This window comes from Triticum urartu, chromosome 1, assembly GCF_003073215.2.
Source record: "Triticum urartu cultivar G1812 chromosome 1, Tu2.1, whole genome shotgun sequence".
Lineage (NCBI taxonomy): Eukaryota > Viridiplantae > Streptophyta > Magnoliopsida > Poales > Poaceae > Triticum > Triticum urartu.
The window spans coordinates 389,112,655-389,184,224 of record NC_053022.1 but is presented as its reverse complement, the minus strand read 5'-3'; the positions used below and the strand labels follow the sequence as shown (position 1 = coordinate 389,184,224).

The 71,570-nt window shown below is 49.3% G+C and overlaps 2 protein-coding genes across 2 annotated transcripts; one reads left to right on the top strand and one right to left on the bottom strand.

Moving 5' to 3' along the window:
• The first annotated feature begins 35,293 nt into the window (after positions 1–35,293).
• LOC125514085 (probable tocopherol cyclase, chloroplastic) lies at positions 35,294–43,934 on the top strand. Its single transcript, XM_048679341.1, has 10 exons — positions 35,294–35,622; positions 35,968–36,212; positions 37,140–37,219; positions 37,857–37,933; positions 38,866–39,035; positions 39,693–39,790; positions 41,943–42,047; positions 42,817–42,933; positions 43,220–43,369; positions 43,488–43,934. The coding sequence occupies exons 1-10, from the start codon at positions 35,432–35,434 to the stop codon at positions 43,659–43,661; spliced, it is 1,407 nt and encodes a 468-aa protein (XP_048535298.1). The 5' UTR covers positions 35,294–35,431; the 3' UTR covers positions 43,662–43,934.
• A 1,909-nt stretch (positions 43,935–45,843) lies between these two features.
• LOC125514093 (SAGA-associated factor 11) lies at positions 45,844–49,186 on the bottom strand. Its single transcript, XM_048679352.1, has 4 exons — positions 49,026–49,186; positions 48,615–48,947; positions 46,198–46,261; positions 45,844–46,114 (listed from the first exon to the last, which is right to left on the bottom strand). The coding sequence occupies exons 1-4, from the start codon at positions 49,065–49,067 to the stop codon at positions 46,077–46,079; spliced, it is 477 nt and encodes a 158-aa protein (XP_048535309.1). The 5' UTR covers positions 49,068–49,186; the 3' UTR covers positions 45,844–46,076.
• Between the last annotated feature and the right edge of the window lie 22,384 nt (positions 49,187–71,570).

Here is a 71,570-nt window from a genome sequence, read left to right as displayed (position 1 = left end):
TAGACAATGGCTCGGCTCGTCCCCGAGCCGTGTCGTGCCGTGTCGTGACGTGGCAAGGCGGGTAGCGAAGGAGGAGTGCATGTGTATGTCTCTTTTGTTCTCATGCTCATACATATGAAAAACAACCTCTCTTATAAGAAAATCCAACTCCTACTAGGTGAGCAATATGGGACTAAAGATTAGTCCCACCTCATGCTTTGCATGAACTGGCTGAGTGGGGCTCTAGGATTTACTAGGAATTCTGAAAATGCTATGGGCTGGCCAAAAATAGACTAAACTTCAGCAGAGTTCCGTGGTTTGGAAGGAGAGGGAGACATATATAATAACTAAAACAAACCTGCATAGGGAGAAATCTCCAGAACAGTATAGATACAGCAGCAAGCTTTTCAACCAACCTAGATACGTAGCCTCCAGGGCAGCAGCAGCGGGCAAGGAAGCATGGCCGTAACTTGCTTCCCACATGCCTCACGTGAAGGATTGGATTCCATCGAGTGCTTCCTTTTCTGCGTTAATCCCATGCATGCATGGAGATCGAGCATCCTTCTCTACTCTCTAGCCGGCCTTCCCAATATTACTCGCTTGCTCGATCGATTGTATAAGGTCATGTGATCGATCGGATCGATCGAATCGATGCTGCGATCAGCTGCCTCGATAGCTCGATCATGATCAAAGCAGCCTTTGTCCAGAATTATTGGTATATGTATATCCTGGTTGCTGGTGTCGTATGTTTGATGCTGCGCACCTACATATTCTGTTTGGGAATTTGCAGACAAATGCAGAGCACAAGCGGGTGATAAACAGTTGATGAAACTCTTAATGGGGTTACACTGATCGACTGCAATCCAATAGTGTTTGGCACATTACTTTTTTTTTAAAAGAAAACACCCCATATATTAATTGACTTAAAACGTGCTTACAATCGTTCACTACAGCATACGCCACGCAAGGGGAAACACTATAATAAAGAAAATCATCGAATCTATTATTAAAACTAAACCTGACAATCTCATGAGCCGCCGTGTTTGTATGGCGGTTGATCTTGAAGATTTTGAAATTATTTGTAAGCTTTATAATGCTTTTTCCCGCAAAAAAAGCTTTTTAATGCTCAGTGCTTCCCTCTTAAGATCAACAAAAGGAGACCTATCAAGAAAATCATTTGCACAAAAAGAGACCACAAAAGAGCTATCAGATTCTACAATAATGGGCTTACTGAGACTGATACCCACATAGAGACCGGCAAGGCACGCACGAATCTCCGCATCAAAAAATCAATGCACAATAAAATCCCAAGAAGAAAGGATGACTTGGCCCGTATGATCTCTGGTAATAACCCCCATGCTGGCAGCGCTCATGCTCTCCACAAAGCTGGCGTCAACGTTAATCTTAATGACCTCGAACGAAGGAGGCTGCCAAGTCCCTAGATTCCTCGTTGAAATATCGATGGCCACCTGAACATCCACTGTCCCCTTACCTTTCTTGCTCATATCCAACTATTTACTAGAATGACATGGCGTGTAAGATGCCCAATAGCTTTTCATAAACAAAGCAGCAGAAGAGACAGATTCATTTCCTTTATGAAAAAATAGAACATTTCTTAAGTGTCAAGCTCTTCGGAAAATTAGTAAAACTTGCTCACGGACATGAGAATTCAGCTGATCCAGAAGAACAAGGAGCCAGTCTAGACCTGAAAAATTAAAGATCTTTTCTAGCAAAACGAAGAGCACAAGCCTCCGGTCACATCACAAGTGCATGATAAATATTTTTTATCTTCAACGCCACAGATAGAGCAAATAGCACAGTCAGTTTGGTGGTGAAAAACTCTATTAACCTAACCGTCAAACTATTTGAAGCCGCTTGCTAGGCAAAAATCTTCTTCTTTTGTGGGACATTCGTCTTGCAAATAATATTCCAAAGCCTTCACCATTCACAACACCACTGGTTTGACCCAAATCTTCCTTGTGATCCTTGAGATTCAGCGCCAATTTATACACGCTCGTAACAGAAAACAACCCATTCATTTCAAAGTGGTACATTACATTTGACCTCGCAATACTCTTGGAAGGAGATGTAAACCCACCTCAATGTAGGTAAATCTCACACGGTTGAAAATACATCTGTTACGCTCCTTTGACATATTCCACATTTCTCCCTCCTGTTGAGTTTATAAGTTTTCAATGAAGGGTGAATTTTATTGGCTTAAAATGTAGCATCAAAAGAGATACATACACAATGAACACACTTATGACATCTGCATAGATAGAATACGCATAGCCAACATCAACCTACACACACAAAAATGCCCTCGAATAACAAAGTCATATAAGATCAAAACTATGCCAAAGCAAAGGAAATATATAACCGAACTGATCTAATCCACTATCAGCAAACTACAACAATGACCATATCCGCATCAATCATCTTATGATGGCACAAGCAAAACGAGGTTGTTCAACAATAATGCCTTTAGAAAGGAAGTGGCGCTACAGCATCATCGTCACCGGAGCCAACCACAAAACGAGTTGGGTTATAAGTAAAGCAATATTTTACATCCTCAATTTAACTAATGTACGCACAGAAAATAAACGTTCAGAACTTTATTTGACGACAAATCTAAAGATGTTTTGAAATACATCACATGTTTCGCTAATTAAATTGAAGGCCTAAAAATGTGTGCCTAACTTGTAGACCCAACCGAAGGGACTACATATAGTAAGGGTTCGACGACTTAGCCGCGCGTTAGCGACGCATCATTCTCATAGCGAGGTGTTTCGAGTTAGTGAAGCGATGTAGTAGCGTCGGAGACTATGTGCTATCATGCTGAACTAAAGATGTTCCGCCTTATCTATAGAAGTTGTCGACACTTATATCCATCAGTGTAGACTTGGGTTTAAGACTTCCCCGGCCCCTTTTCATCAATGAACTCCTGACGTTACGAAGGAGTGTGGTTCATTCAACAAATTCCTTCAACTCGGCTTTGCTTGTGTGCATGTACGTTTACATAATCATATCACTGCACCACCAGTCCAAATACTAGTAGGGCCAGCAAGAGCCCAAACTGTGGATCACCCGACTAGAGCTCCAAGAGGACCTAAACTGTGGAGCTCAAGGGATGGTTCATGAAAAGTGAGCAATGGTTTTGGATCCGCCAAGGCCCATATTGGGAGGGTCACAAGGAAGCCTAGAATCTGCCCACACCTCTGGGGATCTATCTCAAAATTAAGGTTGAACATCCTCCTATTTGGCAAATCCTATTTGACGCATTTTGCTTAATATTGTTGGTGAATGGCAGGAGTAAACCGTGCGACTCACTTGGAAGGTTACATATCTGGTTTTCTTGTTTTAGGAAGGTTCTACAAGGTTCTCGCCCTTTCTTAAAAACACATTGTTTCCCTATTAGTATTTATCAGGTTTTTTGTTTTTATTTTATTTTTCCCATTCCTTTTTCCTGCTCACAATTTTTATTTAATTGCCCAGAATTTTAATAATGTTAATGTTTCATAAACAAAATGTTCATGAATTTACAAAATATTCACCAAGGTTTTCAAAATGTTTGTATTTTCAAAACAATGTTCAACTTGTTTTTCGAAAGAAATGACCAGGATTTCTCAAATTTAAGAATGTTCGCATATATAATAAAATGTTCCCTTTTGAAATAAATTAATATTTCATGTATTTTTGTAAAAAATGATTGAAAACCAAAAAAAAACGCTAGAAAACCATGGCAGCAAGTAAATACTCCATATTGTAAAAAATGATATATTGTAAAAAACGATTGAAAACCATGGTTATACATCCCAGCTGCGAGAATTACTCCACGGATCGAGAGTCAAAGTAGACCCCTCTACAGTATCCATACATAAAGAAGTTTTGGTCTGGCAGCACTTAGTCGTCCAGGACAAAGATCGCCGATTAAACTAAAGGAAGGGTCAGTTTAGTGGTGTTACATTTAATTCCGAACTAAAGGAGGGAGAGGGATGGTGCGCAACGGCTATGGAGGGCTCCCCCAAAACTTGTGTGTCCTTGGGGGAGCCCTCCCCACATATTTATAGGAGGGCCAAGGGGTGGCGACTTGGAGGAGGGAGCAGGCCCAAGGGTTCGACCGACCCTAGGAGAGGAGTCCCCCTTCTCCTCTGCTCCCACGCACCACCTTGGCTTGGCCCACGATACAAGGGGTGGCGCCCCCTATGGGACCATTAGGCGTTGCCCCTTGAGCCCACTAGGGGGACAACCCATTGGTCCCTCTAGAATATTCCTGAAGTTTTGAAACCTTCTAGAACCTTTTGGAGCTTTCTATAAAATTTTGTGACGCTCTCAATCACTTCCCAAACGCTCCCCTGCACTCTCTGGACGCTCCCGGGTCCACTCGGAACTGTTCCAATGCACTTCTCTCATTCTCCTATGATCTTCTAGTTCTCTAACAAATCAATAGTGGTTAAACGTGTGACTCTACGGGTTCAATAATATGTGGATATGACCCGGAACACTTTTGAGGCAATAATTAACACCGGTTGTGGACACCCGTGTTAACTCTCGGATGATCACTATCAATGTGCCTAGCTAGTCGATTATGGATACCGTAATACCGAGTGGGCCCTTAGAGTATCTCTCCATCGTCGGAGGAGCAAATTCCAGTCTTCATCGAGAACCTTGACATACTTCTTCAGTGTACCCGTAAGTTACTTTTACGATCGACATATTACTGAAAACATTGGGCAATCCCAAAGGAAACATTACGTATAATGGTGTTATGATAATCTCATAGTATAAGGATATGACTAATGCTAACACATTATATGATAATACCGACAACTAAGTGACGACGTAAGTATTGGGTCTATCCAACATCATTGTTCAACCAACAATGTGTTCTCGTTACTGTCGATATCCTTGTTACTATAACAGTGCCCATGATAAAAAAACAAGATCATCTGCAATACCTGAGCTAATCTTAGCGCCGAGCGGCGAGACTAGGGATATATTTAAGTGTTTATGTTTATAAACATTCAACTGGATTTTCCTTTGAATCTCTCATTCAAGAATCATTGTAATTATAACACAAAATATAAACATTAATTACAAACATGAAAATAAACAATACTTTAGTGTTGCCTCTAGGCATATTTCCAACAGTAAATCGCTAACTCATGTACCTTAGTATGAGGCATTCCCGAGCACCAATGGGTTGGCCTGACCTGAGCGCTATGTGCATTACTCCGCCAATTCGACGCAGTAAGCATGACAATAGAAGCTCTCCTCCTTTTTAGTGGACCCTATTATGTGTGTAACTGATCAAACCTGCACTGCTCCCTCTAGGTGTTTTGAATCGTCCCATTTAGGTATTTCTTGGATTCCTCAGAACATAGTTCCACTATCTCAAGGACCTTTTCTCGAACGTTTTTCCTTCTTTTTTTATGATTCTTTTTTGTTGGTTTTATTTTGATCTTATGGGTTTTCACATTATTCTTATTCTTCTTTATTTTCTTCCTTTTCATTCTTCCTGTTATTTTTCTTTTTTCTTTTTCTTTTTTCCTTTCTAAAAAAACCATGAAGAATTTTAAATTTGCAAACCCATTTTATCAAATTCATATTTTTTTTGGAATTCACAAACATTTTGCATACCCACAATCATTTTTTGATTTTGTGATCACTTTTCTAATTTGGAACTTTCTTGAATTCATGGAAATAAATAAAACAATTTTTAAATTCATGAATATTTTTCAAATTCGTGAACATTTTTTTAACTTCCTGAACATTTTTTGAATTCTTAGACCTTTCCGGAACTGCTGAACATTTTTTATGCTCACAAACATTTTTTTTCAAACTCATGAACCTTTAATTCGCAAACATTTTCAAAAAAATTGAACTAATTCTTGAATATTTTTTTAATTTTCTATTATTTTGCACGTGGGTTTACTTTTTAATCTGCAAACATATTTTGGATTCGCGTATTTTATTTCATGAACTATTTTGAATTTTGCAAATATTTTTTTTCTTAAATATTTTTTGAATTCGTGATTTTTTTGGAATTCGTGCACTTTTTCCAAACTCGTGAACAATTTTTTGCGGATATTTTTTCAAACTGACAAACATTTTTTAAATAAAATTCTGCAGTACCTCGTTTTTAGGGGTACCAGGTCAACATCCATTCAAAACCAACAATTGAACATCTGCAGACTTTTTTAGCGAGTCCTCGGGCACTTTTTTCCCTCTAATTAGGGTTTCATCCTGTCGAGGCGATTGCGATCGCCATCGTTGAGATCGTAATCTTCCCTACCTCCGGCGTGTCTTTGTGCCTCCTCTCGTCGAGCGGGGGTGAGGGGACGCCCCTGGCCCAGGCGGGGCTGGGGAGGAGGGCTCTAGGGCTATCAACAAGGGCTCGGTGGTTTTCTCATCAGGCTAGGGTTATCAAGTTTTTTGCCATGGCGTCTGACGGAGCTTCGGGGTCGCGGTCTGCGGCGCCGCCCGAGACGGACGACGTGACGGCACTGATGAGGGAATTAGGTCTTCGAGAGGAGGACCTTGACGATGTGGTGTACGATGAGAAGGAGGCGCCGCCGGAGGCATCGCGATGGATGGCGCTGGTCAGGGTGCACTCGCGCAAATCATACAGCCAATATTGGTTTTTTAGGAACATGAGATCGGCATGGGATCTCGCACAGGAGGTGCAGTTCAAACCGCTCGAGGATAATATGTATACAGCCCAATTTTCATGTCTGGGAGACTGGGAGAGAGTAACACGTGATGGTCCATGGCACTTCCGGGGAGATGTCGTTATTGTGAAACCATATGATGGATTGGCCAAACCGTTGACAGTTCAACTTGGCACAATTGAGATATGGGTGCAGATTCATGATGTGCCGCCACTCTATGCTCATCTGGTTCCATCTTTAGCTCAAAAGGTGGGAGAAGTTCTATATGCAGAACCCCAATCGCTTGACTTTGTGGGGAATTTCCATCGGGTTTGGGTTCGGATCGATGTCAATAAACCCTTGAAGAATGTTGTCTCTATGATAAGGGACAGAAAGCGCCAGATATATCGTGTGAGATACGAGAAGCTTCCCGATTGGTGTGCGGTCTGTGGAAAGCTGGGTCACCTCTTCAAAGAACATGGTAGTGGGATTCATCCTCCAGAAGCCTTAGTTTTCAAAGATCTTAAAGCTTCCTGGGCCATGCGTACAGGACAGGGTCCGGGAGGGGGCCGTGGTCGGAGAGGAGGCCGAAGAGGAGGCCGGGGAGCTAAGGGAAGCGGTCCTTTATCTAACCAAGGTGGGGGTAGCAAGGAGCAGGAAGATTATACATCCAAAGCTGATGTGGACATGACAGAGGATGATTATGCAAGGAAGAGGTTACAAGTGCAACAAGGGACACAACCGAGCCTGAGTGTAGGAGGCCAGGGGGCGACCCTAGCGCTGCCACCTCCCACTGATCCCATTAGTCCTAGCAGCAAGCAGGTCTTGAAGAGGGCCAAAACACATGAAGCAGCAGAAGAGAAAAAGGAGGGCGATCTTGGCAAGGTTTTCTCAGCGTTGGCGGGCTCCTTCGAGGAGCGCCGCCGGGCCCAATGAACATTTTCTGTTGGAACTGTCGTGGTGCGGGTAAAGATGCAACAGTCCGTGAACTTCGCGATTTCGCGAGGCAATTTACCCCTACCCTATTGTGCATTGTTGAAACTCAAATTGAAAGTGCTAGGGTAGAAGTGCTAGCTGGAACTTTGGGCTTTGACAACTCTTATGCTGTTAGTAGTCAAGGTAGGAGTGGTGGAATAGGTTTGTTTTGGAATAACTCAATAAAGGTGGAAGTTCTTTGTTACTCTGTGTGTCATTTAGATGTGTCTGTTGAGGAACAGGACGCAGAAAAGTGGAGAATGACATGCGTTTATGGAGAAGCACAAACACATATGAGGCATCACACACGGACAACTTTGAAAAACATCAGTAGTTTGAGCGATCTTCCCTGGCTCTGTTTGGGGGATTTCAATGAAGTTTTACGTCCTGATGAACATCAAGGAGTTGGCCAGCGTAGCAATGCCCAGATCCAAGTCTTCAGAGAAGTCCTTGATGTTTGCATGTTGCTTGACCTTGGCTATATAGGCAATTTTTGGACCTTCGAGAAGAAAGTAACAGGAGGGAGCTATACAAGATGCAGACTTGACAGAGCTCTTGTAAACGCGTCATGGCTGGCCAGGTTTCCGCTGGCTGCGGTCACGCACTTGACCGGGGTTACATCAGATCATGCACCTCTACTCTTAGAGCGGGAAGTACAAAACAACGAGCGGATTCAGAAACCGTTCAGGTACGAGCTCATGTGGGAGGCGCACGAGACTTTCCTTGACACAGTAGCTTCAGGATGGGGGGTTGGCCCTCCGTGCACGTCTGTGGCAGCGCTACGCCACAAGTTGCGGGACCTGGCGACTAACTTGCAGCGGTGGAGCTGGGATACGTTCGGGAGTGTCAGGAAAGAAATTAAAAAACTCAAACAGATGTTGGAGGAGCTAAAAAACGACCCAGCAAGAATGGGTCCTTCCCATGTCGAGCTAAAAATCAATGAGAAGCTGATTGAGATGTTTCACAGGGAGGAGATTATGTGGCGTCAGAGAGCCAGGGTAGAGTGGCTTTCGGCAGGAGACAAAAACACAAAATTCTTTCATCTCCGAGCCAGTCTTCGGCACAAGAAAAATATGATAAAGGCTCTACAGAATTCCCTGGGAGTGGAGATATCTGATCTAGCAGAGCTAAAGGTATTAGCTAATGATTTTTACCAGTCTTTATATCTCTCCGAAGGTGTCCAAAACATGGATGCGGTGCTAGACCATGTGCCCAGGAAGGTGACAGCTGAGATGAACTCAAATTTGTGTGCCCTGTATACCAAGGAAGAGATCAAGACTGCTTTTATTTCAGATGTTTCCGACAAAGGCCCCAGGCCCAGATGGTTTTCCTGCTCACTTTTACCAAAGGCATTGGGGGGTTTGTGGTGATGAAGTAACAGATATAGTGCTCAGAATAGTAAGGGGCGAGGAGAGCCCAGAATCTGTTAATGATACAGTATTGGTATTGATTCCTAAGGTAACAACCCCTACGATACTTGCTCAATTCCGACCTATAAGTCTATGCAGTGTTCTGTATAAGATAGCCTCGAAAGTGATAGCCAACAGGTTGAAGAGGATTTTGCCTGACATAATCTCTGAGGAACAGTCTGCCTTTGTCCCTGGAAGGCTTATTACTGATAACATCATATCTGCTTATGAGTGCTTACATTTTATGAAAAGGTCAAGAGCAAAGTCAAACAGTTATTGTGCTCTGAAGCTGGACATGATGAAGGCATATGACAGACTAGAGTGGGCATATCTCAGAGGTATCATGACTAAACTGGGTTTTGATCTACATTGGATAGATGTGGTCATGGGCATGGTCTCTTCAGTCTCTTTTTCGGTTTGTTTTAATGGCGAGAAGCTTGACTCTTTTATACCCACTCGTGGTATCCGGCAGGGAGATCCAATCTCCCCCTACTTGTTCTTGATTGTAGCAGAGGGCCTTTCGTGCCTCCTTAAATCAAGTTCTCAGTCGTCTCTTACAGGTATCCAGGTGGCTCCCTCAGCTCCCACCGTCAACCACCTCTTGTTTGCAGATGATAGCCTGTTGTTATTTAAGGCAAGTGGGGAGAGCTCAACTATGGTATCAAACCTGCTTGATACTTATTGTTCTGCTTCTGGACAACGGATCAACAATGAAAAATCCTCTATTTTCTTCAGCAAGGGTTGCCCGGTACAAACAAGAGAAGTTGTCAAGAACAATTTGCAAGTACAGAATGAGTCCTTGAGTGAACGTTACCTAGGAATGCCTACAGATGTTGGCCACTCTAAAAACGGTACGTTCAAATATCTTCGGGATCGAGTGTGGGAGAAGATTAAGGGGTGGATGGAGAAGATACTTTCTGCTGCTGGTAAGGAAGTTTTGATCAAATCTGTTGCACAAGCTATACCTGTTTACTCCATGGCGTGCTTCAGATTACCACGAGGCCTTTGTGACAACATCATGTCTATTATTCGACAATTCTGGTGGGGCTCCAAGCATGGAAAGAGAAAGCCCAGCTGGGTGGCGTGGGACATAATGACTATGCCGAAGCACTTGGGGGGCCTAGGTTTCTGTGACATGGAGATTTTCAACCTCGCCTTACTGGCAAGGCAGGCATGGCGTACCCTAACAGACAACAACTCACTAAGCGCCAGAATCCTCAAGGCAGTTTACTTTCCACACTGCTCTCTCCTTCAAGCAGAACTAGGATCGCACCCATCCCAGATATGGCGGGCGATTTTGGATGGTCGGAATATCTTGGCGCAAGGGGTCATCAGGAGAATTGGTGATGGGGAGACGACTGATATTTGGCGGCACAACTGGATCCCACGTGATGGGCTTAAGCGTCCCATATGTTCTCTAGTTCAGAACCCTCCGGCGAGAGTGGCGCAGCTTATAGATCCAACATCGGCAACGTGGAATGAAAACCTGGTACGCTCGGTGTTCACCCACTTTGATGCGGAAGAGATTCTACGGATCCCACTTTGCACTCGCCAGGTGGGCAATTTCTAGGCCTGGCATGAAGAGCCTCGAGGTAATTTTAGCGTTCGTTCTGCTTACCGAATGATTCTAAAAACGAAACACAGCAGGGAAGCTTGGTTAGCTGAGGAGGACGGTACATCTTATGAGCATCAAGACACCAAGAAGTGGTCTATGATCTGGCACATGCAAGTCCCCTCCAAACTGAAGGTGTTCGTGTGGCGGCTAGCCCGTCATTCCATGCCCACGGGATCGGTCCTCAAACGTCGACATATGGCAACAGAGGACACTTGTTCGCTATGTGGGGTGACTGATACATGGAAACACGCCCTCATTGCATGTCCGATGGCAGCAAGCGTTTGGGCTTTGGCACCGGATGAGTTGGTCCAGCATATGATTGAGCGCGAGGGGGATGGTCCGAAGGAGTGGCTGTTTGCACTACATGAAATATTGACGAATGACCTCTTCGATCGCCTGGTGGTGACGCTCTGGGCACTTTGGTATGCGAGGCGTAAAGCAATTCACGAGAATATATTCCAGGCACCATACTCTGTCAACAGCTTCATATCAAAATATTTGGATGAACTACGAGTGACCCGGCAAAGGCATCCTTCCTCGACCCCTTCTAAAAGCGCCCGACCAGCGCGGTGGCTTGCACCACCATCAGGTTACGCGAAGTTTAACGCCGATGCAGCGGTAACCAGAAACAGTGGGACAGTGGGGGTGATCTCTAGAGACGGCAGGGGTATGTTTATGGGAGCCTCAACTCTCTCTTTCAGATACATTGTGGATCCCCCGACTTTGGAAGCACTTGCTATTAGAGAGGCACTAGCACTGGCAGATGATCTCTATCTGAGGCACATCCAAGTGGCGTCGGACTGCAAAATGGTGGTGCAGGACATACACAAGGAGAATTTGGCAAGCTACGGAGCAGTCATTCATGAGATAGTTGAACATTCTTTAGCTTTTGATTTCTGTAATTTCAGTCATGAGTTTAGGAGTTCGAATTTTGAAGCTCACAACTTAGCGAAGCATGCTTTATCTCTCGATGGTGGCCGCCATATTTGGTTAGGTCATCCCGGGAATTTACCATCCGTCCCTGTAAACATTGTGACGACTTAATAAAAGCTTCGTGATGTTGCCTAAAAAAACTACTTTTTAGCGTCGCTGATCTTTTTTAGGCAATTGAACATCGCTATGCGCGCTGTTTTTTAGTGGGGGTGGTTTTTTTAGGGGTAGTGATTTGTTTTGGATAATTTGAGGGGTAGTGGGCGGGGGTGCCCTATGTTTCGCCTCACGCGAGGCGACCATCCAACTCGCTCAAGGTAGCGAGCCAGATAGGCCAGCCCTTGCGAGCGCGAGGCTGCAACCTGTTTTCTCTGAGTTTTTTTTTGTTTTCTATTTGGCTTTTTGCTTATGTTTATACTTTTGTTGAAAATTTAAAATATTCTATCTATACATATATATTATACAAAAAAAGTCGATAAAACATTTGGAAATGTTGAACAAGTATTTCGAAAAATATTAATCAAGCGTTCGGAAAATGTTGAATAAGTATTTAAAAAATATTGACCAAGTATTTGAGAAAAATATGTTGATCATGTCTTTGCAAAAATGTTGAACAAGAATTTGAAGAATGTTGAACAAATGTTTGAAAAATGTTAATCACGCATTCGTAAAATGTTGAATAAGTATTTAAAAAATGTTAAACATGTATTTGCAGAAATGTGGAACAAGTATTTGGCAAATGTTGAATAAGTATTAAAAAATGTTGAACGAGTATTTAAGAAATTATGAACAAGTATTTCAAAATATTGAATAAAAATTAAAAATTTCGAATAAGTATATTAAATGTTGAATAACTATTAATAAATGTTGAACTACTATTTGAAAAATGTTGAACCATTATTTGAAAATGTTTAATAAGTATTAAAAATGTTGAATAAGTATTTGAAAATGTTAAACAAGTATTAGAAAATGTTGAATGACTATTTAAAAAATGTTGAACATGTATTTAGAAAATGTTAAGTAAGTATTAAAATGTTGGACAAATAATATAAAAATGTTAAATATGTGTTCAGACAAAGTTGAACGTGTATACAAAAAATATTGACCATGTATTAAAAAAATATTTTTGACATATACAAGAATGTAGAGTGAAACGGAAAACAAACATAAAAAAAATAGAAACACAAAAAATGAAGAAGGAATGTTTGACGCGTATGTGAGAAATATTGTTGACATATACAAAAAAAATGTAGAATAATGACTAAAAAAGCAAACAAAACGTAGAAAAGAAACAAAATAAAGAAAAGAAAAATGCAAAAAAGGAATAAAAACGGAGAAGGAAAGAAAAAAGAAATAAAAAAGAAAAAAGAAAGACAAAGAAAGAAAGCCGGCTCAAACCTTATGTAGGGCACGCCGCTATTACCAACTGCGCACGAAGGCTGGCGGAGTGGTTAGGCTGGTCATAGTGAGAAATAACTTATATTAGTGTCATGTATATGACACTAGTCTAAGTTAATACTTTTATAGTGCAAAGTAACATAGTACTAATGTCATAGATGATTTAATTTATTAGCTTGTAGACTCATCCTTTCTCGGAAAGCGCTATGTTACATATTATGTTACTCTAAACACTTCTCTCCTTATTAACTACATGTCACATAAGAAAAAAAATTAAAATGCGCGGTGTTACTATCTAAGTTACTCCTACTATGACTAGGCTTAGACTAGCCACAATGAGTAGTAACATAGACTAGTAACATGCATATGTTAGACTAGTCACAATGGGAAGTAACCTAGACTAGTAACATCACATTTTACTAGGTTATGTTACTACCTCCACAGTGGGTAATAACATATGTGTGTTGTCATGTTATGGTTTATTTATTAGCCTATAGACTCATATTGTCTTGGTATGTGTGATATTACAGTAACTAGCTAAGTTACCACCATCACCTCTCTCATCATTAAATATGTGCCTGTCGTGGTTCTAACTCTGACAGTGATGTAGGGGGGGTGTATGGAGAGACTAGATCTCAGCTATTGGGAAGTTGTAAACACACGAGGATTACGAGTTCAGGCCCTTCTCGGAGAAAGTAACAGCCCTACGTCTCGGTGCCCGGAGGCGGTCGACTGGATTACGTGTGTATGAATAACAGGGGGTGCGAACCCTTCATACTGAGGAGGGGGGTGGCTTATATAGAGTTCGCCGGCCCTCTCCTGCCCTCAGCGATGCAAGGTTTAAGGTACATTTAAGGTTGGGCGTTACTGGTAACGTCCCTAATAAAGTGCTATAATGACCATAAAGACTACTTAATAGCCGACTGTTTGCCTGCGGAGTGACTTTAGGTCTCCTGGCAGTCGAGTGGTTGGCTTCATGGTCGAGTGATAGCTTCTTGGTCGAGTGTCTTGAACCCGTCGAGTGGGATACATTCAAGTCGATTGAAAGGTGACTTCTTCTAGGGATGTCCTTGGGTAGGGCTCTTTGGACAGGTCCGTGCCCCTACCCTAGGTACATAGCTTCATCATTAGCCCCCGAATGGATCGAGGTTTGAGTGGGGAAAGAGTTGGAGATCCTTCCGACTGGTTTTTGGGCTACATGAGTGCCTCGTTTTGGGTCAATCGTCACGGATGACGCCATCAACCTCTTTCAGTCGCCTTGATCCATTCCAGGCCTTTCGTCGAGTGAATTTCTTTACTTGTGACATACCGAGTGTCGGCGCGAGCGGGGTCTTCTGTTTTGACAAGTTGTTTTGCAGCCCGCGGATGTCGAGGGATTCGGACTTCGGGAAGCGCGCGGGACGGGAGCGGTCGCAGTAACCGGAAGCGATAAAGCGGAAGCTTCTCGATTTCTGCGCCACCTTTTTCACCACGTACTGCGCGCGCGTCTGCTGCGGGATTTGACTGGATTGCCTGGGCCTACCAGTCAGCCACTCGGGAGCGGCCTCTTATAAGTAGCCGGCTCAGGGTTTCCAAACAGTGTGCTCTCTTCTTCCTTTCTCCCTTCGCAAGCTCCTCCGCCACCTCCGCTCTCACCCTAGTGCCGCAGATCCATGCGAGATTTGCCGGCGACGATGGCGAAGGACAAGACATCCGCTCTGGAACGCGCGAAGAAGGCGCGGCGCAGGGGAAAGGGAAGAGATCTGCTCGGGGCGGATCTTCCTCAAGGTCTGCTCTGCCCCGCGGCTGGATCCAGGGCGACTGGATGCCGTCGGTGATCCGGCAAGAAGACCTCGACGACATGGTCGAGGGGGGAGTCATTCCCCACGAAGCTGCGCGTCTCCCGGGGAGAGAGATCGAACCTCAGCCTCGCGACGGTGAGTGTGTGCTCCTAGCCACCCATGTCGACCGAGGGTTTTCTCTGCCGCCCCATCCTTTTTTCCGGAGAGCGCAGCTCCACCACTTCACTCCCAACTCCATCGTATATCTTGCTGCTTTCATTTCCATGTGTGAGGGTTTCTTGGGTTGCCGCCCCCATTGGGGACTCTTCAAGCACATCTTTACCTGCCGTTCTCAATCGGTCAAGAAGGCCAAGTCGAGTGACGAAAGGACGCAGGTGATTCAGCTGTGCGGGGGCCCGGCGATCCAGACGAGGGGAAAGAGTTGTTTTCCGTCTATCATTTTCCCGGAGTCAGTCCGCGGTTGGCAGGCGACCTGGTTTTACTGTCAAGACCAGGCGACCCCAGGGCAGTCGACCGGGCTTCCCCCTTTCTCACTCGACCGAGCTGAAAAACCTGCTTCTCTGAAAGTGACGCCGGAGGAAAAGGCCCAAGTCAAAGTACTGGCTGGTCGAGTGGTTGAGCTTGTCCGTGAGGGCGTGACTGGTATGGACTTGCTGGAGGTCTTCCTCCGGAGGCGCATCCAACCGCTCCAGGCTCGTGACCACCCGATGTGGCTGTACTCGGGTCTCGACGACACCACTCGGGTCCACCCGGAGGAGGTTACTGACGAGATGCTGGAGGGGTGGCTGTCGAGCATCACGGGGAACAAAGACAACCCCCGAGGAGCCAGGAGGGTAATTCCACTCGACAACTCGTATGACGTGGACCAGGTATGTCTTTATGCTCCTGACTGAGATCTTGTTTTCTTCATTGGTCTTCTTTGAGTAGGTCGATTGACTTTCGTCTTGTCTGTTGTTTTCCAGGCGACTACCGAGATGTACTCGACGCCCAACGGGGCACAGGGGCCAACTGAGGAAGGGGAGGCGAGCGGAGGTGAGAGCGGAGACGATCAAGGCGAGTGGGAGTCCGACGGTGAAGGAGAGGGAGGCGACGACGTCGACTCCAGCGAAGAGGAGGAGGAGGTTGAACCCCCCCCCCCCCCCCCCCCCCCCCGCCCGGAGGGGCGATCCAAGCTCACACACGACCTAGCGCAGGAGCGTGGTAGGGCGACTGCTCCTGTTGGGCAGTCGTCGAAACGCCCTCGGACCTCTTCTCCTGCGCCGACTGGAAAGGCTCCCAAGCACCCACGCGCAACGCCGTCCAAGCCGCCCAAGGCTCTGCCCAAGATGAAGATGGCCGTCCCCACCATTTCTGGGTAATAATAAAACTTGTTTTCCTTTGTCGACCGTGGACAGATCCTTGGTCGATTCATTGAGACAATTGACTGACTTTCGAGACTTGCAGTGCTGCTACTTCTGAGATCTCCGCCAAGGACGACGACCAAGAGATGGAGGACGCTGTTACCTCCAACCCTGGTACGATTACTGACGTTCCGCTTTGAGTCGACTGAACATTTATTGCAACTCCGGTCGATTGAATGTTTCTCTTGTAGCCCCTCCTCATGTTATCGACCTCCCGGATGACGACGACAATGAACCGTTGAGAGTGAGGAGGAACAAGAGGGCGTCGGCTGACAAGACCCCCCAATCCGCTCCGGCGTCTGAGGCCGTAGCTCGGGATGGTGGTGACACCACTCGGGCTTCTGTGACCTTCGCCATTCCTCTGACGAGTGTGCGGCCCTCGACGTCGACTGCGGATCCGTCTTCGCTTTTTGCCGCATACCCCGTCCCTGAGGACCAAGCGGCTGCTGCAAAAGAGGCTATACGCCAGGCGGGGATCATGATGGAGCAAGTGAAGGTGGCTCGGGAGGCCAGCCAAGCAGCTTACGACGCAAGTTCGGCTCTTCAGAGTAACGTCTAGGTCAGTCGACTCAACACTTGGTCTGTTCATGATATGCTGTTTGAAGAACCTCTTTTCCGAAGATCTTTGTATCTGTACACCCACTGGGTGTGTTTTACAGTGGGGGCACGCTGAGTGCACCCACTGGGTGTAGTCCCCGAGACTACGGTGGACTGCTGGCAGTCGACTGTAGTCTTTATATTGTGTTGCTGTAGCTGTATTTCTTCACTCGGTCTGGTCAGGCCATGTCGAGTGGGACTGTATCCGGTCGACTGCGGGTAGTCGACTTTTTTTTTACAGTGGGGGCACGCTGAGTGCACCCGCTGGGTGTAGTCCCCGAGACTACTGTCGAATGTTCTTGATTCGGCTGTAGTCTTAGAAACGTCATCATTGTCTCTTAGTCGCTCGGAAGCAACTTGTCTTGGACGTCTGTCGACTGATTTTTCTTTTTACAGAAATCTTGCGAACTTGTAGCTCGCTATACTGAGCTGGAGAATCAGCAGATCCAGCTCAACCTTAACTTGAAGCTTGCTCAGGAGAATTTGAAGAAGGCGTAGGAAGAAGCAAAAGGTATGGCTGGTGAGGTTCTCCATTCTTGACGAGTGGCTTTTCTTTCTTGTCCATTCTTGATGTTGATTTCACTCGACGCACCGCAGATAAACTGGAGGAAGCTCTGAAGAAGAAGGATCAAGATCTTGCAGAGGCACAGAAGGAGGTCTTGAACAAAACGAGGCTTGCTGAAGAGAAAATGGCCTCGGTCGGAGCTCTTGAGCAGGAGAACTCCAGACTGAAAGCTGCTCTCGAGGTAGCCAATCAAGAGGTCAGCCGACTGAAGAACGACAACGTGGCTCTGCATGACAAGGCAGGTGAGCTGGCGGGGAAGAGGAACGATCTGGAGGCTTATCTTGGTGGACTCGCCAAGAAGCTGTTCGTCGTGCTCGAAGGTAATTACTCTGACCCGACTGTCTTGCAGTTACCAAGTCTGTGTAGGGTCACTGTCTTATTCTTGAATCGTGTTTGCAGAATTCTGCCAGAACTTTGAAGAGGAGACCAGTCGAGTGGAGCCAGGCTTGGACCCTGCTAACTCCCTTGTGAAGGACGAGGCTGCAATGAACGTGCTCCGTCTGGAGTCTCGTATTGCCAGCGTGGTTGACTATCTTGCTCGACTGAAGGTTGCGATGTCGCGGATCGACACATCACTCTGGCCTGGGACGACGCTTCAGAACGACCTCGAGTCCCTGATGGCTCGACTTAATGAAGTCCCAGGTCGAGTGGAGGAATGGAAGAAATCTTCTGCTAGATGTGGTGCTGATGTCGCTCTGTCCCTGGTCCGCGTCCATTGCAAGGAGGCGCGAGAAGAAAAGTTGGCCACCATCCAAGTTTCCAATACCAGGAAGCACAACTTTCAAGACTTCATGGAGACTTTCATTGCTGCTGCCACTCATATTGCAGACGGGATCGACTTGGACGAGTTCGTCGCCCCTTCCAGTCCTCCTCCTGAGGAATGAAAAACTTTTATGCTTCGCTTTAAATTTGCCTCGGAATGCCGAGTGGATTTGTAACCATTAAACTCCGCCGAGCCGAGGGCTCGAGTACTTTGATCTGAGGTCTGGGACCTTTTAGGCTTTATCTGATCTTGATTTCTCGTTGAATATCTTCATGATTTGATTCGTCGAGTGGAACTTGATCTTCACTCGGAATAACTTTGTATTTGCGACGCAACTCCGAAGGAGAAGGTAGCAGTCGACTTGCGCCTCGTCGTCCTTGCGGATTGGGTTGTGTCCTGTACTTAGGCGAGCACTGGGCTGCAGCTAAGCCCCCGAGTGGGAGGTTTGCTCTCCACTCGGTAGGATTTTTAAACACTTAGGCGAGCACTGGGCTGCAGCTAAGCCCCCGAGTGGGAGGTTTGCTCTCGCTCGGTAGGATTTTTAAACACTTAGGCGAGCACTGGGCTGCAGCTAAGCCCCCGAGTGGGAGGTTTGCTCACACTCGGTAGGATTTTTAAACACTTAGGCGAGCACTGGGCTGCAGCTAAGCCCCCGAGTGGGAGGTTTGCTCACACTCGGTAGGATTTTTAAACACTTAGGCGAGCACTGGGCTGCAGCTAAGCCCCCGAGTGGGAGGTTTGCTCACACTCGGTAGGATTTTTAAACACTTAGGCGAGTGCTGGACTGCAGCTAAGCCCCCGAGTGGGAGAACTTAGGCGAGTACTGGACTGCAGCTAAGCCCCCAAGTGGGAGGTTTGCTCTCCACTCGGTAGGATTTTTCAAAGTTAGGCGAGTGCCTGACTGCAGCTAAGTCTCTAAGTGGGAGAACTTAGGCGAGTACTGGACTGCAGCTAAGCCCCCAAGTGGGAGGATTGCTCTCCACTCGGTAGGATTTTTAAACACTTAGGCGAGTGCTGGACTGCAGCTAAGCCCCCGAGTGGGAGAACTTAGGCGAGTACTGGACTGCAGCTAAGCCCCCAAGTGGGAGGTTTGCTCTCCACTCGGTAGGATTTTTCAAACTTAGGCGAGTGCCTGACTGCAGCTAAGTCTCTAAGTGGGAGAACTTAGGCGAGTACTGGACTGCAGCTAAGCCCCCGAGTGGGAGGATTGCTCTCCACTCGGTAGGATTTTTAAACACTTAGGCGAGTGCTGGACTGCAGCTAAGCCCCCGAGTGGGAGAACTTAGGCGAGTACTGGACTGCAGCTAAGCCCCCGAGTGGGAGTCTGACTCTCCACTTGGTAGGATTTTTCAAACTTAGGCGAAACGGATTCGCAGCTAAGTCACCGAGTGGGAGTCTGGCTCTCCACTCGGTAGGATTTTTCAAACTTAGGCAAAACGGATTCGCAGCTAAGTCACCGAGTGGGAGTCTGGCTCTCCACTCGGTAGGATTTTTCAAACTTAGGCGAAACGGATTCACAGCTAAGTCACCCACTGGGGGATTTCGTATGCAAACAAAAGTGACAACAATTATTGGAACACTCTTGTCTTTGATAAAAATGTACTACAGAAATTCTTTTCTTATTACGTCTCGTCCGAGTGGGAATTCAAGTGTAAAAGGGGCGGAGCAGTTCCGCATTCCAAGCTCGTGGCTCGTCGATCTGGCGATCAACATTGTAGAGGTGATACGCTCCATTGTGGAGGACTCTGGTGACGATGAAGGGGCCTTCCAAAGTAGGAGCAAGCTTGTGTGGTTTCTGTTGATCCACTTGGAGGACCAAATCTCCTTCTTGGAAGGCTCGACTCTTCACATTCCTGGCGTGGAATCGACGCAAGTCTTGCTGGTAAATGGTCGATCTGACCATGGCCATCTCCCTCTCTTCTTCTAGGAGGTCGACTGCGTCTTGCCGGGCTTGTTCTGCTTCATCTTCGGTATAAAGTTCGACTCGGGGTGCATTGTGAAGAAGATCGCTCGGCAGAACTGCTTTGGCTCCATAAACCAGAAAGAATGGAGTTCTTCCAGTCGACCGGTTCGGGGTGGTCCTTAATCCCCACAGAACTGACGGAAGCTCGTCGACCCAAGCGCCTGCCGCGTGCTTGAGATCACGCATCAGTCGAGGCTTTAGTCCTTTGAGAATCAGACCATTTGCTCTCTCGGCTTGCCCATTCGACTGGGGATGGGCGACCGATGCGTAGTCGACTCGCGTGCCTTGAGAGGCGCAAAAAGCTCTGAACTTGTCCGAATCAAAGTTGACCCATTGTCAGTGATGATGCTATGCGGGGCTCCATATCTGAACGTTAGCCCTCTGACGAAGCTGATAGCAGTGCAAGCATCAAGATTCTTGATGGGCTTAGCTTCAATCCATTTGGTAAACTTGTCGACTGCTACAAGCACATGAGTGAAACCGCTCCTGCCTGTTCTCAGTGGACCAACCATGTCCAGTCCCCAAACAGCAAAGGGCCAGACGAGTGGAATGGTCTTCAGGGCTGATGCAGGCTTGTGTGACATGTTGGAGTAGAACGGGCACCCTCCACACTTGTCGACTATCTCTTTTGCCATCTCATTTTCTCTTGGCCAGTAAAATCCCGCTCGGTATGGTTTAGCCACAATGGTCCGAGAGGAAGCATGGTGACACAGGTCCCCTAGTGGATATCATTAAGGATTATCTGACCTTCTTCTGGTGTTATGCACTTCTGACCGATTCCAGTCGCGCTTTCTCTATACAACTGTCCCTTTATGACTGTGAAGGCCTTGGATCGGCGGACGATCTGTCGAGCCTCTTCCTCGTCCTCCGGGAGTTCTTTCCTTAGGATATACGCGATGTACGGTATCGTCCAGTCGGGAGTGATTGCCAAGACTTCCATGATTAGGTCGACCACAGCAGGAACTTCGACTTCAGTCGGATCTGTGGCACTTTTCGGTTGTGGGGCTTCTTCTGTGAAAGGATCCTCCTGGACTGACGGCGAGCGGATGTGCTCCAAAAACACATTGCTGGGAATGGCTTCTCTCTTGGAGCCTATCTTTGCCAGATCATCAGCTGCTTGATTTTTCAGTCGGGGGATGTGATGAAGCTCTAACCCCTCGAATTTCTTTTCTAGCTTTCTTACTGCGTTGCAGTAGCCAGTCATAGCTGGGCTTCTGACGTCCCACTCCTTCATCACCTGATTAACCACCAAATCTGAGTCGCCATAGACCATGAGGCGCCGGACGCCGAGTGAAATGGCCATGCGCAACCTATAAGAGTGCTTCATATTCTGCTTCATTATTGGAGGAATCGAAGTGAATCTGGAGAACATATCTGAGCTTATCTCCTCGGGGGGAGACCAATACTACCCCAGCACCGGAACCATTCAGCATCTTAGATCCATCGAAGAACATGGTCCAGTGCTCCGAGTGAACTTGAGTCGGAAGCTGCTGTTCAATCCACTCGGCGACGAAATCTGCAATTGCTTGGGACTTGATAGCCTTCTTTGCTTCAAACTTGATATCTAGGGGAAGGAGTTCAATCGCCCACTTCGCCACTCGACCAGTTGCATCTCTGTTGTGCAAAATCTCTGACAGTGGAGCGTCGCTGACGACTGTAATGGAATGGTCAGAGAAGTAGTGTGCAATCTTCTTTGTGGTCATGTAAATCCCATATACAAGCTTCTGGTAATGGGGATATCTTTGCTTCGAAGGAGTCAAAACTTTAGACACATAATATACTGGGCGCTGAACTCTGAAGGCCTTTCCTTCTTCTTCCCGCTCGACCGTAAGTACTGTACTGACAACTTGTCCCGTGGCCGCAATGTAAAGCAGCAGAGGCTCTTTACTGATTGGGGCAGCAAGCACCGGCTGGGTGGAGAGTAGAGCTTTGAGCTCTGCAAACGCTGCATCAGCTTCTGGAGTCCACTCGAACTTGTCAGACTTCTTCATCAGTCGGTAAAGGGGCAACGTCTTTTCACCGAGACGGGAAATGAATCGACTTAGAGCGGCCAGGCAACCTGTAAGCTTCTGGACATCGTGTACACGCACAAGGCGCTTCATCCGGAGTATGGTGCCAACTTTCTTGGGGTTGGCGTCGATTCCTCGTTCGGAAACGAGAAAACCGAGTAACTTTCCACCTGGAACTCCGAATGTGCATTTTGATGGATTGAGCTTGATATCATATCTCCTGAGGTTAGCAAAGGTTTCGGCAAGGTCAGTCAGTAGGTCGGAACCTTTCCGTGACTTAACCACAATATCATCCATGTATGCTTCTACGTTCCGACTAATCTGAGTGAGCAAACATTTCTGAATCATCCTCATGAACGTGGCTCCAGCATTCTTGAGGCCGAAGGGCATGGTGACATAACAGAAGCACCCGAATGGGGTGATGAAAGCCGTTTTGATCTCGTCGGGTCCATACAGACGGATCTGATGGTACCCTGAATAAGCATCTAGAAAAGACAAACGCTCACACCCCGCGGTCGAGTCGACTACCTGGTCGATGCGGGGGAGAGGGAAATGATCTTTCGAGCAGGCCCGATTGATATGTTTAAAGTCAATGCACATGCGAAGTGACTTGTCCTTCTTGGGGACCATGACAACATTGGCGAGCCACTCGGAGTGGTAAATCTCTCGGATGAACTCCGCTGCTAAGAGCCGAGCCACCTCTTCGCCAATAGCTTTCCTCTTCTGGACGCGGACCGTCGAAGATGTTCTTTCACAGGCTTGAACTTCGGGTCGACTCGAAGACGGTGCTCAGCCAGCCCCCTGGGAACTCCAGGCATGTTAGAAGGCTTCCATGCGAAGATGTCCCAGTTCTCACGGAGGAACTGGATGAGCGCTTCTTCCTATTTGGAGTTGAGCGTCGTTGAGACGTGAGTCGGGGCAGCATCGGGGTCGGTCGGGTGAATGTGGGCTGGCTTTGTTTCACCGGACGACTGAAAAGCAGATTCTGAAGCAGGCTTCTTGGCTCATAGCAATTCACTCGGATCAGCAGTCTTCTGGTACTCTTGCAGCTCAACAACTGCCATCTGAGCGTCAGCAATCTTTGAGCCTTTCTGAAAACACTCTTCTGCCTTCTTCCGATTGCCTGTAACAGTGATCACATCTTTGGGACCAGGCATCTTCAATTTGAGATACACATAACATGGTCGAGCCATGAAGCATGCGTAAGCTGGCCTGCCCAAAATGGCATGATAAGCACTTTGGAAGTCCACAACCTCGAATGTCAACTTTTCCTTGCGGTAATTCTTTGAATCACCGAAAACCACATCAAGAGCGATCTGGCCGAGTGATTCGGCTTTCTTTCCAGGAATGACTCCGTGGAAGCTCATGTTACTGGTACTGAGCCTGGACATCAGAATGCCCATTCCTTTCAATGTTTCAGCATACAATATGTTCAGGCCACTGCCACCATCCATCAGGACTTTGGTCAGTCGAGTGCCTTCGACAACTGGGTCGACCACCAAAGCTTGCCTCCCAAGGGTGGCAATGTGCGTAGGGTGATCAGACTGGTCGAATGTGATGGCAGTCTGAGACCACTTCAGATAACTGGGTGTTGCCGGAGCAACCATATTCACCTCACGGTTAATGACTTTCATTCGACTTTTGCTTTCGACATCAGCAAAAATCATCAGGGTGGAATTAATTTGGGGGTATCCATCGTCACTATCTTCCTTGTCCTCAACTCTGTCCAACTCTTTTTCCTTATCTTTGGACTGTTTGCCCTGAAACTGCTGGATCAGGAGCCGGCACTGTCGAGTGGTATGCTTTGGGTAAATAAAATTACCCTCTTCATCTTTCTTGGTGTGGATGTGACATGGCAGATCCAGAACATCATTTCCATCTTGATCCTTGACTTTCTTGGGCTTCCAGGGGCCTTTGGGTTTTCCCTTGAAATTTCCCTGGTTTACGGCCAGGGCCTCCCCAGGGGCGGCTGGCTCGGCCTTCCGCTTCTGTTTCCGACTGGAATTGCCTCCGGTTTCCTGGGCGACTGCTTTCTGCTTGCCACTCCGGAGTCGATCTTCATCTTCTCCGTTAGCGTATTTGGTGGCAATTTCCATCATCCGGTTCAGAGACATCTCTCCAGTTCGACCGAACTTCAGATTCAATTCTCTGTATTTAACGCCTTCTTTAAAGGCACAAACTGCCTGATGGTCAGGCACATTCTCAACTGTGTGATGCAACGTGATCCACCTCTGGATGTAATCCCTCAGAGTTTCATTCGGTTTCTGTACACAAGAACGCAATTCTGTAAGGCCTGCGGGTCGCTTGCATGTTCCCTCAAAGGTTGTGACAAACACTCGGGAGAGGTCCTCCCAAGTGTAGATGCTGCTGGGTGCCAACTGATTTAGCCATGCTCTGGCTGAGCCCTCTAACATGAGAGGCAAATGCTTCATGGCCACCTCATCATTGCCACCACCAATCTGTACAGCCACTCGGTAATCTTCGAGCCAAGTGTCAGGCTTAGACTCACCGTTGAACTTGCTGACTCCAGTCGCCAACCTGAAGTTGGGAGGAATCACTGCGGCTCTGATGGCTCGACTGAAACACTCTGGCCCCGAAACATGTACTCTGCTGCTGGCAGGTGCATCTCTGTTGTGGCCTTCCTGATGAGCTCTGTTCCTGTCAACCAAACCTTGAACGAGGATAGATCTCGCGTCAAAGCCTGGGTCCCTGGGGTCGACTGGAATCCTCTGCCCAACACTATGAGGGCGCCTGTCATCTCGATGTCGAGGCGCATATGACCCACTCCTTGGGGGAGGGGTTGGCACTCGACGTCGATCATCACGATCGGATCGGTGATCATACTGCTCATTCCTTCTGTACTGATCATGCCGGTCACCACGTCCCTCACGCCTCGGGGGCGATCTCGGGCTGTGAGCCGACTGGACTGTATCTGTTGCAACGGATCGACTATGGATCCTATTCCGCGACTGAGAAACAACGGAATTCTGGTTCCCCGCTGCCCGGAGCAACGCTCTGATTTGCAACAAGCCCCTGCCAGCCTCCGACTGGGAGGGCTGAATCGATTCTGCTATACGGGCCGCGGCTGCCAAATTCTGAACTGGGGTTCGATATACCTGCGTAGGCGGGAAGAGCTGACGTCGACTAGACTCGGGAGCCCGCTGACGCGCTTGCTCGTCGAGTGCTCGCTGGAGATTCTCCAGTCGAATGCGCTCGGCCAAGTTAGCCAAGCGCGCGTCCTTCAAGGCCCGGGCCTCGGGGGTCTCTCCGACGATAGGAGTGTGGAGTGCGTCCATGTTCCGGCGGCGAAGCTCCTCTCGCTGTAATGACGTGAGAGGTTCGGGGAGATACTCATCGTGGGGATGCAACGGGTCGCCCCCACCCGCGCCTCCATCAGCGCGAGGGAAACCGGGAGGACTGTGCGTTCCATCGACCGCCAGAACCTCAGCCGCTGGGTCGCTGCTGTCGCACTCGGATGCGGTCTCCGCGGAGCCAGTCGACAAGTCGAACAGGCCGTAGAGGGATTCGTCAGGCTCGATCGCCGCGACTTGTGGGGCGGCCGACTGGCGAGCCACGACATGCCTCACCCACCTCTGAAGTCTCGACCGACCGGAGCGCTTGCGCCGGTGGGAGACAGAGCGGGGAGACGACACGGGGGCCGACCGATACTGGGTCGACGGCTGCCGCAGGAGGATGCCACGAACGCATGCGCGGAAGTGCGTCGCACCGCGGACGGGGAGCGCGTCGATGTCGAGTGGTGCCTCCTGAAGCCAGACGGAGTCGTCGGTGATGAACGTGAGCGCGCCGAGGCGGATCTCGCAGCCCTCCACCAAAACTCCGCACGAAACCATGATCAAAGGGATCGGAAAAATCGCAACTTCTCCAATCAGGCGCTAAGATTCCTGCCCCACGGTGGGCGCCAACTTTCGTGGTTCTAACTCTGACAGTGATGTAGGGGGTGTGTGTATGGAGAGGCTAGATCTCAGCTATTGGGAAGTTGTAAACACACGAGGATTACGAGTTCAGGCCCTTCTCGGAGGAAGTAACAGCCCTACGTCTCGGTGCCCGGAGGCGGTCGACTGGATTACGTGTGTATGAATAATAGGGGGTGCGAACCCTTCATACTGAGGAGGGGGGTGGCTTATATAGAGTTCGCCGGCCCTCTCCTGCCCTCAGCGATGCAGGGTTTAAGGTACATTTAAGGTTGGGCATTACTGGTAACGTCCCTAATAAAGTGCTATAATGACCATAAAGACTACTTAATAGTCGACTGTTTGCCTGCGGAGTGACTTTAGGTCTCCTGGCAGTCGAGTGGTTGGCTTCATGGTCGAGTGATAGCTTCTTGGTCGAGTGTCTTGAACCCGTCGAGTGGGATACCTTCAAGTCGATTGAAAGGTGACTTCTTCTAGGGATGTCCTTGGGTAGGGCTCTTTGGACAGGTCCGTGCCCCTACCCTAGGTACATAGCTTCATCAGTGCCCACATAAGAAAAATTATCTTGAAAAATGTGATGTTACTAGTGATGTTAATCCCATTGTGGCCAGCCTTACTATTCTATGGTACTACATTTATAGTGGGGAGTAACATATGTGTGGTAATATGCAACACTTCATTTATTAGTCTATAGACTTATTTTGCCTTGATATGTGTAATGTTACTTATACTACTAGTAACTAGCTATGTTATCACCTTCCTCTTTTTCTTTATTTATTATTTGTCACATCATCTATTTTATATAGATATGTGTGACGGTACTATCTATATTACTCCCATTGTTTGTAGTCTTAGGCACGTGTGGTTTCTCTCCGGATAACAGGGATCGAGTCACACATCTCACATTTCTTCTACTATTTTTGGCAATGTGATAAATAGTAATCGCGTAGTGGGCGCGGCTGGTAGCTACTGCACAGGGGGTAAAAATATGGGACGGCCCACCTGTAGGCGACAAAATGTAGTTGCAAGCACAGTGCAAGATCACGGGCCAAATTCGGCTCATGTTGGATCCCGAATACCTTATGTTTACTATTTTCTGTAGACTCATAAAACATGCAAAATGTTTTCTCAGAAAAAACACATGCAAACAAAAACTTAGGTTCCCACAGCATTGCAACGAAATCGTTTTTCTAGAAAAATCTCTTAGAGCAACTCTAGCAGACCCCGCATTCTATTTCGGCCTGCAAAATAACTGTCAAAGTGCGGGTCGAGGCAGGGAAATCTGTCCGATCAGACCCCACATCTCGCCCCGGCCCGTAAATATTTTTGCGGGGCACGGCAAAACTTCTCCCCCAATCTCTAGTTTCACGGGCTAGGTGTGACGCCCCCGATTTGATCGTACACTAATCATACACGTAAATGTGTACGATCAAGATCAAGGACTCACGGGAAGATATCACAATACAACTCTAGACACAAATTAAAATAATACAAGCTTTATATTACAAGCTAGGGGCCTCGAGGGCTCGAATACATCAGCTTGAATACACAAGAGTCAGCGGAAGCAACAAAATCTGAGTACAAATATAAGTTAAACAAGCTTGCCTTAAGAAGGCTAGCACAAAATGGGATACAGATCGAAAGAGGCGCATGCCTCCTGCCTGGGACCCTCCTAAACTACTCCTGGTCGTCGTCAGCAGCCTGCACGTAGTAGTAGGCACCTCCTGAGTAGTAGCAGTCGTCATCGACAGTGGTGTCTGGCTCCTGGACTCCAATGTCTGGTCGCAGCAATCAGGTATAGGAAGGGGGAAAAGGGGGAGCAAAGCAACCGTGAGTACTCATCCAAAGTACTCACAAGCAAGGAGCTACACTACATATGTATGCATTAGTATTAACTGGAAAAGTGGGTAGCATATGTGGACTGAACTGCAGAATGCCAGAATAAGAGGGGGATAGCTAGTCCTATCGAAGACTACGCTTCTGGTAACCTCCATCTTGCAGCAGAAGAAGAGAGTAGATGGTAAGTTCACCAAGTAACATAGCATAGCATAATCCTAACCAATGATCCTCCCCTCGTCGCCCTATGAGAGAGCGATCACCGGTTGTATCTGGCACTTGGAAGGGTGTGTTTTATTAAGTATCCGGTTCTAGTTGTCATAAGGTCAAGGTACAACTCCAAGTCGTCCTGTTACCGAAGATCACGGCTATTCGAATATATAAACTTCCCTGCAGGGGTGCACCATATTTCCCAACACGCTCGATCCCCTTTGGTCGGACACACTTTCCTGGGTCATACCTGGCCTCGGAAGATTAACACGTCGCAGCCGTACCTAGGCACAACAGAGAGGTCAGCACGCCGGTCTAAATCCTATGGCGCAGGGTCTGGGCCCATCGCCCATTGCACACCTACACGTTGCGAGGGTGGCTGGAAAGCAGACCTAGCAACCTCCATTACAAAGAAAGTTGCGTTACGAGGTCCAACCCGGCGCACGCGGCTCAGTAGCTGACGTCACGAAGGCTTCGGCTGATACCACGACGTCGAGTGCCCATAACTGTTCCCGCGTAGTTGGTTAGTGCGTATAGGCCAGTAGCCAGACTCAGATTAAATACCGAGATCTCGTTAAGCGTGTTATTTGAAGTAATCGCGAACGCCGACCAGGGCCAGGCCCACCTCTCTCCTAGGTGGTCTCAACCTGTCCTGTCGCTCCGCCACAAAGTAACAGTCGGGGGCCGTCGGGAACCCAGGCCCACCACTACCTGGGTGGAACCACCTGCCCCTTCAACCCCCAACATCAGAATCACTTGCGGGTACTCAACGAGCCGACCCGACTTTAGTCGTAACATGTATAGTATGTATATATGTATGTATTTACCCGCGATCAACACCCGACGTGATCACGGCCCGATAGTATAGCATGGCAGACTGACAAGAATGTAGGGCCACTGATGATAATCTAGCATCCTATACTAAGCATTTAGGATTGCAGATAAGGTATCAACAGATGTAGCAACAATGACAGGCTATGCATCAGAATAGGATTAACGGAAATGAGTAACATGCTACACTACTCTAATGCAAGCAGTAGAGAGAAGAGTAGGCGATATATAGTGATCAAAGGGGGGGCTTGCCTGGTTGCTCTGGCAAGAAGGAGGGGTCATCTTTGATGTAGTCGAACACACGGACATCGGCATCGGTCTCGGAGTCTACCGGAAATAAGTAACCGAATAGGGAACACAGTAAATAACATAGCAATCAAATGTAACACAAAGTAAGATGCGGCAATACATTGTGCTAGGGTTGAAATATAGGGGCATGTGATACCGGTGAAGGGGGGAAATATCCGGAAAAGTATCCCCGGTGTTTTACGTTTTCGGACAGACGAACCGAAGGGGAAAAGTTGAGTGTTCGCTATGCTAGGGATATGTGGTGGACAAACGGACTGCGTATTCGGATTCGTCTCATCGTTTTGAGCAACTTTCATGTACAAAGTTTTTCCATCCGATCTATGAAATATTTTATATTAATTTTCAAAGTTTTAAATTATTTTAGGATTTATTTAATTATTTTAATTCAATATTATCCAGAATAGTTAGTCTCTGACACCAGCCCCCCCTCTAATTAGCCTGTTAGTTTAGTTTAAATTACTGTTAGACTAACAGAGGCTGACATGTGGGTCCCACTGGACCCACAGGTCAGGTTTGACCTGGTCAACCGCTTTGTTGACTGTTGACGTCATATTTTCTTTTCTGTTAATTTAATTAATTTCAGAAGATGTTTAAAACTTTAAAAAATTCATAGAAATTAAACCGTAACTCCGATGAAAATGTTTTCTATATGAAAGTTGCTCAGAAAAATCCCACAAAGCCGAATGCGCGGTCCATTCACCTGTCACATACCCCTAGAATGCTGAACATGGAACCATCCCCTCTCTTTCATCTGTCCGGAATTCGTCTAACGCCGGGGATTCATCCTCGGATGTTTATCCCCTCCGTCTGCAACGTGTAGTACTACGTTAGGACAACCCTAGCCCTGCATGTCGTCATGTAATGCTTAGTGATGCATCTGTTTGCTCTGTATTTACTGTTTCTTCCACCTCTTCTCTCCGGTAGACCCCGAGACCGCTGCTAATGCCCCTGTGATCGACTACGTTGACGACGACACTTCTTCTTTTTCAGCAGAGCTTCCAGGCAAGCAAACCCTCCTTGAGAATTCCGATATCGCCCATTTCTTTCCCTCTCATGCTTGCATTAGAACTGCTACTGCTTTCTGTATGATCCTACTCTGATGCATAGCCTGTTTTTGTAACCTGCTTTCATACCTTACCTGCTTATTCTAAATTGCTTAGTATAGGTTGGTTAGAGATCCATCAGTAACCCCCACCTTGTCCCAGTTGCCCCGCTTTATGTTCGATGACTCGATCAACGTGATCGACGTCCAGGCCCCGACACCGCACATCACCCCCCTAGTTGAACGACTCTGCAGAGTTACCATCGAGTGCCGAGGGTGGAACCTCATACATCACTCCTGATGAGACCTCTGTAGTGTAGTTATTCGGTTGTGGTCATCGAGGGTGATTTCCTCCTTAACCACTTCCGATATGGCTCTATCGTGAAACCCCTCGAGTGTGAACCTCGAGGGTGGATCCTCTTACGTTCACCTTGATGATTACATCGAGTGGAATTCACCGGGGGTGATTCCTCGGGTTTTCCCCTTGATGTTTGGACACACGGATACTTGGACTTTACAACTGTTACTTGAAAGACGGGTCGGCCCTGAGGGGTACCCGCGCGATCTTAATAGCGAGTGATGTGGAGTCGGGTTGACCTGGAAGGTGCCCGCGGGATACTTACGAGGCGTGGCCGGGCATTCTTGGCCCTTGCCACAAGTACTTGAGACGGGGCGACGGGGTCACATCTTTCGTGAGTCTCTGCTTGTTACCGCGCGTTCCTAATCCACTACGATTTGGATATTTGATCCGAGGGGCCTCTGGCCTGATAGCACTAACCATCACGTGGGCATTGTATAGGCGTTCTGCGTCGTATGCATCAGCCGAAGCTTAATCGACGTCAGCGACTGAGCGGCGCGCACCGGGTTGGACTGCGTAAGCTCCTGCCTTGATTAAGGAGGTAGCTGGGTCTGCTCACGGGTCACGTACGCAATGTGCAGGAGTTCCCAGGGCGATGGCCTAAGACCCCTGGGGCATAGGTTTAGTCCGGCGTGCTTGACCTCTCTATTAAGCCTAGGTCGGGTTGCGGCGTATTGTTTGGCAGAGGCCGGGCATGACCCAGGAAAGTGTGTCCGGTCGGAGTTAATCGAGCGTGATGGGTAAGTTGGTGCACCCCTGCAGGGAAGAAAACATCTATCGATAGCCTGTCCTACGGTAACGGACACTTGGAGTTGTATTCCGATCGATACAACTAGAACTGGATACTTGTGATGAGAAATGAATTGTGAATGAGAAATGGATAGTATGGCTCTGGGATTGCTTTCTCGTAGGGAGTCGAGAAAGGGTCTCTGGCCGAGGTTGATACTCTACTACTTTACTTTATGCTACTCTTATCTCTTCTGATGCTGCAAGATGCTTGGAGCTGCTTGAAGATGCTAGTCTTCGATAGGCTAGGCTTTCCCCTTTCTCTTCTGGCATTCTGCAGTTTAGCCCACAGATACAACCATTTGTTTGATATAGATGCGTACTTAGTTTAGATCTGATGTAAGTCTTGCGAGTACTTCGGATGAGTACTCATGGTTGCTTTGCTACCTCTTTTTTCCCTATACCCGTTTGTTGCGACCAGATGACGGATCACAGGAGCCAGATGATACCACTGATGATTACTACTACCCCGAGGGTGCCTACTACTACGTGACGACCACTGACGACCTGGAGTAGTTAGGAGGCTCCCAGGCAGGATGCCTTGCCTTTTCGATCGTTGTTGCTTTTGTGCTAGCCTTCTTAAGGCAAGCTTGTTTAACTTATGTCTGTACTCAGATTTTGTTGCTTCCGCTGACTCTTGTGCATTCGAGTTGATGTATTCGAGCCCTCGAGGACCCTGGCTTGTAATATAAAGCTTGTATTATTTTAATTTGTGTCTAGAATTGTGTTGTGATATCTTCCCGTGAGTCCTTGGTCTTGATCGTACACATTTACGTGTATGATTAGTGTACGATTGAATCGAGGGCGTCACAGCAATGTGGTCGTGCAGGGCGGGATTCCGGCAGCCCCCGCTGCGAAGGCCCGCGCTCCGGGCACCAACGCCGTTGCGCGGTCTCGGCCGGCGGCGAAGAAGGTCGGCAAGGTCTCCGGCGTAAAGCGGAGGAAGATTCCGGCTACAAAGAGGCCGGCTCCTTCATCCACTCCCTCCGTCGCAGAAAGAGGTTCCCCGAAGATGCCGCGCAACGGTGCTGCTCCCACCACAGGCGAGGTGTTTGACGAAATGGCCGGAAGGTATGCGTCTTCAGTCATGGCGATTTTCTTTCATTTTCGCCATTTTTTGCGATTGCTCGTGACTTGTTATCGTTCACTATAGCGGTGGTTCGAACAATGCAACTACCGAGTTCGTGAACTTGTTGGACACCAACGCCGTTGACATTGATCAAGCCCCGTTCGCCGCATTTGACTATAATGAAACGGAGGGCGGCGTGGACGATCATGGTTGTGAGGAAGAATTGGAGGAGATCGAAGCGGAAGCGTTTGAGCAATCGCAAACAAGAACTGGGAAAAGCCAAAGATTGAAGAACTACATGATCTTGGAAGATCAAGATTTCATCAAAGCATGGAGTGCGGTATCTCTTGATGCATGCACGGGTACTTCTCAAACCGCCAAGAGATATTGGCAAAGGATCGAAGATCAATACTTCCGCATTATGACAAAGCATCCCAATAGGACTCCACGCACATTTCGGTCGCTTCAAGGGCGTTGGGAGAATATCAAACCTATGTACAGCCGCTGGGCAGCTTGCTTGGAGCAAGTACGCAATGCACCTCCAAGTGGAACCGTGGAATCTAACTATGTGAGTTTGTTTTGCCTTTGTTCAAGTTGTGCATCATCATATTTGCATCATGAGAAATGATTGCATCACTTTGTTCATATTGTGTAGGACAAGATTTCCCAACATAAATACAAAGACATGGAAGTTTCGGAAGGCAAATTCTTCAAACTAGAGCATTGTTGGGAGTTGCTCCAAAACTGCGAGAAGTGAAAGTTGATCGACAAAGAATCTCCACCAAAGAGAGGCTCACTTACAAACATGGATGAAGATGAGGATGATGATGGCCCAAGAAATTTGAACAAGCCCGATGGCGACAAAAAGACTAGGAGAAGATGAAAAGAGAGAGAGCAAGAAGCATCGAGCTTGAGGGAGAAGATTGATGCCATGGTGCAAATAAACGATTGATGTTGTTGAAGTCGTTGGGGATCAAGAAAGAGTTAGTCGAGAAAAAGGCAAAAGAGAAGCAAGAAAAGTGGCAAATGCTCAAGGAAGAGGGGCTCCACAAAGCTGCCATTTAGGAGAGAAGAGTACGCGCCGCTGAAAACAAATCCATGTCCTTGTTGCTCGCCAAAGAGAACAAGATCATGTCAATGAACCGCAATGACATGAACGATCTCACCAAAATATGGCAAGGAGAGAAATCTTGAAGAGGAGAATGGTCGCGTCAGCCGGTCCGTGTTACAATTCCGGAGATGTTTTCTCTGCTCCATATGGTGACAATGTCGATGATTTCGGTGCCGGAGTTGGGACAAGCGCCGGAGGTGGATTCGGTGGTGGCAATGAACTTCAAGATGGGCTCGATGGCGCGGAGTGAAGATCGACCAAGATGATGCCGGACATGGGCGTAACTTTTGCAAGGCCCTATTTTACGTTTGTCGTACTGAACTTGGCTTTTATTTACGCGTAAAACTGTGTTATGTTGTTTGAATTTGAACTTATTTATGAAAACTTATGTCAAATGCGAGAATTGAGCGTTTTCTGTTTGCGGGTCGACACGGCGGTGTTCGAACAGACCCCGCAAAAGCCGACCCATAAAAAAGTATATTCTGCGAATATTCTTTTACACGGGTCCGTCTGGAGGTCTGCATTTGCGACCGTCCGAGCCAGCCCGCAAAAGCGGTTTCCCACTAATTGTAAATGCGTTTTGCGAGCCGGTAGGATGCGGGGTCTGCTAGAGTTGTTCTTACAGATCATCCGTTTATAAGAGGCTCCTAGACGCCTTCAGAGTTTACAGTACACCCTGGACTTTCCAAGAATTATGAGATGAGTGAAGGTTTGTGGTAATTTTTCCTGGAATATTTTTTTCAAATGAAACAAACATCACGTTTAAGAAAATGATAAATAGAAGAGAAACTCTTCGACGCAACTGACTGGCCATGTGATCGGTTCGGCAGGTCAAGCACCTGAGGGGCTCGCAAGGAAGAGTTGGTGTAATTGTCCTGTGCTCCATCCAACACCAGACCGACGTGTCATTCTTACTCTTACCGACACGCCATGTCCGTGTGGCCCGAAATGTTTCCCTGGTGTGCAAATAAACGATTCTCTTCTCTCTCATCTTCTCTACTCACTCAGTAAAAAAATATATTTAAATTCTTATGATTTGTTTACATGTGAAAAGATCATATAAATGACGGACTCCATGAAGCATATTTTTAAAATACTCTCTCCGTCGAAAATACTTGTCATTAAAATGGAAAAAGGTGTATTTAGAATTAAAATACATCTAAATACATCCTCTTTTATTCATTTTGATGACAAGTATTTTCAGACGGAGGAGTACCATATACATTTAAAAAGAATTCAAAAATATATTCATACACATTTACTATAGACTATGTAGAGATTTTTATAGTAATATACTTCCATATGTGGCGTAAAAGATAGACAACTATGTGTATGAAAAAAAGGCATTTTTTTTGTTTGTGCTAAACATAGACTTTTTCAAAACTTCTAAATATGCTTTTCATTTTTTTTCTCAAAAGAATGAGCTCCAACTTCTCACTTACACACCTTATTATGCTTATTTTAATACTTTTTTCGTTCCTAAATATAAGTCTTTTTAGAAATTCTACTAATATAAACTACACACGAAGCAAAATGAATGAATATACAATTTTACATTCTAAAATACTTTCTTCGTTTTAAAATAGATGACCTTACTTATTTTGGACAGAGGAAGTATATTTATATACGTTCGTATATAGTTCATATAGAAATGGTTCATGTGTGCACCCCCAGAAAAAATGTGAAGGACGAGTCTCTGAACCCACCGCGTGGCAAGACGATCCCCGCATGCAAAACGTAACCTGTCGAGCCTCTCGTCCGCCACGAGTGCAGCTGGACACTTGGACTGGCCACCGTTCAGCGAGGCAACGAGTGCCGACCGCTCCACGGCTGGAGTAAAACCAGAGACGCAACGGGGACCAGCGCAACTCTCCCGCGTGCGCCCCCACGCCATAGCCCCGCTGCTCCGCCACATGAACGTCGCCGGCCCCGCCACCGCTTTCGTGCCGACCGCCAGGCCAGCGCCCCGCGCCCTGCGACCGCTCTGGTGGCGCCCCCGCGCCCGCTGCAGCCTCAGCCCACGCGCCGCCACCGAGCCGCCGGCGGCGGCGCCCGTCTACGCCCCCACTCCGCGGGATCGGCCTCTGCGGACGCCGCACAGCGGGTACTTATATAAACGGCCGATTCGGAGGGTTCGTTCATTTCTGTATATGGTATCGGAGTTCCTGAATCAGGCGCAGGGCGATTTGTTGTTTTGATTGAAGAAATGTAGTAACTCTAGCTCACAGATTCACCCCCAGCCGTCCGCATGCTTGGTTTTCTGAATAAGGGCTCGCTGAATTTAACCCCGACCCGATATGATGCAGCTCTCAAGTGGGGCGGGCTGAGATTCTGTAGAATGCTGCTAATGTGCTACTCTGCATTCACAAGCTGCCAGGACTGTGATGTGACACTATGTTCATGTTGCAGGAGATTCAGAGGCTAATAGTGGTGATGAACTGTTTTGCAGGTATCACTATGATGGAACCGCCAGGGCTTTCTTTGAAGGATGGTACTTCAAGGTGTCCATTCCAGAATGCAGGCAGAGCTTCTGTTTCATGTACTCTGTTGAGAACCCATTCTTTCGTGATGGGATGACTGCTCTCGACCAGACATTGTATGGTCCACGGTTTACCGGGGTGGGAGCGCAGATTCTTGGTGCGGATGACAAGTACATATGCCAGTTCTCTGAAAAATCAAACAACTTTTGGGGGAGTAAGATGCTTGTTCAATCTCTTCTCTTCAATTGTTTTTTCCTGACAAATGCTTCTTTTCTGGCACTTCTTCCCTAAAAACATCTCAGTTATTAAGATTAAGTGGACATAATAAGATTGTGTTGTGTATGGTACTGTCATTCTCTGTATATTAACTGGTGGAGCTGTATTTCTTGCAACGAGGTTTATAGAATCAAAATAAGTGGTATTATTCCTATCTGTTCTAATGAAATGGGAATTGTGCTGTCATATATATATCTGAGTTCTTATTTATGGTCCGCATCTGATGAAAATACAAAAATGAAGCTGGATAATCCATCATGAATAAAAATTCTCAAAGAATTAGCTCTACATTGCATAATCCGTTATTTCTATTCAAGAAATCTCAAAATGATTGAGAACCAGACCAGAGAATTGGGTCTGATTTTTCCCAGTCGAACCACTACTCAGTTTTATTCGATTGAACCACTAATCTGGTCCAGTTTTTAAAAAGTATGCTCCAAAGTCCAAACAAGAGGTTATCGGACATCAACTAGTACCTTCAGTCACAAAATAGCGGTATTTCAGACATCATCACGGTCACAGAAATGTAGTTTTAACCACTAACTTATATTTCAATACATTGTAAAGCATAATAGACCTATACTAATATCTCATTATTTCTCTTCAACAAATATTCCTGTTAACATTTTCGTGGTCAATTTACATGCTTAGAGAAGTATAGGTCAACTGCGTTTTCTTGGAAGCCCCGTTTATTTACCTATGAAGAGTTACTGCATGTTAAAAAGCAGCCAAACTAAACCAAGATGCAAACTTATTTCACTCAGTTTTCTGTTGTCTGACAAGTAGTATTACTTTCCTTGTTTGCTTGAACTTTTGTAATTCAACACTCCGTGGATTTCCCAATTAATAAGCTGCAATTCGATAGGTAGACATGAGCTAATTCTCGGAAACACTTTCATTCCCAATAAAGGCTCAACTCCCCCGGAGCGGGAAATCCCTCCTCAGGTAGATGATTTATGGCTTCTTATAAAATTTGAGAGCCAGTTTGATGATCTAAAGTTTTTTCTTCCTTGGTATGACTTCCTACTAGAACACATTGAATGGCATGTGCCGAGCTGTTCCATATCTACTTGCTACCTAGTGAACATTTGAAAAGGCTTCATCTAACTTGCTAGACTCTGCAAGGTTTTCCACTGAATTAACAGATTTGTATGTCTTGAAGCTCTATACTTGATCAATGCTTTATTTCTGTTCCTTGTTTCTGGCACAGTCTTAACAACTATGTAAGGAGATTTTTTTTGCAGGTAACTGTGTAAGAAGATTGATTTACTCCCACTTCATATATATTGCTCTGCTTCCCATTCTATGTTGCCTTAATATGCTTACTAAGTATCTTGTTGTGACATTTCTTGTTGATATTTTAACTGCTTCTGCTGTTGAGTAACTGAAAGTAAAAAAATATCTCTGAAAAGAAAAAAATTCAGTACAGTTATCTTTGTGTGACAATCTAGGAATTTTCTGGTGACGTCTCATATTTCTAGTTGTCTTTCTGGTGATTCATGTATTTTAAGTTCTCTACAGTCTTATGACTTGCAAAGACTTCTTTCAAATTCTGAACAGTTATCTTTGTGTGACAATCTAGGAATTTTCTAATCGCGTTTTGGAAGGCTACCAAGTCACACCAACTTGGCATCAGGGCTTCATACGTGATGATGGAAGGCATGTGAAATCCCATGTTTATTAAAGATCTGTGCTTTTAATGATTAGTAGATTGCTTATTTAGAAGCATTACACTGGTTGTTGCTGAACCATTATCGTCCTTTCAATGTGTGATAACTGCATCATGTAGTTAAAATTTTATGCCACTGAAAGAATTATGGTTCAAAAAATATAGCCATGGTTCCAGACAACATTAAGAAATACAGTCATGAAGATTTTGATTACATCTTAGTGTAAGAAAAAGTAAACAAATCACAGATAATGCTTTGATAGAGTCAGTGGCCTTCTGTGGTTGAGCAGTCGCGGCTGCGTTTCAACATTTTTCAGAATTGATGCCGTTCGTCTGTGAACGGATGAAAACGGGCCTTCTACCCTAGGCCAGTATGGCATCTACTTCGGGCACAGGGCCAAAGAGCTGCAAGTTTTTCCTTGCCTCGAGGTGAAGCATCATCATGTGTTATCTTCAGTCTGGGGCTTCCTTGCACTGCCGGTGGCCACCCCTGGCAGCTCGAGGGCGAGCCTCTAGAGAGGTGTGGGCGCGACCAGCACCAAGTTGGGGAGAGGATCCCTGTGATCTTGCTGTTAGGAAATTTATCATTTAAATTAGGAATATATTGGTTAACTTGGGCCTTAAGCTAGTTAGAGATAAGATCTATGGTTTGTTACTTGGATTGGATTGTTAGGCCTCTATATAAAGAGCCCCCACCCACCCGCACAATGTGGAATAAAGTATTACAAGAATAGTTCTTTCATCTTGCCTGCAGTGGTGAGAGTCTCTCCATAGCCCTTGTACAGAACAGGGTAAATTCCTTAAAGCTGCCTCCAATAACGGCAGCAAAATATACCATATAAGTTGTTGAAATGGAGATTGGGTAAAGAATTTATGCACACTTTTTTATATTCTAATTGGAGCTAGTTGTTGCCCTTCACAGGTCAAAGTATGTGCCAAATGTCCAAACAGCTCGTTGGGAGTACAGCACCCGTCCGGTGTATGGCTGGGGTGATGTCACATCTAAGCAGAAGTCAACAGCTGGTTGGCTTGCTGCTTTTCCATTCTTTGAACCTCATTGGCAGATATGCATGGCTGGTGGCCTATCCACAGGTTTGTTTTTGATACCCTGAATACAGGAACTTCCTGAACTATTCTGATTGAAATGCTGTTTAAACTTTATCCAATTAATGAAGGAAATGTTCGTCTCTCATGTGTGAACCATCTCGAAGATGGCACATGTACTGCCGATTAATTTTATGGAAGGAAATGGTCATCTCTCATGTGTAAAATTACCATGTTCAGTGGAGCCGTAATTCTTAATCTGAAATACAAAATCAGATGTGCTCATAAAAGTGAACTTCACCCAATCTTTTCCCCTTCAATAATTTCAGAAAAATCCTAGTTGCATTTAGGACATCGGCGCATACCAGGATTTGCTTCTAGTCTTATCTTATCTATGAGTCCAGTTTTTATCTTCCATTGAGTAACTTCTCCAGTCCTTTCTTAAATTATAGTACACTATTGTTCATTAAAAGATATGTTTTTCACATTCTTTCATGGTTATAGCAGATATTTACAATTTTGTGGGTCATCATTCATAGCAGTAGTATGGTATGTGATGTAAAGACACTTTTGAAGCTGGTTTGCTTCATGTTACCGGAACACCTAGTGTGCTTGATATATAAAGGAGTTCTAATACTTCATATAAGGATACACCTATTCATATTATTGAGTTATATTGGTTTCTGATGTGTGAGTACTTTCCAGGATGGATAGAATGGGATGGAGAACGGTTTGAATTTGAAAATGCTCCCTCCTATTCAGAGAAGAACTGGGGTGGGGGTTTCCCAAGGAAGTGGTACTGGGTGTGTTTCTCTATCCTCTTTCTGAGCTTTGGTCTTCTATTAGTCTTGATTCATATAGATTAAAATATGGTGTGCATAGTAACTCATTTAAGCATCAGAGAATAGGCCTACTTTGTAGTTTTGATTCTGTATTGCCATTAATCTTCACTCATGGTTTCAGTATAAATTGATGTGAAAGAATATCACGTGTTGATAAGATAGAATTCTATAGCAAAATGCATTATACATATTTCATTATCATCGGTCTTACTCTTGTATTATTCTTCTGTGTTCTGTCCTTGTATATGTTTGTCAGTGCCCAAATTTAACCCGGCCAAAAATTTGGCAGCCTGTGATATATTGGCTCTTGCTTGATTAGTTTCCCAAATTTTGGCTGCCCGTGAGAACTTACCCATTCTCCTCACATTCTCTTCAGAATTCTTGCCAGCTGTCAAACAAAAGGTAGAGGAATCTCTAGCCAATTTTTTGGCTAGCCAATGTTGGACTCTACATGGGGCGAATAGACTATCACAAAGAACCACTAGACAGTTTCAGTTGATTGAATTTTAACTTTAAGCTACATTTGCGTAAAACACCCTACACATGCAAGACTATGAATTGAAAGAGCGGAAGCAAACTTTCATGAAAGTAAATGGAGTAATGGATAGATATCACAGAAAACACAAGGATTTTGCCCCGAGGTTTGGATTGTTGGCGCAATCCTACCCCTCATCGGTGGAGGTATGGACACAAAGTCTCATTCAAATGACCACAAAGGTCTAGGGCACAAAGTCCTTGGCCGCACAAAGCACCTTAGCCCACCTATCCCACAATGGCGGCCACTTAGGAATCCTCTCTCAACTTCTTGGTTCTTTCACACCTTGAAGGCTCTCCTGGTGCTCACAAAGCACCTTGGGTCTATCCCACCATGGCGACCACGAAGCCTCTCACAATCTTCTTGGTTCCTTCACATGTTGAAGGCTCATAAGCACACCTAGCCGATTTAGGAGACGCGCACCCCAAAAAGTAACAAAAAATGGGGTTGCTTGGTGATGAATTCCTTAATTGTGCTCTAAAAGATGATGTCCTTCACTGATGGGATGAGAGGTTCAAAGGATACGAATGAAACTCATGTGAGGAGAGCTCTGAAATATGGCTTGAAACTTGGATCAAATGAGTTGTGAAGTGCATGGAATGACTTGGCACAAGGTGGGATGGGGTGGGGTTATTTGTAGGCTAGACCTAGAAATCGTACTGCTACTCACTAATTAGCACAGCTCGGAGGCTCCAGGCAAAATCACCCTGAGATTCCGAATAGGCTAAGGGTGGCAACTTTCAACTGGCTCCGGGCAAAATCACCCTGAGCTTCCGAATAGGCTAAGGGTGGCAACTTTCAACTGGCTCGGAGGGTCCGACCATATCACACTAGTCCAAAGCCGAGAAAAGTCGCCCGGAGGCTCTGAACGGAGGAAATGATATGTCCACAGAGGCATATTGAAGCCATTAGGAGGGTCCAAATAATACTTAGGGATTTTGGATAGAACACGGTTCCAGCTCGGAGGCTCCGACCGCACATCATTCGGAGGGTCTGAACTAAACTGGAACACAGGGATTTTGCTACTGCCAGCTCGGAGGCTCCCACCACACATCATTTGGAGGATCTGAATTATACTGGAACACATGGATTTTGCTACTAAATAATCTCGGAATGTTCGGACAGAACTCGCTCGGAGTGTCGGAACTTTGAAATCAAGCTTAGCTGGCTCAGAGGTACCAGACAGAAGTCTTTCAGAGATACCGACAAGAGCAGTAAGCTTCTGTGGCATTCCGGATAGTGTCATTCTCCATATTAGATGACGCCAAGTATATTCCAGTCCTCAGTTGTTAATGATGTACTCCCTCTGTAAACTAATATAAGATCTTTTAGGTATTAGAGAGAGTACGTATTATTTATTATCTGTGGCACACTGAATATCATCTTCTGTAGACATAGTATTACCAAGGACACTTGATATTTTTTTTACCCTTCTAGCCATAATTTGTTACGTAGGCTCCCAGTTGGATAGCTGTGAAGCAGGCAGGCCATTCGTTCTGTATGGTTGTATAATTTTAGTTAATTCCGCAATTGCATGCATAACCCAAGATACCAACTGTAACATCTTTGCTCATGCAGATCCAGTGTAATGCCTTCTCAGGCGCATCTGGTGAAGTTGCTTTAACTGCTGCCGGTGGATTAAGGAAAATTGGATTGGGAGATACCTACGAGAGTCCTTCACTGGTACATATCTGTTACTTTCAACTTTATCTGTGGTGGATACTTCCATTTTGTGTTATATGTTACTTAGCTCATCATGCAAGCATGACCTGTGGATATCTGCTCAAAAAGAAGATTTGTTTTGGGCTTATTTATCCGAGAAACCTCAAAGGGGGAGGGTATTCTTGCTATTATTAATTGAGAATAATAGAGTTTGCCCTGTTTATCAGGGAAACCAGACTGAAAACCATACAACACTCAGTTAATTAGAGGTAAACCGGGCAACGTGGCTTATTGCTTGTTAAAAAATGTGGAAGTACACTACAACAAGTTTTGTTGAAAAAGACCACCCCCATCGGGCCACGTGGCTTATTGCTTGATAAAAAATGTGGAAGTACACTACAACAAGTTTTGTTGAAAAAGACCACCCCCATTGAACCACTCCTTCCCTATTTCTCTTGGCATTTGTAATTGGCCCCACTTATAAATCTGACAGTCAGGGTGGCAAACCAACAACAAGGATATCAATCTGACAGCCTTCTGAATCCAAATATACATTTTTTTTCTGCATATCACTGGGCACCGGAAAATGATAATAAAATGCAGTTTTACCTGTTTTGTTGTTTGTCACAAGTATTTAAAGCAACTTAATTAACGTAGTGAGTAGTAAGTATTATTTCTAAGTAGAACATGAAATTATGTTCCATACTGTTGCTGTTCTGTTATCCGCAAATGGACTAGTGAGATATTTGGCACTACCTATCCTCATAAAAACTCTTCTTGCTCTGTTCAGATTGGCGTCCATCACGAGGGAAAATTTTACGAGTTTGTGCCTTGGACTGGGACAGTAAGCTGGGACATTGCTCCTTGGGGTCACTGGAGGATGTCTGGCGAGAACAAAAATCATCTGGTAATTATTATTATTATTATCCAATGCGGTTAAAATGTGAACTCTGCTTGAATGTTTGCCAGTACTTGTGTTGGGTTTCTTGACGTGTATTCATAACTGAGCAGATGCACACTTTTAGCTTTTTTAGTTGTGTAGCCTTAAATGTTTTCAATTGCTATAAAATCTCTGTTGCGCTTAAACTCGAGTGCACTTTATGCATTTCGCTGTCATATTTACTGGAGGTGTTTTGAACTTTTGGGGACACTTGCATTACATTCTATGCACTGATATAGCGTACATTTCACAGGTAGAAATAGAAGCAACCACCAAAGAACCAGGGACTGCTTTGCGAGCCCCAACAATGGAGGCTGGATTAGTACCAGCATGCAAAGACACCTGTTATGGAGATCTCAAGCTGCAAATGTGGGAAAAGAAATATGATGGGAGCAAAGGGAAGGTATGCGTTCATGGTTGATTGTTTGCACAAGTCGAGGCAACTTTTCTTCCGTGCTGGAAAAATTGAACTTGTTTTCAAGTAACTTGCATATTGCATAACGACACTTGTTTCGTTGCAGATAATACTTGACACTACAAGCAACATGGCAGCGGTGGAAGTTGGGGGAGGTCCCTGGTTCAACGGGTGGAAAGGCACGACTGATTCGCCTGAGCTTGTGAATAACATCGTTGGTACTCAGGTCGACGTGGAGAGCCTGTTCCCAATTCCATTTCTCAAGCCCCCTGGTCTGTAGGTTTATTCAGAGGAACTGTGAAGAAATTGAAGCCAGTGTAGGTTCTTTTGGCTTTAGTTCTGCAATCAACTGGCCCTGTTCTTCTCTCAAAAGAAAAAAAAAGCTTGCCCTTTTCTGAGCATGTTGGCTCAGCAGTTGGTGATGCAATGCATACAGATTAAGTTTCCCATGGCTCAGAAAGCGCCACTGCATCACCTCTTGGCTTAGTTTCCAATGTTACCGAAGATAAACCCTTTTTAAGGTGGAGTTATATTTTTCTTTTGAACAGCAAAAGGGCCCGGAATAGGAGAAGGGCCCAGTACTTGCGTACAGTTCTAACACATACTCCCTCCATTCCACAATGTAGTGCCTATAGATTTTTATGAAAGTCAAATTTTGCCAACTTTGACCAAGTGTATAGAGAAAACTGTCTATATCTACAATATCAAACATGTACATCCTGAAAATACAACTCATGTAATTCAATGATGTGCATTTGGTATTCTAGATGTATCTACTTTTCTCTATAAATATGGTCAAAGTTTGTAATGTTTGACTTTTGCAAAAATCTATAGGCATCACATTATGGAACGGAGGGAGTACTCCCTACAAGATGCTTAGTAAAATAAACCAAGTGATCCCAAAAAGGAGTAAAATAAACCAAGTTTTTTCTTAATCATCCGTGCTTATCACTACAAAGAGGGGTGTCTAATTAAGAGTCTATTATGTACAAAATAAGCACCTTCGCAACTTGCATTATACAAAGCGTAAGGAGCATGTAGATGTGGTGCATACTGTATGTGTGTATGACGGCGTCTGCATCTTCTTTGTGATCGCATTATCTCTGCCAAACCATCGAGACCAGAGGTTCGACCAGGGAGCCAGTGATCAAATCCCCTGGCGGACCCAATTTTAAAAAAGGGATATAGCAACACAGCAGGCCCAAAACTACACACCAGACCAAATAGAGTAAATTGTAAAAAACCACTACAATTGGGGACTCTAATTCAAAAAACCATCACCATTCGATTTTTTTAAAAAACCGCCAACACTGTGCTGACAGTTTTTAAAAAACACTGATCTGTCGCTAAACGCATGTTGACATCGCTTCTGACAGATGGGGCCCGCTGTAAGTGCTGATGTGGCAAAATTAACATGACACCGTTGCACCTGCCTGTTACACTAGCAGAAGGGGCACTCGTCAGTGTCTCATGCGTCTCACGGGTCCAAGACGAGGTCAACGGCGAGGACGCTGGTGCCCGACGAGGGAGGCAGACAAGGTCAACGGCGAGTCGGCGAGCAGCGCCGCTCCAGCTCCGGCGAGCGCCGTCGCTGGATCCAGCCCGAATCCAAGACGAGGTCAAAATCCCCCCAAGCTGTGCATCGCGCAGGAGCCGCATCAAGTGAACCCGCAGCCGGTGTGTGACGCCGCCCCATCTGCGTCGGCCGCCTCCCGCGCACGGACTGGCTCCGGTGCCGCAGCTGAGATCCGGCGTCCGCCGTCAGAGCAGCAGCCAGCCAGCAGCGAGGCACCTCCTGCTCGGGGTGGTGACGCAATGGAGCAGAAGCCGCTCCCAGGTCGCCGGAGTCGCCCTCGCCCACCTCCTTGACCGCTCCAAGGTGGCGGCGCCGGAGCCCCTCCCGTAGAGGTCGCCATGCCGGCGGTGCACGTGCCCGGCGAGGCGTGCCCGGAGCCCGAGCTGCCGGAGGGATTCCCGCCAGCGACGCGCCCAATCTGTGCCCGCCGTCAGGATCCTGCGCACGCACGGGCCGGCTCCGGTGCCCGCAACCGAGATCCGGTGACAGCAGCCAGGATCCGGCGTCCCGCATCCCCAGCTGCGGCCGGTCCTGCGAGCCCCAGCGACGCCGCGACGCTATGTACTCGCCGGGATCCAGCGCACGGGCTGCCATTGCCTGGATGTGCTTTTTTCCTTTATATATTTTTTGTTTCAATGACAGTCGGACCCCACTTGTGTAAGAAAGGAGTTACTTGTTCAGCAACAATTCCGTCTCCCATGTCCGTCACCGTCACGCCATGTCATCAGATGCAGCGGGCCCTACTTGTCAGATTCAGCCTCAACGTTGTAAATCATGCTATTAGTGTTTTTTGCAAAATAATTACTGAATACCGGATGTTTTTTGAAAAAAAAACCGAATGGTGGTGGTTTTTTGAATGAGGGTCCCCAATTGTGGTGGTTTTTTGCAATTTACTCGACCAAATAACTTGGTGCTGGAACGAACTGTATTACTTACTGGAAGGAATTAGCTATACAGGATGGCCAAGAATTCACTTGATAAACAAAACATTCTTAAGCCCTAATATACAGAGGACTCGAGGCAACAGATAGTAGCACGCAAGCCAAATTGATAAGGTAACGCGCTTCGCCCTCGTACGGCGCTCAAGCACCGATAGCATGACAGAAGCACAGCTTGCGATCAGGACTCCTGGAATGTATGGTTGCTATGCTCCTCCCCTGCACCACGACTGCCGCCGTCAGTTACACCGTTCGTCGCCCTCTACCCTGTTACGAGTATGGGGAATAAGAGGCTGTGTTACCATTGCTGTTTCTGTTCCGTCCAGCTGTGCTGCTCCTTGTGGTCTTTGCGCGAGCTTTGCGACCCTGAAAGAGCAAATGGATAGAGAAGTTAAAGGTGAATCACACCCGTTTAAGGAACCAGGTTGCAATGTATTCTTTATTTCCTCTACAAACCGCAATTATAAAATTCCTTTTTTGACATGCAGCAAATGAAATGTTTGGTCCAGCCAGCGACTATGTGGAGAAAGCACATAACGATAGCCCGCAGAGACAGAAATACTACTTATCCATTCTAGGGAATGTCAAGAACCAGATATGGCAAAAACACAGAGTACATTCGACATAAAGGTGGGAGAAGAAACTGAAAAGCAAACTAACACACATAACTTCCAGCCAGTTAGTGTAAAGAAAATCACAGATACCGCATTATCACCATTGTCATGCACCTGTGGACCAGCTGGGACAGAAACAGATAAAGGACCCCTCAATAACCAACCAGTTTACAGTTAACACTGATTCATAAGCTCCTTCGGCCATAACATTTCCAAAATCACGAGTTCAATTAGCCTATTGTTGTAAGTTCACATTTTATTTAGATTCACATGGCGCCTTAAACCTATGCCCTAGCTCCAATTTTATTGAAATCAAGATTTGTACACATTGTGCAAACAGAGTCCAGCATTCAGAATTTAAACAATAACCAACCAGTTTACAGTTAACACGGATTCATAAGCTCCTTCGGCCTATTGTTGTAATTTCGCATTTTATGTAGATTCTTGGCACCTTAAACCTATGCCCAGCTCCAATTTTATCGAAATCAAGATTTGTACACATTGTGCAAACAAAGTCAAGCATTCAGAATTTAAACAATAACCAACCAGTTTAGAGTTAGGTAACACTGATTCATAAGCTCCTTCGGTCATAACATTTCCAAAATCACGTGTTCAATTAGCCTATTGTTGTAATTTAGCATTTTATTTTGATTCACATGGTGCTTAAACCTATGCCCCAGCTCTATTTTTATTGAAATCAAGATTTGTACACATTGTGCAAACAGAGTCCAGCATTCAGAATTTAAACCTCTTGAACAGAGATGGCATCATTTGGCAATTTTGACGGCTAAGACTAAAAGGACGATTAACCACAGATTTTAGTGAGTACTCACAAAATATGAGGTAATTTGTCATGCACGTGCATCATTTTATACAATGTCATGATGTAGAAAATCTAGAATTCTCTATCCACATCAACATGGAAGATCGGAGAATAGTTAATTCTGGATCAGCAAAACATGATGAAATGCAGGAACTATTGTGAAGAACATTATATTATGTACATGAGCTTCCTGATGTATCAAATCTATCAACAATCACAAAGAGAAGAACTGAGTGCAAAACTTAAATAAGTTCCAAAGCTAACTGTGAATAATACTTGTGGCCGAGTTGACATTGCATGTGTATTTGCAAATCAGGCTTAACTTGTGAATCAGGCTTAACTGGTATAAGTCTTGAATAACTGAATATATACCAATTTAAGCAGAAACATTAGCATGTTGTCCTACCACTACAGCATATCTTGAACATTTTGGACCCACCATTGCATGGGCTGTAAAGGCGTGGCCAGTTTCCTTCCAGTGGGACTAATGGTTTGTCCATAGTGGCAAATCCACAAAAGACATTGAAATTGTATTATCATAACAGAGATATCCATTATTTAGTTCATAAATTCTTTCAAATTATTTATTAGCTGAATTCAAAGTTGAAGTGCCTGATTCCAGATATAGCATTAATGGAATGGTTTGAAATCATTAAATGTACACATTGTTCTTCTTCTGTGAAGCACTGTAACTTTGAAGTTATTTTAATGCAATTTTAACTTTATTAATTTAGCAGTCAGTACACCATATCTTTTGTTGTGAAATGAACATACCTGTACATAGAAGTAACTAGTTACCTATACACATGAAAAGTTCAATAGACAGTAGGTTATTTAACTCGTACATGGATCAAGTCAATTTTGTGACTGGTTTTAAGGTTGCAACTGAACATTTACAGAGTTAAGAGGGCTCAAATCAACCTTTTGCTAATCAATCAACAGACAAACTGAACATACGGAGCAGAATCTAACTTTTTGTGAGGCTCATGAGGAAACATACTCGATTCCAATTAATGAGGAAGCGCATCACGACACTCAGATCAGAAACATGTACTCCCTCCGTTCCGAATTACTTGTCGCAGGTATCGATGTATCTAGATGTATTTTAGTTCTAGATACATCCATTTCTGCAACGAGTAATTTGGAATGGAAGGAGTACGAGCTAGCCTATCCGCAACAGTTAAAACGGTCTACCACTTCTTCTGATACTAAAGGGGGACAGGCAATGAGATTTGGGACACCAGCGTGGATAGCAGATGCCCGGAACAGATGGCGGGTTTACCTTGCCCATGCACTTCTCGAGGTGCGGGGCGAAGCGGCCGGCGACGACGGGGCGACCGCAGTTCATGCAGTCGACGACGTCGGCGGCGATGGCGGGGTGCGTCTGGCCGAAGACGTCGGGCGCGCCCTTGTTCCCCCCTCCTCCCCCGGCCCCGCGGGTGGCCCCGTCCTCGGCGCCGGGGTGGTCGCCGGCGACGCGCGCGGCCCAGAGGCGGAGCTCCTCCTCCTCGGCGTCGATGCTGCGGTCGAGGCCTAGGCGCGCGATGCGGTGGCACTCCGACGCCACGTCCGCCACCGCGAAGTCGAGGAGCTCCTCGAAGCAGCTCAGCACGAGCTGCGCGCGCCAGAAAAGAGGGATTCGTCAACCGAAATTGCGGGAGGAATTTGAGAAATTCAGCCCGGGCTGGTGTACCTGGGAGCGAGGGCTGACGGGGGCGTCGTTGGAGGACGACATGCCGGCGGCTTAGTTTCCGATCTGGGTTGAGGGTTTTGTTCAATGGCGGTGCGCCACCAGCCCCCTGCTGGCGGAGCAGAGGACTAGAGTGAGGGGGAAAAGGAGGGGGATGGAGCACAATTCGGTATCGTGCAGTCATTTTCTAGCCAGCGTCAGATTTCAATCCAAGGGCTACCCGTCGTCTTTAACCTCTAGCCACCGGCTGTCTCCCTGCCTACAACCAACATCGTGCCAATTGTATTGCCACCCAACACGGCCAACACCGGTGGTTTTTGTCCGTCTTTTATCCGTTTGGATCAGCAAAGCGAACGCACGTGTCTAACTTTCAATTTAGATCGGCATGTGCATCCAACATGGCCGACACATTTTAGTCTGCATGATCTTAGAAAAAATAAAGCGCACCTAAGATATTTAAATTTAAAACATAATTAAACATTTAAATTAAAGTCCACGGTCAAGTCCACTTCAAACATAACTAAACATTAATAAAAACTAAAAACCCGCCTCATAGTCTTCCAGCCCGCAAGCCCAGGCGTCAATGGCAACGGCGACACAGCCCACGAGAAAACCTATCGGTACACTGCCTTTGCCGCCTCCTCGGGCGTCTGTTGCGCCGACGGCTTTGCTGCGCGGCGCGTGCTCCTCCCCCTCGCGCTCCCACTGCTCCTCCTCCTCCTCCTCTCGTGCCCACAGTTGCCGACGCCGTCGTCACGCTCCTCCGCCAGCCAGCGGGCCCTCCACTGGGCGAGGTAGGCCGCCTCCTCCACAGGCGTTGCACTCAGACACACGGCCGACACGCTAACCCACTCCCGCACCACACCCTCCCATTGGTACCTCTCGGGGGGCGACGGGTGATCCCGGGTGGGCTCGGGCTGCTCTAGGAGAGGCGATGGTGGTGGAGAGTAGACGCAGTCCCTCGCTGCCGACAGCTCGGGCGCCTCCTCGAGGCCAGGCCAGCAGGCGTCCTCCTCCCGCCGGGACTCCTCGAGGGCGTGCTGGTACGCCTCCTCTATGCGGCAAGGTATGCCGCCTCGGCCTCCTCGTCCTCTTGCGCCACCACCGGGGGCAACGGTGCGAAGCCGACGTCGATCTGGATGGCGCCGCGGCGGCACACGTCGTGCTCGATGGGGAGCCACACGTCCCAGTCTGGGGAGTCCTCCATGTACGTCGGGTCATGGCGATGTGCCAGCGTGAGCTGGGCACTGTTGGTGCTAAAATCGTTGGATCTCAGGTAGGGGATCCCAAGCTGGTGATTTGAGTAAGATGGTAATAGGGAGGATAGGGACACGGTATTTACCCAGGTTCAGACCCTCTCGAAGAGGTAAAACCCTACGTCCCGCTCTTATTATATTGATCGTGGATGAGGTAAAGTACAGTATGATCTACCTCGAGATCATATGAAAGAGTTAAGCTCTGAAACCTTGAAATCGTGCCTCTATGGACCTAACCACTAAGCTTATATAAGCACCGAGGGTATCTAAGCTTTACACATGGTCGGTTACAATCTAATAATAAACATGGATTGGCTACACCGTGCAGGAGAGGAGCAGAATATGATGATGCACAATGCACGGGAGGGCGCATGTTGTATCTGTCTCTTGAGTGGAAATCGATCCATGAGAGTGTTGAAAGAACGACAACCAACTCGGTCGATGCTCACTAAAGCCATTGAAGATGCAAGTATGTTGAAAGGCAATGATTATGGAGGCGGAGGAGCAGTGTTTCGGGACGACGGTGGAGGTTTTTCTCGTTGGTGCTTGTCACTTTTTTGCCTCCACCAACAATCCCGGGTTAGCTGAGATCATGGCGTGCCGGCTTGTTATTCTTTTAGCTAAGGAGTTTGGGGGTACATAAATTGCTACTGGAATCCGACTTATAGAATGTCGCTCGCAAGATTAACAATGTGGTGAAAGACCTCTTGTCACATGGCCCTCTTGTTGAAGACGCGAAAGGACTACTCCAAGCTTTTATGGAGTTTAGGGTCATTTGTGCGCATCGATCGGCGAATAATGCCCATATACTAGCTAGGAAAGGTTGCAGAAATAAGCTAAATAAGCTCTGTAAGAATATCTCTAATAGACCCCTTAAAAATCAACCCTTAAAACACGTTCAAAGGGCCTTTTAAACTGTTTTCACGATGTGAAACTAGGCCAAAAAAAACAGATGCCGTATTTACGAATTGTATCTAGAACGATACAACAAGCGGCGACCTCCTACCTGTGCGCCGCCACCGTCCGAGCACCCTCCCACCATTTGAAAGTGCTCACTACTGCAGGATGGTCCAAACGCGACACTACGATCAGAGACTCTTCGACGAAACTGTGTGCGATGCCATAATCGTAAACGGTGGTGTAAAAAAATCCATCAAAAAGGTGCAAAACATTTGTGATGACGGATGCATCAAATATGTTTCAGATTTTAGTTGCGTGTGCGATGCAGGGCATACGGTTCAATTCAAATAACTGTTTGGGATGAGGAGAAATAAAAGAAACGGGCAGCCAGAGTGAAGGCGTGTGCGATATACAGCATACAGTTCACTAGGATGAACTGTGTGTGTGATTAGGCAACACAATGTAAACGGTTCAACTGAATAAGATGTGTGTGATACGCGACAAACATGTCTGTAATCAGAAATGTGTGCGAAGACCAATAATAACACAGATGATTGCTGCTAATAAACCGTGTGATTTGCTCTGTCTACAATAGAATATCATGTATATATATAAAACTGAAATAAACATCCAATTACATAAGTGACTATACAGATCATTCGCACACACTTCAATAAATAATTGCATGCATTCTAAAGTAGGAGAAACGACCGTCTAGTCATCTACTTCTTGTGACGCTCCCGCCATTGCTATGTGGCTCGATCCCTCGTCTGGGTCAAGAAGAAAATTCCTCATGTCAACGATCCGTCTGTACATCTCGTAGCTTGTGTACGCGTCCATGGCCGCGTACTTGACATGTTGTTCATCCAGTCTCTTATGCAACACACTGTGCCAGGCGTTCCTGTCCTTATTGCTCTCATTCTTCATCTTCATGTAGTAGGGGTCGATGATGGCCAAGGCGAGGTCAACCAGGGAGTTCAGTTTATTTTTGTCGCTGCCCCAGACCTTGTAGTGGCTTTGGATGTTGACAAGATTCGGGCATTTCAAGTCCGAAATCTTGAGCGCTTTTAGATTGTTGGTGGTGTCCACCGTAGCGAAACTATAGTCGGAGCTGTTGATAAACTCGGAGAAACGCTCGCAAGGCCTTGTCGCACGCACAACTGGGCAACGACAACCTTCTGATCATGCCCAGCACGACTGCTGGTGTACTCGAGGTCGAAGCCGACCACTCGGTACTTGTCCTCGGCAAGGAACTGCTTCATAGTTTGGATGGAGCTCTCCATCGAGACCGGATCGTTCGTGTACACCACCGAGAGGGCCTTCCCCCTCACGTGGGTGTCCACTACATGATGCGTGGTGAACTACCACCGTTGTTGTCGTCGGCCGCTGGGAGCGCCATTGAAACCGCTGGATGTCCTCTCTGTATGTGTCCTCGTGTGTGTGCTTATTGTGTCGTGTGAGACGAGAGATGAAGGTAAATGGCCGCAGGAATAAAAGGGGGGCGGGCGGCGTGGATTCTCGGCGCTTCCGCATGGCAGTTTTTGCAGCGGGTAACTGCATCATCGCGCCGTGCCCAGCGCAACCGCATGCACACGAACGTGTGTGATCGTGCACTGGCCCCAAACACTGCAGCGCATGTGGAGGGACAAGGGCAGAGCACCCGAAGGGACGCGAGAGCAGAGCGCACGCGGCGGGACGTGAGCAGAGTGCGCCGCGTCCGCCTGAACCGCAAGCAACCACACGCATAGAGCAGTTGAACACGCAGGAAATGATCGTCTACAAGCCGGTCGACGGTTGTGTCGCTGCGTAGAGAGCGGCCGTGTGCTACCACCTCCGTCTAGTCTATAGTCCCCTTTATATGCTGTGCCATATTTTGCCCTCAAATTTAACCAACAAAATGTTAATGCATGTTATAAAAATTATATAATTGGAAACTGTGTTCAAATACGAATCCAACCATATAATCTTTGACGACATGCATTCATATTTTATTAGTTAAATCATACTTATAAACCAGGATGGGGGTATAGTAGGTAATTAAATCGCAAACATTTTTTAATAACCGTATGTGTACGTGATCTTTTGTCCTTCTCTCGTATGTCTTGTCACCCCGCTGCCGCAAACGGCTTACATCGCAAGCTTGCGCAGCGCGCGGGGGCGTTCTTTTGGCCAAACGGCGGTGCCAATGAATCGTCGGTGAGCCCGTTCCCGCGCAACCTCGCAGGTTCCCGCGCAAGCTTCTCGCCCGACTCGGTGAAATCCCCCAAAATCCCAATGCTTACCGGCCTGCTATAAAAACCCTCACGGACGGCAAGTCCTGCGTCATATTTTTTCCTCCCTCCCTGTAGCTTATCTCGTCTGCTTCTCCCACAATCGCCAATGGCACCGGTCCCTCGTCGTCGCTTAGCCACTCAGCCATCATCAGTGGACAGCTCCAGCTGGGAGGCTATACCGTGGCGGCGGCGCAGTCCCCGGTGTAGTTTAGTGCACGTGACGTCCCTGTTGGGTGTGCACGTAGCCAGGGCCATCGCCTGCTCCGCCGCCGCGGCCCGAAGGCGGGAGGTGGCCGTCAGGGCCGCCAACCCACTGCCGGCCACCGTGGCCATCACGCGCTCCGCCACCGCGGCCCGAAGGCGGGAGGTGGTGGTCGTGGCCGCCACCCCATCATCGGCCGCCGTGGCCGCCAGCCCACCGTCGACCGCCGGAGTCATCACCCGCTCCACCATCGCCGCCCGAAGGCGGGAGGTGGATGCCCGCACGTGCGTTAGTGACCTTGCGCGCTACACCGAGTTCCTGCGGGAGGAGGAGGAGTGCCTCATCGAGCATGCAAAGAGCCTTACCGCTGCCATGGCCGCTGCCATGGCCGTGGCACACGCCGCCTCAAAGGCGAGGAATCAGGAGATCTACGAGGAGAACCACCGCTTTGAGAGGGGTCGTCTGGAGCAGCAGAGGGCATTCGAGGTGAGCGTCGCTGAAGCTGCAACAGCAGCAAGCACCGTATTGCGGTTGCCCAGCTCACCGGTAGGCTCCTCCTCCGCCTCTTACCGAGCGCGCTCAGCAGAGGAGAGGCATCCGGAAGTAGTACAAAGCCCCTCCGCAGTAGTAGTATTTAGGGGCTATTTTATTCAGTTCATCTGACTATAGATGTGGTGGAACTGTACAACATACTTAAAATTAGCTAGTATATATAGTTGTACTAGCTATTTCAATACGTGGTTGGCAACAATGGGGAAAAATTTGGTCGGTTTAGCTATCAAGTTGAACTGTTTGTATAAATTAAGAACGACTGCTTAATCTATGAATGAAATATATGCTTAATTACTGAATTTTAGTTGCAAAAATTAGATACTGCTAGTGATTTTTAGCTTCATATTTTGACAAATCACAGTGTTACAAGGTTGACAAATGGCAATGTTACTAGATCAACAAATGTCAATCTTTCCAGTTTGACAAATGGTAACATACCCAATATGACAGATGCAAATCGAACCAAATTGTTTGTAAGTGGTTGCACACGAGTCATCCAAAAAAACCCGTTTGCGTTGAAGAGATGCACAAATCCTACTCTCACTTTGCATCATGTCGTCCCGGGGTCGACGAGCGGGGCGCGGGAGGACGACAGCCGGCGGCGCTGAGAGGTAGCGTTCGACGGTGGCGTCCCATGCCGCTGAGGGGGCGCGCGCACAGAGAGAAAGGCGGGCGGTCATGGAAGTCAAAGGGTTCGCTTCCTAGTGAGCCTACACAGCGTACAGCTCGCACGCTTCCCGGTGAGCCTGCGCATTCGAGGACAGCTTGCATGCCTCTCGGTCAGCCTGCGCACCGAACTGCACTCGCATGCCTCCCGTTCAGTCAAGGTCAAGCAGCTATCCGCGCGGCACCTCCTACAGCCATTAAAACCAAGACACGTGGCGTCACGTGAATGGTTAACAGAATGCACACGGTTTGAATTATATAAACGTTTGAGATATTAAAGTGGCAGCTATTTTTTCAAAATGCCTTTGTTGGCTGTCATTATTCGAGTGCGCCTTCTCTCAAAATAAATACGAAAAATACCACAGCATGTCGGGTGCCATTCCATGATAGAATGCCAAGTTTTATGAATTTCAGACGAGTTTTGGGTTTACTAGAATTTTAAAATAAATTATCTCAACGTTTTGCCGGCAATCAACGGTGCCCTGGTGTTTGAAATTCATTCTCATTTCTTGCATGGGACCTAAGCATGCACCCAAGGACACAAATTTATTTTTTTAACCAATTTATATGCACTGTAGCATGTGCATGTAGTTCTGTCGGAGTAAATGAACACGGGTAGCCTAGCCGGCTCCCCCTGGCCCTTCTGAAAAAATTACGAGCCGATCCGGCCCTCAAGAACCCAAGACGTGGGGCCGCCTTCCCCTCGCCGGCTGTCTCCCAGACCGACTATCGGAAGGCGGCCCGACTTCAGCCCTCATGAAGAAAGCCGTGGGAGGGCCGGCTCCAAGAAGCCGGCCGTGAGAAGGCCGACTCCAAGAAGCCGGCTCCCACAAAGCGGTCAAGATCGTACCCTTGAAGTCTACATCCACATAACGGCGATGTGACGGGGCGTGGCTACAGTAAAACCTGCCACCCCCGAATCCCGAAGCACGCCTGGCACAGTGCGCCGTACGGGTGGCCATGACCCGTCCGGCGCGGCACTGTTGCCATGTTGATCCTGATGTCATCCACGACGGGCTGCCAGCGCGGCCCACGGGCGGTGGGCCCCTTCGGGTAGAGAGACACCCGAAGGCGACCAGGCCTCCCCCAGTCGGCCCAAGACAGAGCCGGCTCCCCACAGCCGGCTTGCCACCTTCCTCGAAGGAGACGCCCCATTAAGGAGACAAGACGCGGTAAGGCTACAACGATCACCCACCGGACGGCGGCACTGTAGCCACGCCCACCTCGGCGAAGCCCTCGTCACCAGGATTGAGAAACAGTAACCAGCCACCGACAAGGCCCATGAAAGTGGGGCCTGCCTGTCGACCAAGGAGCCGGAAGCCGGCGGGACCCACCAGCCGGCGGGCCCCAGCAGCCGGCGCAGAAGCCGGCGAGTGTAGACACAGACGGCTGGGCCCCACGCCCAGCCGAATTACCATTGTACCCCCGGGGGGTAGGCCTATATAAACCCCCCGGGGCACCCATGCAAAGGGTTGATCCATGCTAGTTCTAGACACCACATAGAGAGGGGAGGAGGGCTAGCCGTGCTCTTCTTCTTCTTCTTCTTCTTCTCACAAAACAGCTCAAGGAGCATCGTGTAGCTACTTGTTCATCCAGTGATCATGCGGAGACCCCGCAGAGCAGCAGTAGGGGTGTTATCTCCACGAAGAGCCCCGAAGCTGGGTAAGATTCGCCGGCGTGCATGTCTTCACCTCATCCTGCTTCCAGGCACTGGCGACGTCTTACTGGCACCCACAATGATAAGCCACCCGTTGGCATATGTCGCACCTACCACCCGACATTTGGCGCCCACCGTGGGGCCAGGTGCACCGTCGTCCGGAGACCTGTTCTAGACGGGAACCCTCTTCCTCCCCAGCGAGCGTAGCCAGCCCGGCACGCCCGAAGGCGCTTGCCACGACACGCTGCAAGGCGTCACCAACGTCTGCGCAGCGAGCGGCCTCGCCGATCTCCTTGACAAGACCCTCATCTCCGACGAGCTCGCCTCTGACGCGGGCACCGACCACCTCGTCAACCTCCTCGGCCAGCTCCACGTCTCCGGCGAGCCTGCCGTGGACTTGGAGTCTGTTGGCTCCACCAACCCGATGCCTGTCGACTCTGACACGGCCTCGCTCGACACTTTCCCCACCGACGTCACGATCTACAATGACCCGCTTCCCCGGGCCGATGGCCGTGACGCTGTCACCACTGAGGTGATGGTCATTGGCCACGGCGGCGCTTCTGGCGAGAGCGCCCACGACGCCCCGCATGCGGCGGTCCACGACTTGTCCATCCCCCTCCCGGCCAATGCCGACGCCGAAGCACTGGAGGCTCGCCGCCTCGCCCTCCTCGCGGAGGGCCGGAAATTAGCTTCCATGAGACGCCTCACTAAGGCCCACCGGCGCGAAGCCGACCGCGCCGCCTTTGGCACGCCGCCCCCAGGCGGGCCCAGCCGGGCTGACGTTGTCAGACAGCACGGCGCTGTCGTCGCTGACACGCTAGGAGTCGACTGCCCAGTCTACGCCACTCCACTCGAGAACCTGCGCGCCGCCCAGGCGGCCGTAGACGAGCTAGACAGATTGGGGGCCGAAGAACTCCCCCACATGACCAGACGCATCCAGCAGCTAATCGATGCGGCCGCGCAGCGGTACGAAGCCGACACCCGCGCGGAAAGCCCTCCCCCGCGCCGAGATCATGGTGCGACGTCTCGGACACCGACTACGGGTAAAACTTGCGCGCGGCACGAGAAAGAGCCGGCTGCTAGCCGAAGCCGAACCCGAATCTCCATCGAGCGAGACGCAGAAGGCCATCCCCGGGCCGTGGAGTGGCGGGGCAACCCGTCTCCGCCTCGGCCCCGTGGGGAGAGACATCCCACCCCACCGCCTATTGCGCATCCGACTCTGAGCGGCCGACTAGGTCGCCGCGAAGGAGTCGGCGAGAACGACGCCCGCCATCCGATCGACCGCCTAGCGCGATCCCTGGCGCTGGAAGAAGAAGATGATGTCGGCCCGCCTTGCTTCGGCCCCCGCATCCGTGACGAGCCTTTCCCCAAAGGGTTCTCGCTCCCAAGAGACACGCCCAAGTACAACAGCTCCGTGAAGCCGGAAGATTGGTTGATCGACTACTCCACGGCGGTTAGTATAGCAAACGGCAACAGGCGCGTTGCCGTGAAGTACGTGCCCCTCATGCTGCAAGGCACGGCGCGGACCTGGCTCAACAGCCTCAAGCCATACAGCATCAACAGCTGGCTAGACTTCACAGAAGCCTTCGTCCGCAACTTCACCAGCACCTACAAGCGGGCTCCCAAGCCCAGACAGCTCTCCTTGTGTGTACAAGGCCCTGCCGAGTCCACTCGTAACTACCTCACGCGTTGGGCTGAGCTCCGCAACTCTTGCGAAGGGGTGCACGAGGTGCAAGCCATAGAATACTTCACTGCCGGGTGCCGAGAAGGCACCCTCCTCAAGCACAAGCTCTTCTGCGACGAGCTGACTACCCTCGACGAGCTTCTGGTCATAGCGGACAAGTACGCCACCGCCGACTCCTCAATGAAGACCGAACTCCGGGTAGACACGTCCGGGAAAGTACTCAACCCAGCGCCCAAGACGCCGGCTGGGGACTCCGGCCGATGCCCACACCAGAACGACCACAAGCGCAAGGGCCCCGTGCCGCCCTCCACCAGTCGGCAGGTGGCCACAGTCGAAGACGAGAAGCCCGAAGGGCGGCCCACACCCAAGAAGCAGAGGGGCGGCAAGCCGGCTTGGCAGCCGGCCTTCTCCTACGAGCAAAATCTCGACGCCCCATGCAAGTTCCACAGTGGCGCGAAGCCGTCCAACCACACAACCCGGAAGTGCCACTGGCTCACCCGAATCTCCAAAGGCGAAGGGCTCGCGCCGCCTCCGCCTGCCGGTCCGCCGCCTCCGGCTCCGCAGCCGCCGACCACTCGGCCTGCAGTCAGAGCCGTGCACGATGAGTTCCCCGACGAGCATGCCGCCTATGTCGTCTTTACAAGCCAGCCCGAAGACCGGCGCGGAAGACGCCGAGAGCACCAGGAAGTCAGCATGGTCGCTGCCAACCCCGCCGAGCACATGCACTGGTCAGAAAAACCTATCAGCTGGAGCCGGGCCGACCACCCAGAGGTGATGCCATCTCCCGGCTCTTATGCGTTGGTTCTGGATGCCACCCTTGCAACGGACAGACGCGCCGCCCGTTTCTCCTGCGTGCTGGTAGACGGCGGAAGCAACATCAATATCCTGTACCGTGACACCCTAGAGAAGCTGAACGTCAAGACGAAGCAACTCATGCCTACTCGGACTGTGTTCCATGGCATTGTACCTGGCCTGTCCTGTGCCCCCATTGGAAAGATCCAGATTGATGTACTCTTTGGGGACAAGGATCATTTCCGCCGGGAAGCGATCTGGTTTGAAGTGGTGGACCTGGAGAGCCCCTACCATGCATTGCTTGGCCGCCCTGCCTTGGCCAGGTTCATGGCAGTTCCCCACTATGCTTACCTCAAGATGAAGATGCCGAGCACCAAGGGCGTCATCACCATAGCCGGCGATTACAAGAAGTCCTCCGAGTGCGCAGCAGCCAGCAGCCGGCTGGCCGAGTCCCTTGTGATTGCCGAAGAAAAGAAGATGTTGGACCGAGTTGTGGCCATGGCTGGCAAATAGTCGGCCTTGTCCCCCGATCCCAAGGAGTATGATGCCCAAGGATCTTTCCAGCCGGCCAAGGAGACGAAGAAGATACCCCTTGACCCCGAGCACCCAGAGAGGTTTGCCGTCATCGGGGCGAGCCTAAACAGAAAATAGGAAGGCGAGCTCGCCGATTTCCTCCGTGAGAATCGGGACATCTTTGCATGGTCCCCCAAGGACATGCCGTGTGTTCCGAAGGAATTCGCCGAGCACAAGCTACACGTCCGAGAAGACGCAAAACCAGTCAAACAACCCCTCCGCCGACTGTCGGAGGAGAAAAGAAGGATTGTGGGAGAGGAGATAGTCCGGCTTCTGGCAGCCGGCTTCATTATGGAGGTTTTCTTTCCAGAATGGCTCGCCAACCCGGTCCACGTGCTAAAGAAGAACAACAAGTGGCGCATGTGCATAGACTACACGAGCCTCAACAAGGCTTGCCCCAAAGATCCCTTTGCCCTGCGAAGGATTGATCAAGTGATAGACTCCACGGCCGGATGCGAGCTGTTGAGTTTCTTGGATGCTTACTCAGGATACCACCAGATAAAGTTAGATCCGGCAGACCGCCTAAAGACCGCCTTCATCACGCCATTCGGAGCCTTCTGCTACCTGACTATGACATTCAGCTTAAGAAATGCCGGTGCCACTTTTCAGCGTTGCATGCAGAAATACCTCCTCAAGCAGCTCGGCAGAAACGCCCACGTCTACATAGACGACATTGTGGTGAAGACGGAGAAGCGCGGCACCTTGCTGGAAGACCTCAAGGAAAAAATTTGAGAACCTGCGCCGGTTCCAGATCAAGCTCAACCCCGAGAAATGCGTGTTCGGAGTGCCAGCCGGCCAGCTCCTAGGCTTCCTGGTCTCCGAACGCGGCATCGAATGCAACCCTGTAAAGATCAAGGCCATTGAGAGGATGGCGATTCCCACCATGCTTCGAGACGTCCAGAAGTTCACCGGGTGCTTGGCCTCCCTAAACCGCTTCATCAGCCGGCTCGGAGAGAAAGCTCTCCCCCTCTACCGCCTCATGAAGAAGACCACTCACTTCGAGTGGAACGACCAAGCCGACCAAGCTTTTCACGAGCTGAAGAAGATGCTGGCCACGCCGCCTGTCCTGGCGGCGCCGACTGAGAAAGAGCCCATGCTCCTCTACATTGCCGCAACCAGCTGGGTGGCCAGGACCATCATCGTAGTCCAACACCCAGAAGAGGGCCGAGCCCAGCCGGTCCAGAGGCCGGTGTACTATTTGAGAGAGGTGCTGTCTACCTCGAAGCAGAACTACCCGCACTACCAGAAGATGTGCTACGGCGTGTACTTCGCCGCCAAGAAGCTGAAGCCCTACTTCCAAGAGCATCCCATCACGGTTGTATGCACCGCCCCGCTGGCCGAGATCATAGGCAGCCGAGATGCATCCGGCCGGGTGGCGAAATGGGCCATCGAGCTGGCCCCCTACACGATCTTCTACCAGCCTCGCACCGCCATCAAGTCCCAAGCATTGGCCGACTTCCTCGTCGACTGGGCCGAGACCCAGTACCTGCCGCCAGCTCCCGACTCCACTCATTGGCGCATGCACTTCGATGGGTCCAAGATGCGCACCGGCTTGGGAGCCGGCGTCATCCTCACCTCTCCCAAAGGCGACAAGCTCAGATACACACTGCAAATTCACTTTGCCGCCTCCAACAATGTGGCCGAGTACGAGGCGCTCATACACGGGCTCCGGCTTGCCAAAGAGCTTGGCATACGCCGGATCCTATGTTACGGCGACTCGGACTTGGTAGTCCAGCAGTCATCCGGCGACTGGGACGCCAAGGACGTAAATATGGCAAGCTACCACTTCCTCGTTCAACAGATCAGTGGGTACTTTGAAGGATGCGAATTCCTCCACGTACCGCGAGCCGACAACGAGCCAGCTGATGGCCTGGCTCGAATAGGCTCCACTCGGCAAGCAATACCAACTGGTGTCTCTCTACAACGCCTCCTCAAGCCGTCTATCAAGCCGTCTCCAGAGTCCGATTCCATCTTTGTGCCACCTGACCCCGATACAGCCGGGTCCGGCTCGAAAAACCAAGCGGGTGACCCGGGGACTTCGGTAGTTGGCCCGGGGACATCAGCAGGCGGCTCAGGGACTTCCGTAGTTACGCCCGACCCGAGGACTGCCACACCCGGCTCGGGGATTGCGGTAGTCGACCCGGAGACTGCACCAACACAACAGGCGGCGGCCGACTCCAGCATTTCACCACCCAGCCCGCCCTGGTCGCAGTAGCCACGTTGGCAATAGAAGAAGTCGCAGCTCCATCATGGGCTCAGTCCATCCTCAACTTCCTAATAAACCAAGATCTGTCGGCTGACGAAACAGAGGCAAGACAAGTCCAACGCCGAGCCGGAGCATACACAATCGTCAACAGAGAGCTCGTCAAGCGCAGTGTCACTGGAGTCCTCCAGCGACGCGTCGAGCAAGAGAAGGGCATTGCAGTCCTCAGAGACATCCACCAAGGAGAATGCGGCCACCATGCGGCCTCAAGATCACTCGTCGCCAAAGCTTTCCGCCATGGTTTCTTTTGGCCGACTACTTTGGATGACGCCAAGGAGTTAGTTAAACATTGCAAAGGGTGCCAACTCTTCAGCTCTAAGCAACACATGCCGGCTTCGGCACTCAAGACCATTCCCCTCACTTGGCCCTTCGCCGTTTGGGGACTGGACATGGTGGGCCCATTCAAGACGGCGCGCGGCGGCATGACACATCTGCTTGTCGCTGTGGACAAATTCACCAAATGGATTGAGGCAAAGCCGATCAAGAAGCTGAATGGGCCGACTGCCATGACATTTATCACAGATATAACAACTCGGTATGGCGTGCCACACAACATCATCACCGACAATGGCACGAATTTCGCCAAGGGAGCCTTGGCACGTTTCTGCGCGACGCAAGGCATCCGGTTGGACTTAGCGTCCATTGCCCACCCGCAGTCAAATGGCCAGGTCGAGCGAGCCAACGGCCTCATCCTTTCCGGCATCAAGCCCCGACTGATCATACCATTGGAACGTTCGGCCGGCTGTTGGCTCGATGAGCTGCCGGCCGTCCTCTGGAGTCTGCGCACTACCCCAAACAAGTCAACTGGCTTCACTCCTTTCTTCCTCGTGTATGGTGCCGAGCCGGTCATCCCAACTTACATTGAGTTCGACTCGCCTCGGGTAACCATGTACACGGAGGCGGAGGCCAAGGAAGCATGAGAAGACGGCGTCGACCTGCTGGAAAAAGGCCGGCTGTTAGCCCTCAGCCGGTCCGCCATCTATCAGCAGGGCCTCGCCGCTACCACAGCCGGAAGGTCAAGCCAAGATCCTTCCAAGAGGGCGATCTTGTGCTCCGGCTGATCCAGCGAACAGCCGGCCAGCACAAGCTCTCGGCCCCTTGGGAGGGCCCCTTCGTCATCAGCAGAGCCTTAGGCAACGACTCCTACTACCTGATCGACGCGCAGAAGCCGAAGGCACGAAAGAGAGACGACTCCGGCAAGGAGTCGGAACGACCATGGAACGCCAACCTCCTCCGAAGATTTTACAGTTGAAATGCAGTATGTATCACGCTAACTTTTGTACTAAGTACGAGACAATAGGCCCCCCGAGGAGAGCTCGGGGACTGCCATCTTTTATCTAAATGAATGAAGAATATCATGCTTATGACCTTGTCATTACATTCACTTTTTTCGTCCGGCACCGGGTTCGACTAGTCGGCCCGGGGACTGGCCGCCTGAGTTATATTAGAAGTCCTACCCGCGGTCAGACAAGTAGTGTGCCGGCACCCAAGCCTTCTCTTGCCAAAAGTCGCAGTTCGAAGAACCGGCTGTCCGGCTGGCAAGAGTTAAAGGCAGGAAAGGACGCCCACACGAAAAACGGCTAGGGACTAACGGACTAATATAACAAAAGCCGGTTTTTCTCCCACCACCGACCGACTACCAGAGTAGCCGGCCGGCCGGCTTCCATTCACCTTCTTCAATCTAAGAAAGCTCGAGTACTTGCCTTCCCAAAAGGGGAAGGCGGCAAAGGAAACAGACCTAAGGATAAAAAGCATACATGAATGGAAACCAAACGCACACGATCATATTTACACAAAAGGCCTTCAAAAGGCCAGCATTCAACATAGTTCGAATACACCCCCAGTGGGTGGAACTGCGCAAGTTTAATAAAAATTGTTCAAAGGGTAACAAGCAGGAAAAGCAAGGACGACAGTTTAGGCCAAGGGAGCGACTGGCGAGTCGGGCAGGTCGGTGGAGATGGCAGTGCCGGCTGGAGGAGTGGCCGGCTGGCGAACCTCGGCATGATCACCGCCTCCCGCAGAGGGCGCGCTAGCACGCGCCTCGTTGCTAGAGGCACGGTCAGGCTGAGGCTGGCTGGCCGCTTCACCGGCCGGCTCAACGTCTTCGCCTTCCTCTCCTTCGTCGTCTTCGCCTTCATCGCTGGAGGCGATCTCCTCTGCCGAGTCCTCACCCGCTGCCGGGTCCAGCCCGAACCACTCCTCCAGCTGGGCAACGCCGTCGTCATTTATTTCAGGAGTGAAGACGCTGATGTCAGTGCACTCGGCGATCGTCGAGGCATGCTGAGCGATAGCCGGCCGCACCTCCTCCATCTCCTCGTCGGCCTCCAGCCGCCAGGTGCGCAGCTGGTCTAGGTTCAGCCCGGGATACCAGGCTCGGACGAACTCCAACACCCGCCCAGCTCCAAGCCGGGCCGCCGATGCCTTCCAGGCCTCGAAGCGGCCAACTGCAACCTCCAGCCAGTCGGCAGTCCGACTCGGGGTGCGGGGAATCGTTTCGCCTGGCCAGAGGGCGGCCAACACCTGCGCCCCGGCGCGCTGGAGGCGGCAGAGCATGCGGTGGGCCGGCTGCAGCCGGGCTTGGACCGCCAAGAGTTGCTCCTCAAGCGTCCGGCTCGCATCCGGCGCGATTTCAGCCCCCGCCTATCGGTGCGCCTCGCGATGGGCTTTGATGGTTTGGGTGGCGAAGACGGAGTAGCCGGGAAAGTAGTCTGCACAGAGAACAAAAGCAGCACAAGTCGGAACACAAATCAGGGGGCAAGGGGCAAGCAAGGAATGAGGAAGGTGGCTTACCATCGATCAGATCCTCGATACGACCGAAGCCCTCGCTCAGTGCTTGTTTTGCCTGAGCCCAGCCCGCATCTTCGGTCTCGAACTCGGCCTTCAGGGCGTCCTCGCTGTCCTGCGCCTTCTTCAGGGCCGCCTTGTGGCTCTCCTCCTGGTCAGCCAACTTCTTGGCCAGGCGGTCATGCTCCAGGACCAAGGCGTTGTACTCGGCTTACTTGGCGCGAAGGGCGGCCTGGGCCCCGCTGAGCTGCCCCCTCAAGTCGGCATTGGCTCCTGCAAGCATGAAGACAAAGGAAAAATCAATAAGGAAGAAGTCGTCAAGGAAGATCCGACCCGACTGCTCAGCAGTCGGCCCGAATCTCGGGGACTACACCCAGTGGGTGCGCTGACGCGCCCCCACAGGAGATGAGCGAAACAAAGCACGCACTCCGGCTGCTGGTCAGGTCCTCGGTTCTCCGGCCCAGCTTCTGAGCCTGGGAGTTGAAGGCAGCAGCGCGGAGGTTATGATACTCCTGGAAGATCAGACAGGAGGCGAGGATAAGATAGTTGTCAGGACCTAGTAAGTTCCAAGCTGCCTGTGCAGCAGCCGACTCGTAACTCGGGGACTACACCCAGTGGGTGCGCTGACGCGCCCCCACGGAAGAAATCAAAAGAGCAAAATAACCAAGGCCAGAAGGCTCACCCGGATGACGGCCCGCGTCACGAGGAACTCTTGGGTGTATCGCTGCAGCGAGGCGGCCTGGGCTTGAAGCCGGTTCTGGACCTCCTGGGCCGCCGCATTCAGCTCGCCCGTCCCCCCGCTCGGAGTCCACTCGGACGTGCTGACGCTAGCCGCCTCTAGGGCCTCCGCCGTCTGGCTGGCGCCCGCAGCTCGGCGCGGCTCCGGCACGGAGGTGCCTCCCCCTGCACGCCGGCGCATTTCCGGCTGCACCTCGAGGCCGGCCCCTGCCTCCGGCTCGCCCCCGGCCGGCTGCTCTGGCGCCGCGGCTGGTTGGCTGCTTTGGCCCACTCCAGTCGGCGCCGTCTGCGGCGCCCCTCCATGAAGACCACGTGGTCCTCCCTCCTCTCCATCACCGGCGGGTCTTGGTCGACCTCCTCCGACGGGGGCACGAGGATGTCGGGGGCCACGGCGCGGAGGGGAACGACGAGCAGCGGAGGCTGGTTGTGCGAGGCCTCCGCCTCCGTCTCCGCGGTTGCCGCCTCCGCCCGGGCCTTGGCCGCCGCATCGGCCTGCTCCTTCGCCGCCTGGGCGGTCCTTCGCTCCGCCGCCTCCCGTTCCTCCCGCGCCTCCCGTGCATTCCGCTCCGTGGCCTCCCTAAGGTCGGCGCGGGGGTCCACGCGACGGGAGCCTGAGGACCCTCCAGTCGGCCCGACTATGGAGCCGCCAGGACCTCGCTCAAGGGAAAGCGGTGCCCTGCCCAGCGAGCAAAGAAAGGTTTAGAAGAGCTTCAATCGAAAAAGACAACGAATATACACACACACACACACACACACACAAGACGTTCGACGACTTACGCCGAGATCGCCTGCGGCTGCTTCACCGCCTTGCGGAAGCGGGCCGCCTTCATGGCCGCCTCATCCCGTTTGGTCGCCGCCGTGGAAGCCTTGGATTTCTTCGGCCGGCTGCCGAAGAAGGTCGACGCGGCCTGGCGCTTCTGCGCGCCGCCACGGGCAGCCGGCGCGGCAGATGGGCCCGCGCCTTGATGATCAAGCGCCGGCTGGCGATGTGGGGCGGCTTCGACCTCGTCGTCGTCCGGCCAGTCCTCGAAGTCGGCCCCGAGCCCCGCGCCTCCTGCCTCGTCGCCCTCCCCCACGATGGCATCTTCCATGGCGGCCGCTCCCAGGTCCGGATCATCGGCATCGTCCACCGTGCGGTTGGGGAGGAGCTGGCGCTCTACCCCTGCGGCCCCGGCCGTTGGCGGAAGAAGAGGGTTCTGCTAAGGGCAAACCAACTGATCAGAGGTCGGCCATCATGAGGCCGGCTACAAAAAGGAAGAAAAGAAGAAAAACTTACGGCAGGCAGAGGGTTGGCGCGGGATTACGGCCCCTTGCCATATCGCCAATCCTCGGCGAGCTTGCAGTTGGAGATGTAGTTCACCATGTAAGACACCTCTGCATGAGGCATCTCCCTGGTGCTCAGCCGACACGGGTCGAAGCGGCCGCTCATCTGGCAAATCATGTGAGGCCGGCCTTGGAGCGGAAGTACTCGACGCTCCACGAAGGCGGCCACCAAGTCGGCTCCGGTCAGGCCCTCCGACTGGATCATCACCCAGAGCTGGGAGACGGCTGCGTTCCCGGCCTGAGACAACGACCTGGCCCGGTAGCTCCACGAAGGTTGCCTCCCAGCCGGCAGGACGGCTATGTAAGCCGGCAGGTTGACGTAGTCGCCTTGCTGGGCGACGTTCTTCACGTAAAAGTAGGACTTCTGCCATAGCTTCACCGACTGGATCAGCGGGATGGGCGGGAACGGATTGTTCTCGCCCGTCCGCCTCATGGCAATGAAGGCTCCGCAGGGGGCGGGAACGCCCGCGACGACGGTGCCGAGCTTGCTCTGGAAGAATTCTCCCCAGAGCTCAAGAGTGGGGAGAACCCCAAGGAAGCCCTCGCACAGGGTGACGAAAGCAAACAGCAGCATCATCGCGTTGGGCGTGAGGTGATGCGGCTGGAGGTGGTAGAATTCAAGGAAAGCTCGAATGAATCCGCTCGCCGGGAGGCCGAAGCCGCGTAGGCAGTGCGAGCGGAAGATCACCCGCTCGCCCTCCTCCGGTGCCGGCGAAATCTCGCTCGCCGGCGCCTGATGAACCCGCACGAAGTTCTCGCCCGGCAGGCGCCGCGTCCGGCGGAGGAACTCGACGTGGTCCTCGTGGACGTTGGAGCCATCCCACGAGCTCGACAACGCCATGGGAGCGATGCGGCGAGGAGCAAGATGATGCGACGGCGGAACGGCGCGGCAATAGGTTGCTGCGGTGGCGAAGGGAAGAAGAAGGAAGGCGAGAAGGGGCGGAGCGAGGGAGAGCGTGCGAGCCTCTGCCCCTCCCCCTCCTCCCCCTACTTATAGACCCGCGCGGCGGAGCCGAGGGGGCGTGGTATGGGGGAACGTGGGATCAGCTGCGCCCACTCCCCCACGTCCCGTGATTATTGCGCCCTGATGGCGTAATAAAACCGCCGCAGGAAGGCGAGCGGTCCGTGTGGGCCGCAGAAGATCCGTGCTCGGGCCGAGGCCTAGGAGTGGCGGGCCCGGGCCTGCGGCGGCGTCCCGTTGCGCGCGTGCGTTGGCAGGATTTCCTTGCCACGCGGCCCGCGGGATGGCGCGCGGTCAGCTCGCAGGCCGACCCACGTTCCCGCCTACGAGAAACGGAGCTTTCCGAAGACGGCGCGCACAAGCAAAGCCGGTCCCTCAGGATAGGAAGCTGACCAAGCTTCTCGTCCCTTTGTCAGCCTCGAAGCTCGATCAGCCTTGGGGACTACTGTCGGAGTAAATGAACATGGGTAGCCTAGCCGGCTCCCCCTGGCCCTTCTGAAAAAATTACGAGCCAATCCGGCCCTCAAGAACCCAAGACATGGGGCCGCCTTCCCCTCGCCGGCTGTCTCCCAGACCGACTATCGGAAGGCGGCCCGACTTCAGCCCTCATGAAGAAAGCCGTGGGAGGGCCGGCTCCAAGAAGCCAGCCGCGAGAAGGCCGACTCCAAGAAGCTGGCTCCCACAAAGCGGTCAAGATCGTACCCTTGAAGTCTGCATCCACATAACGGTGATATGACGGGGCGTGGCTACAGTAAAACCTGCCACCCCCGAATCCCGGAGCACGCCTGGCACAGTGCGCCGTACGGGTGGCCATGACCCGTCCGGCGCGGCACTGTTGCCATGTTGATCCTGATGTCATCCACGACGGGCTGCCAGCGCGGCCCACGGGTGGTGGGCCCCTTCGGGCAGAGAGACACCCGAAGGCGGCCAGGCCTCCCCCAGTCGGCCCAAGACAGAGCCGGCTCCCCACAGCCGGCTTGCCACCTCCCTCGAAGGAGACGCCCCATTAAGGAGACAAGACGCGGTAAGGCTACAACGATCACCCGCCGGACGGCGGCACTGTAGCCACGCCCACCTCGGCGAAGCCCTCATCACCAGGATTGAGAAACAGTAACCAGCCACCGACAAGGCCCATGACAGCGGGGCCTGCCTGTCGACCAAGGAGCCGGCAGCCGGCGGGACCCACCAGCCGGCGGGCCCCAGCAGCCGGCGCAGAAGCCGGCGAGTGTAGACATAGACGGCTGGGCCCCACGCCCAGCCGGATTACCATTGTACCCCCGGGGGGTAGGCCTATATAAACCCCCCGGGGCACCCATGCAAAGGGTTGATCCAAGCTAGTTCTAGACACCACATAGAGAGGGGAGGAGGGCTAGCCGTGCTCTTCTTCTTCTTCTTCTCACAAAACAGCTCAAGGAGCATCGTGTAGCTACTTGTTCATCCAGTGATCATGCGGAGACCCCGCAGAGCAGCAGTAGGGGTGTTATCTCCACGGAGAGCCCCGAAGCTGGGTAAGATTCGCCGGCGTGCATGTCTTCGCCTCATCCCGCTTCCAGGCACCGGCGACGTCTTACTGGCACCCACAATGATAAGCCACCCGTTGGCATATGTCGCACCTACCACCCGACAAGTTCAAATTTGAATTATGCACATAAATGCATTGAAAACTCATTTAATGCATAAAAATGTCCAAACGAACCCCAAAAAATCACAAAAATTGACACAACACTCACGTTGTTCTATGTTGACACGAGAAATTTTTTGGAAGCAATAAGAGGCAATGGATATCGTTTAGTCCCCAAAGGTGGGACATTACCTACCGAAACCATCATGATTGTTGTGAGAAGCTCTGGTTTGTGAGCAGCATATACCCAAACCTGCCCCAAATGGGACAAAAAATTACCATGACATGTTGATGCTGCTCCACGATAGCATGCCAAGTTTAATGAATTTCAAACGAGTTTTGGATTTATTAGAATTTAGAAACCAGGTATCTCAATGTTGTGCGGGCAATCAACGGTGCCCTCGTGATTGAAATTCATTACCATTTCTTGCATGGGACCTAAGCATGCACCCAAGGAAACATATTTGATTTTTCAACCAATTTATATGCACTGGAGCATGTGCATGTAGTTCAAATTTGAATTATGCACATAAATGCATTGAAATCTCAGTTAACGCATAAAAATTTCCAAACGAACCCCGAAAAATCACAAAAATTGACACAACACTCCTGTTGTTCTATGTTGACACGAGAAATTTTTTGAAAGCAATAAGAGGCAATGGATATCGTTTTGTCCCCAAAGGTGGGATGTTCCCTATCGAAACCATCATGCTTGTTGTGAGAAGCTCTTGTTTGTGAGAAGCATATACCCAAACCTGCTCCAAATGGGACAAATTTTTTACCACGGCATGTTGATGCCGCTCCATGATAGCATGCCAAGTTTCACTAATTTCAGACAAGTTTTGGATTTACTAGAATTTAAAATCCAGGCATCTCAATGTTTTGCTGGCAATCAACAGTGCCCTGGTGTTTGAAATTCATTCCCATTTCTTGCATGGTACCTAAGCATGCACCCAAGGACAAAAATTTGATTTTTCAACCAATTTATATGCACTAGAGCATGTGCATGTATTTTAAATTTGAATTATGCACATAAATGCATTGAAAACTCAGTTGATGCATAAAAATGTCCAAACGAACCCCGAAAAATCACAAAAATTGACACAACACTCCTGTTGTTCTATGTTGACACGAGAAATATTTTGGAAGCAATAAGAGGCAATGTATATCGTTTCGTCCCCAAAGGTGGGATGTTCCCTACCGAAACCATCATGATTGTTGTGAGAAGCTTTGGTTTGTGAGAAGCATATACCCAAACCTGCCCCAAATGGGACAAAGAAATTTACCATAGCATGTTGATGCCGCTCAATGATAGCATGCCTAGTTTCATGAATTTCATACGAGTTTTGGATTTACTAGAATTTAAAAACCAGGTATCTCAATGTTGTGCCGGCAATCAACGGTGCCCTACTGATTGAAATTCATTACCATTTCTTGCATGGGACCTCAGCATGCACCCAAGGAAACAGATTTGACTTTTCAACCAATTTATATGCACTGGAGCATGTGCATGTAGTTCAAATTTGAATTATGCACATAAATGCATTGAAAACTCAATGCATAAAAATGTCCAAATGAATCCCGGAAAATCACAAAAATTGACACAACACTCCTGTTGTTCTATGTTGACATGAGAAAAAAATTTGAAAGCAATAAGAGGCAATGGATATCGTTTCGTCCCCAAAGGTGGGACGTTCCGAACCGAAACCATCATGCTTGTTGTGAGAAGCTCTGGTTTGTGAGAAGCATATAACCAAACCTGCCCCAAATGGGACAATAATTTTACCACGACATGTTGATTCCGCTCCATGATAGCATGCCAAGTTTCATGAATTTCTGACAAGTTTTGGATTTACTAGAATTTAAAAACCAGGCATCTCAATATCTTGCCGGCAATCAACAGTGCCCTGGTGTTTGAAATTCATTCCCATTTCTTGCATGGGACCTAAGCATGCACCCAAGGACATAAATTTGATTTTCCAACCAATTTATATGCACTGGAGCATGTGCATGTAGTTCAAATTTGAATGATGCACATAAATGCATTGAAAACTCAGTTAATGCATAAAAATGTCCAAACGAACCCCGAAAAACCACAAAAATTGACACAACACTACTGTTGGTCTATGTTGACACGAGAAAATTTTTGGAAGCAATAAGAGGCAATGGATGTCATTTCGTCCCCAAAGGTGGGACGTTCCCTATCGAAACCATCATGATTGTTGTGAGAAGCATATACCCAAACCTGCCGCAAACGGGACAAAATTTTTACCACGGCATGTTGATGCCGCTCCATGATAGCA

What these genes read in the sequence shown, in the direction of transcription:
- LOC125514085 (XM_048679341.1), top strand. Translation starts at nt 35,432, where the DNA reads ATGAACGTCGCCGGCCCCGCCACCGCTTTCGTGCCGACCGCCAGGCCA. An exon ending in CTGCGGACGCCGCACAGCGG is followed by an intron (nt 35,623 to 35,967) that starts GTACTTATATAA and finishes ACTGTTTTGCAG; the next exon opens with GTATCACTATGATGGAACCG. An exon ending in TTCATACGTGATGATGGAAG is followed by an intron (nt 37,934 to 38,865) that starts GCATGTGAAATC and finishes TGCCCTTCACAG; the next exon opens with GTCAAAGTATGTGCCAAATG.
- LOC125514093 (XM_048679352.1), bottom strand. Translation starts at nt 49,067, where the DNA reads ATGTCGTCCTCCAACGACGCCCCCGTCAGCCCTCGCTCCCAG. An exon ending in TCGAGAAGTGCATGGGCAAG is followed by an intron (nt 46,262 to 48,614) that starts GTAAACCCGCCA and finishes TTGCTCTTTCAG; the next exon opens with GGTCGCAAAGCTCGCGCAAA. An exon ending in ACGGAACAGAAACAGCAATG is followed by an intron (nt 46,115 to 46,197) that starts GTAACACAGCCT and finishes GTCGTGGTGCAG; the next exon opens with GGGAGGAGCATAGCAACCAT.